At 42.4% G+C, this 71333-nt stretch overlaps 4 protein-coding genes across 6 annotated transcripts; 3 read left to right on the top strand and 1 right to left on the bottom strand.

Moving 5' to 3' along the window:
- The first annotated feature begins 39496 nt into the window (after nt 1-39496).
- ccdc43 (coiled-coil domain containing 43) lies at nt 39497-42535 on the top strand. Its single transcript, XM_029508926.1, has 5 exons — nt 39497-39670; nt 40129-40222; nt 40897-41032; nt 41180-41235; nt 41678-42535. The coding sequence occupies exons 1-5, from the start codon at nt 39497-39499 to the stop codon at nt 41863-41865; spliced, it is 648 nt and encodes a 215-aa protein (XP_029364786.1). The 3' UTR covers nt 41866-42535.
- A 1204-nt stretch (nt 42536-43739) lies between these two features.
- Nucleotides 43740-45135, bottom strand: moto (minamoto). The gene is made up of 4 exons (XM_029508007.1): nt 44853-45135; nt 44499-44633; nt 44008-44185; nt 43740-43930 (listed from the first exon to the last, which is right to left on the bottom strand). The coding sequence occupies exons 1-4, from the start codon at nt 45063-45065 to the stop codon at nt 43740-43742; spliced, it is 717 nt and encodes a 238-aa protein (XP_029363867.1). The 5' UTR covers nt 45066-45135.
- A 4300-nt stretch (nt 45136-49435) lies between these two features.
- Nucleotides 49436-51458, top strand: LOC115047971 (frizzled-2). Its single transcript, XM_029509241.1, has one exon. The coding sequence runs from the start codon at nt 49613-49615 to the stop codon at nt 51248-51250; it is 1638 nt and encodes a 545-aa protein (XP_029365101.1). The 5' UTR covers nt 49436-49612; the 3' UTR covers nt 51251-51458.
- A 9722-nt stretch (nt 51459-61180) lies between these two features.
- On the top strand, nt 61181-69979 carry mylk5 (myosin, light chain kinase 5). Of its 3 annotated transcripts, none has more exons than XM_029508201.1 (17): nt 61181-61430; nt 62972-63121; nt 63412-63564; nt 63708-63884; nt 64301-64336; nt 65389-65516; nt 65613-65766; nt 65846-66157; nt 66235-66343; nt 66681-66884; nt 66979-67196; nt 67285-67408; nt 68406-68558; nt 68646-68775; nt 68852-68930; nt 69043-69183; nt 69398-69979. In XM_029508201.1, the coding sequence occupies exons 1-17, from the start codon at nt 61319-61321 to the stop codon at nt 69601-69603; spliced, it is 2586 nt and encodes an 861-aa protein (XP_029364061.1). In that variant the 5' UTR covers nt 61181-61318; the 3' UTR covers nt 69604-69979. The 3 variants fall into 3 exon arrangements, with proteins under 3 accessions (XP_029364061.1, XP_029364062.1, XP_029364063.1); XM_029508202.1 differs by having other exon boundaries at nt 65846-66169; nt 66271-66343; XM_029508203.1 differs by having other exon boundaries at nt 61182-61430; nt 63408-63564.
- Nucleotides 69980-71333: the final 1354 nt, after the last annotated feature.

Here is a 71333-nt window from a genome sequence, read left to right as displayed (position 1 = left end):
TTTCCCTGTAATGTGATGTGCAGCGTTTTGCAGCAGCTGCCTTTGGAGAGCAGGACTGTTAACATGCTGGAGTGAACATCAAATTCCTTTTAGGGAGCTAAAAATCTCCCAGGGTCCCATAAAGACCTGTCCTTTTTTAATGACCATCTGAGTCCATTTGTGCGTATTAGTATCGCAGGGAATACACGGTGAGTAAACCAAACCAAGTGTAGGAAACAGCTCAACACGGAGCTCAAATCAATTTCTTGCAGAGTCTCTTAACGCCAAAAAGAGATGGCCTTCGGCTAATAAGTTTAGTGAGGGTGTGTAACGTGTATCCTCCTCCAACAGAGAAGGGCAGGAGCAGGACCAGGCCCGGCATCTGCAGAATCTGCCTCGAGATCCAAGCAGCAAGCTTACGCTTTTATTTCTGTGAGTTCACCAATTAAAGGACTTCTCTCGTCAAAGACAGTAAAAACCTGCACGTCTCCTCCACCTTATCTTCTTGTTGTTAGAGTGGCAGATTACCACCAGCAGCAGGTTTGTAAATTGGGTTTAATTAAGATGTGGAAATGGCCGTGGCGGGTAAAGAGGGATTTACACCAGCACACATTCCTCCGCAGCCAATAAGCCCTCTCTACACTGACAGCCAGCCAAGAAGAAACGCAGCACAGGTTTTTTTTATGTGAAATCATTTTCTCCCTGTCAATATCACGGAACATAGAGTCAAAGTAACTGACCTTGCTTTTAGGGTTTCACATACTGTAGAAACATATATATAGACTGATTTGTATGCCTACTTATTTTCAAATTAAACATGTTTCTTATGTCAAGCCAAGTATCATAGCCGACTAGAAATCTGTACCAGAAGACTTTTAGCTCAATCTCCAAGGCAACAAAAGATAGCAGTAACTGCAGGGTTTTCACTGTCTACCACCGGAGACAAAACAGCAATGGAAAATAACTGAGCCGCGTGCGCAATGCTCACTAATCTATCATCATGCAGCAGTGTCTAAAAGACATTACTGTAGGTTGCTCTTCAGCACCATGGATAAATTTCATCACTGCGACTGAGCAGAGTAATGTGGGTGCTTGACAGCAAATACAGCAAGCAATAATCAAAGGGAAGTCAACACTGCAGACTACAGACTGACACTGTTGTAAATATAGCCAGCGTGTAGGTGGTCAAAACTGCTTGCAAATGAATAACAAGCACCGACGTGACCCATGAGATTCGCAGATACAGCATGAGGCTACCGCAGCATGAAACATGGTACTGTAACGGCGCCCAGGCCCCCGTCTGTCACTGCATGTGCTGTAAGGCCATGTCTCTGAAGTGTCTCTGGAAAAGAAGGAAACAACCACAGCTTCGTGGAACAGGCCCCAAAGCTGATAACAAACAGAACTTTATTTGTTTGGGGGGGGGGGTCCCCTCATGGGCAACGGCATCACTCAACCATTTAATTGGATGGGACTGACATTTGCAGAGCAGGGTGTCGCAGCATTTGTGTCAGTGCAGAGGCGCAACTCGCCGCCATACACATGCATACATCAAGCTCCACTGACTCAGGAGGCGCCGCTCTCTCGCTCCGAAAAGGAAAACCCATAGTCTCACTCAGCAGGGTCAAAGACACACACACTCACACGTCCCAGTTAATGGGTGACTTGTGAAGATGTTGAGGGGTTACTCAGATAAAAATCAATACGCATAATCAATTGGCCAACCACCTGCAGTTGAAGACATTGTTGAGTACAAACTTCACACAAATGTCACAAGGCCCATTAATCAACTTAAATAGACATTTAAGTGCCCTTGACTTATCTGCTGTATCCCTCTGTAATTAGAGTTCTTGTATTCGACATGAGAGGGGGCAAATGCCAAACGCTCCTACAATCTGGGGCTCGATTATTCTTATCAAACAGACCAGCTCTTAGCATAAAAGACTGGGACGTTTAAGATAACACTCAGCTCCATTATTTAAAAAGGCACACACCCTCCCTACAGTGCTGATGTGTAACCAGGAAAAATTAATTCATGAATATTTATTTCTGCTGCTTGACAGAGACAACAAAACCTCTTTCACAGACGGAACAAGAAAACTAAAGGCATGTTTTCAGTGTAGAGAATACTTGAAATTTGTTGTTGCACACTAACAGGCTGGCGTTTAGTCAAGGATACACATTCTGCTTTGATTCAGTTCTTGGGTTGCTCTCTATTAAGATGACTGTGAGACAATTTGTATTCTTGATGTATGACTTCCTGTCAAAAAGTGTAAACAGATCATTAAATGAGGACATGAATGTAATCCAACACTGCCAAAAAAGTCAGAGGTATAAAATGAACATATTTTCTACCTGCTGCTTAAAATGAAATTAAATAAAGCCACAAAAAACAATATTTTCAAGTTTAGTTAATTCATTAAAAATTAATTCAATCGCTTTTTGTTTAGTTTTCGAGTTTAATGTAACCATTTTAAGGGAATCTGCAATAACCAGTGGATTTAAGAAACCATCATCAAAAATCAGCATAACAACTGATCTAGTTAAGACGACTGAACAACTCCTCCTGAAGGACTATGATTCTAACCACAAAGAGAAAGGAGTAAAAATAGAGAGACACAAAAACAGAGTCAGTTATGGAAACATCCACAACAGAGTCAGAGATATACGCCGTGAAAAAGTGTTAAATATACAATGATGTTTTTATGTCGTCCATGAATATAAGATCGCCCCACTTTTTTTTAAGTGTCATTTACCGAAAGCAAACACTGTCGCGTGCTCGCCTGTGAGCTAAAACACACGGCGCAGGATGTGAAGAGGGAATTTTATCTCTGCTGTATAGTTTTCACCTTCCTACGCCTTTTTGCTCATAGATGGTACTTACCTTAACAAGTTAATATTCTCATCACTGGAGAGGCCAGACCTCCATTTCCATGTCACAACATCTAATCATTATGATATAAATCCGAAGGCATTTCAGCTGGCGAGCCATGACACACGACATAACAGTTTTGAGCTCACCTAGTGGCCAGTTTACAATTTAACACTCACTTAACTGTCTAACGAAAAAGTCGATTGGCTACTGATGTACTTCTTTTTAGCTCCTACCGGCAAACGTAAGCAGGATCAAATCAGCATTAGCATATAACTGTGATACAATAAAATCTGAATGGTGACGGGATGACTGCGTGACATTATTCCCAAACTTTTAAAGAATCAGCCAGTCAGGTTAAAGACTGATGTCGCTGCAACAAGGGACTGTAATCCTTTATCCGGTCTAACTCTTTTAATCAGCGAAATTGGACTCCAGCACCGTTCTCAAACCGGTTACTACGATGAGGAATATGTAAGTATTGGATGTACCTATCTTTGTGCTTGTGTGTTTCTGTGTGTGTGTGTGTGTACTTGCAGCTGCTTGCCCGTCTGAGGCTGTGTGATTACATAAAGTCTGCACGCCAGCTGTAACCGTCATCGCTTTATGCCTGGATCTAATAAAGCCAAGCTCATCGGCTCAGTGTGTTTCCTCTAGCATGCAGTGTATCAGGGTGTGTATAATACCTTCTGTACAAACACCAAATGCTTCTCCTTCCCTTCCTGATCGTAAATCACTTCAATTTAAACTTCCGAGCTAAGAAAAAAAGTAAGACTTGGGTCTACGAAGGGAGAAAAGGGGCTGCCACAAGCTACAGTGACAACAAGGTACGATCCCACTGTCTCACCAGAGTGCAAAGTTAGGATTTTAGAGATACCGCAGTCACAAACTCAAGACTGAGAATGTTTTCGCTGGCTAAAGAGTTTTCTATCCTTCAGTTATTTTGTTAGACAAAGAGTAGTCAGTTTAAAAAGATACATAATGTCCTAAAAACCGAAAAGAATGCATATTGATTAATTCAAAGAATAACAGGAAACCAGGACCTAAATTTACTGTAGCAAGCAAATTGATTTATTGGCATTTCTATCACATTTGTGTTTGTCCTAGCCCTCTGCAGTCTGCAACCACAAACACTGATAAAACATTTATAACTGATTCGCTTTCTACAGCAGCTGAGAACAAAATATAATACAAAAACACATTTGTACATGAAGTCAGGTTTGTTTTTTTTTATATAACTTTTGAAGGCCTGCAGACCATATTCAAATATAGTATAAAGTCTGACCTGACCTCATTGAATTGCACTGCTTTTCTCACTGATTTTAGCACTTGTTAGTTCTCTCCGTCATCCTGTGGCCACGCTTGTTCCATCCTTTACTCCATAACCCTGCACTTTCCTCTGCTCCTCCTACGAGCCAAACAGCTAAGCAGGTGGAGATGATCCTGTTGAGGAATGACAGACAGCCCTGTCCCCTTAAAGCAAGCGGTTCCCTGTCAAAGCACTGCTCTGCTCATTATACGTAATGAGGCAGAACCCAGAGTAGAGCTGAGACGGGAACCGTATTCCAGATAGTGAATGGTGGATGTTATAGAACCGTCTTATGTGAAGGTGTGCACGCCGTGCACACTGTTTAACATAAACCAGACAACATCTTCAATGAACGCTATGCCAAAGCATTCTTCCCTCAGTAGTGACAGAAGAAAGCCAGGGAGACTACAGAGGAGAGGAAAAAGCAAATGAATTGCAGTTATTGTAACCAAACAGGCCAAGTGGAAGAAATGGCAGTTCCATGATTTATAAATAAAGATGTGTTCTTTCTCACTTCCTAAATGGAGAGCCTGAAGACAGCGAGAAAAAGTAATGAAGGCAAGAAGGAGGGAGAGCGAGTGCTACAAACGTTTATCCCTTCGTAAACATGGAGTTTCACTCAGCTCACACATGTGGAATTGCTTCTCTGGTCAGTCACAAGGCACTGATGGAGATAAACCAAAGTGACATCACTGCTTCATCTGACAGTGCAACATTCTCCTCCAACTCCTCTCCCGTCCTTTCTCTGTCTTTTCTTTGCCTCATCTCTCTCCTCGTCCTCTCAAGGGCACCTTGCCACTGTGAATATAAAGGCATCTGTATTGTTCACCTGGCTCCTGCGTCCTTTTGCTTCTGCCTTGCATCCTCTCTCAACCCTCGAAGCGTCACTGTCTCCTTACTGATTATCGATGCAACACCTCTAATAAGATCCATCGGCCCACCTTTTTCCCGCCCTCTTCCACCCACTTCATTTAGTCATTTGAGATAAAAAGAAGATGGATGTGCAGCCGTGTGAACAAAATGCTCAGGAGTCCCTGGACAGACAGTAGATGGAGAGAAGAGCCCCTCTTGGCTTGGGGACTTGCAAGGGCCTCGTGCCATCTCCATCTTCATTCGGCAAACATCACCTTGAAGGATGGTGTTGTTACCTCTGCAGGCAGTGTTATATTTTGATATAAAGGCTTTGCTTCTGAAAAATGGGCATTTCCTCGCACCAATTATCAACGGTGCAGAAGAAATGAGAACAGGTTGAAGGTGCAATATTAGCACGTCTATATATAAAAGAAGAAAGAAAATCATTATTTGGGGACATCAGCAGGGGAATAACAGCACCGTAGGAGATGATAGACCTTGAGGAGATGTGGGGAAATCCTTTCAGGAGTAAAGCAGAACGTTCAGAGGTAAATGTAGATTTTTTTTTTTTTTTGGATACTTTATTATAACAGGATAAAGACCTGCATCTGTTTTGTTCCACCTGGAGTCACAATGCAACAAGATTACTGCATGACATACGGATAAAGCAGGTGGACAATAATGACAAACAGCATTTCTCTCCCCTCCATCGACAGGAAGACAAGAGGGTTCCAGCCGTTTCTCAGCACAGAGCCGATCCCAGAAATGACATGCCATGATGGCTCAGTGTCACCCTTTGTGTAACTATTTTTAACACGGGGTGGCAAGCAGTGAGAAGCGCTGAACAGATCTCCTCCTACTGCCATCAGCACTTTGGGGGTGGGGGTTTGGGGGGGGGGGGGGGATAAATAAATAAAACTTGCCATCTTTCATTGTCAGTGTGAAAACATCAGCACACATGTTGCTGATAAACATCCAGTGACAGCTATCAAGAAATATCTGAATAACTGCACTATTTCTTTTCCTTCTTCTTCTTTAAAAAATAAAAAAATAAATAAATCAATATGCCATTGTTCTGCAGCCTGCTTATACAGTGCAGCAGTAGATACATGTGACAGTCTCCACGCCTGTGGATAACTTTCACAGTCTACAGTAAGCAACTGTTACATCCGAGTTTCATAGGCTATAAATGACTAATGGCATCACGGCTAGACAAGTGGGAGAAGCTCTCAGTCACTCATCCATAAGCCCAGGGACAGGGGTTTTTCAAATGTGAGCTGCCCCTACAGAGAAAAAGGAGTTGAAGAACGTGGCCGACATCAAGGTTGGGGATGTGCATGGCATTTTCTCCTTCTCAAGGCTCCATTTCAAGATATGCACATGTAAAATAGGTTGTGCCATGTAAAAACTTCAGCCAGCTGGAAGGAAGCAGCACAAATAAAAAATACACATCTAAAACGAAGCCTATCATAAATAGAGCGGCCGCGGTTGTTGGGGCTGGTCGCTGTGATGGGTCTTGTGGTGAAAAGTACATCCCCCACAAGGCCCCGTGACATGGACAACTGCTGAAGGGCTGTCCCCAACAATCACATCTTCCTGCAAAAGGCCTAGGCCTGGGAATCGGGTAACACAAAGGGCAATAGCCTAAAAATAATTACCAAGCCCGTAGAGATTCCCCACTAAATTTAAGAGCCATGAATAATCATCATCAAGTTTTTCCATATAAGCGATACTAGATTTGAGAGGAATAATACTGAAATAAAAACGTCGAAATCGGATTTGTTTGTGATGTCTTTTAGCCGATCTTTTAAAGTCTTCCTCACCCGTCTTACGCAGTGTTTGCTCTCCAATCTAGCACTGGCCTATTTTTGATTAGAAACACTGTTTTCAAGCCAAACTAGCTTAAAAAGCTTCTATGGACCAAACTCCATTTCCATTTCTGTCGCCCTAGCTTGAATGCTCAACATCCGTTCCAACACATATAGAATTTTCCTTTTCTATAGCCTACCCTCCTGTGTTTGCCCATGTACACTTATCATCGATGCGCACAACATCTTTTCCCCATCGATCCCCTTATTGAAACAAGCCTCATTTGCAGTCTCCTCCTTGACATTTTTTCCTCTCCTGTCTCTTTCTTTTCCAAACTCTGACAGGCTGTGCAGATTTTGGCAGTTTGCTGTTCTCCCCTAATCCTTCGCCAGACTTTCCTCCTTCACAAATATACAAGGATTTCCGAAAAAAGAAAAAAAAAATGCAGTGAGACATCAGATGGCCACAAAGACATTGCAGCTTGTGATATACAGTTTTAAAATTTGCTAAATAAATACATAAATTGTGAACTACTTTATGTATTATTACGGATTGGGATGAGGTGTGAGGTGGGCGTTGGAAATGGATTTTCCATAGTTATCACCAAAACAAAGCAAGACAGGAAGGATGAAAATCTTTTACATATAACTATCCCTGTTTTTACAAGTGAATTTAATTATTAATATCCCATAAAATGTCTGTGTTGTTCCTACATTATGATAACTTATGTCAGTACAACATAGACTACCAACTACCCATTGACTGGATATCTGACTGCCAACATTTCCATGAGTAGCATGTGTGTTTTAATGTTTTCAGATCAATATCTGAAAGGGTAAAAAAAATTGTAATTTTTTTTTTTTTTTTTTTAGCTAAAGCTGGCTGGGGAAAAAAAAAAATCATTAAATCCCCTGATTTTTCACACTGAATTGTACTTAAATGTGTTTCTGCTTATGTGAGTCATGTGCGTATTTGGGTCAAAAACTACAAGTTTGAAAATCTGGGGATGTGGAGGTGGAAAGAAGTTTGTGCTTCAGACCTCTGTAACACACTCCTCATCGCTGCTGGAGGCAACGTGTATCACTGCTGGCCTATTACTCCAAACTCTGACCTAACTCATGCAGGTTTATTCGCATTGTGGGTAATGTAGCCAGGGTTTGACGAGGAGGAGAAAGGAGGAGGGCTAAAGAAGTGACATCTCTGCCTCAACATTGGTAGAGGAATCTTTTAAACAATCCATTCTGCGCTTCTCAGCGTTTCCTTCAGCAGTTACAGGTTGTAGTGAAAAAGAAGAGAAATAACGACTCATGAAGCATCTAGTCTCCAGGATTAGAGAGCCGATGTCACTGCCATTTTATTGTGACATTTTTAATTAAAACCTGTCGTGAATGGGCATTTTTTTTTCCTCACTTGAGGATAGTGAATAGTAGCAATGTACGGTTAATACGGTGAACTTTTAAGCAAAAAGCAAGCAGAAACTGAGCAGTGATAATGTTCACTGGGAAAAAAGGTTTCTGGAAAGGCAATCAATGAAAATTGGACAATTCTGAATTAAGTGCAGCTGCAGAGTCAGGAACTAACTTTGTGTGGGTTTACCGGTTCAAGTGCACCTTTTACATACAAGCCATATCTTCTTATGGGCAGAGTAAACTGGCAAATAATACAAGAGTTGTATGCAAGTTAACAAAGAGCAATGACACAAATGTATCAAAAGTCTTTTTAAAGTTTAAATTATCATACTCTGGATTCACGAAGGAAGCTCACACACATTGTCTAGCATCTATAAGTCCCACTGCTAAGTCAACCACGATATTTCCTCAAGGGATAAAATATCTTTTTTTCTTCTCCTTTTCATTTTTTTATTTATTTATTTTTTTTTTTTAAAACAGCAACATTCACCCAGAGGAAACAAAGGGACAGAAAAAGGAAGATGGAGAGGGTGAGCATGAGAGGGTTTCAGGAGAAAGATGGACGTAGAAAGAACGAGCAAGCAGGTCCTGCATTTCAAGCCCCTCAACAGATCAATTGTACAAACTTCTCCACGAGTGCTCTCACTTGCCCCTGTAAACTCTGAACTAGACAAATCAATGCTGAGGAATGAGTATTGGTTTGTTTGTTTGTGTGTGTGTGTGTGTGAGAGCGCGCACGCGCATCTGCATATTATTTAGACAGGAGGAGGAGCACAGGAGGACGACTCAGAGGGTTGTATGGGTACTATTGTAATATGAAGGGAATAAGAGAGGCAGCAGTAAACGATAAGAAATTCCTCAGATCAGATCATCTTAAATGTCACAGAGCTGTGTCTCTCGACAGTGTCGTGTAGAATATAAAAGCATCTTGGCAGTGAGGACAGCGCTTGCTGCATTCACCCCCCCCCCCCCTTCAGCCGCCACACGCACACACGCAAAACTTCTGAAAAAAAAAAACAAAAACAAAAAAAAACACAGCCGTTGGTACCACATTGGAAGCATGAATGTTGTCAAGCTCTTGAGCTGGAGCCTGAAACGACATTAACATTTAAACACATCTGCCACATTCATTTCACAGCTGTATTGTCCCTGTTAAGACGACTCAATTATCTGTATCCTCCCACCCACTTATAACACGAGTTAGTAATGACAAAGGGACTAGTTACGTTTCACTGCACTTCTCCAGCAGGGCCGCCTGACTGAACGTTACAACAAATTACAAATATGGCCGCCGCATTTTCTATATGTCATATTTGTGGATCAGTAAGGAAACGAAAAGAACATTTGATGCTCTTCATCACCATTTATTGTCTGTATGTTTGCTTTTGTTGTTATTTTACATCCCTTTTTAGTCCTTCTGGAAAAGAACATGAGGGATTCATATATCACACTGCTCTTTGTGAACCTTACAACTTTTTCACTGAAGAAAGCAGAAGATAGAGCAGAGTGTCTCCTTTATTAAGGCCCCTCACACTGGGTCTTAGTAGGAGATTTTGGCTTCATGCCTCCCTGCCACGGTTTCAGTAAATCGGCTTTCTGTGGCCATGACAGTCATTAGCCATGCCCCTGGCAGTAATCCTCTAGTTTCTGTGTCTAATAGAAGCAGGAAGCGTTGGTAGCCTTCACTCTGCTCTGTATCTGGGCCCCACAGGGAACCTCCAGGCTGTTTGGAGCCAAATTCTGATGCACCTCATGCTCTGTGGTGCAAAGCAACACCTAAAAGCACCACAGGCCTCATTCACACTTGCATGATGCGGTAACTATTGAGCTTTTGGAAATGTTCTTGTTAAACAAAAGACTGTAATAGTACACTTTCACGAAAGCAAGCAATTCTAAAGGAAATGTAAATGCTACACAGCCAATGTTAGCGTGCTCCTCTACCAATGCAGAAAAAAAAACCAAAACGTCTGCAGTTCTACAAAGTTACACTTTTGACATGCTTAGCACGCTACCTCTGACACAATTGACCCATCTCATCACTTTCAGATACCGAGTCACTGTAATGTTCAGCCTCCACTAAAGACGTAGTGCAGTTTAGAGGGCATATTATAACAGCGTATAGTCTGGTTGTTGAAGCTTCTGGCACTGACCACAAATCATGTTTGGAAAGAATTGATTAAAACCAACATCCTGCAAAAACTACATTTTTAGCTTAGTGTTTTGCTTCACTGCTCATGGAAAAACTGGCTATACATCTGAGAAAATCCATGAGAAAAAAGTAATTATGTCATTTAAATTGTAAGCAGTAAATAGACAATAACTGGTGCTGCATACGCTTTGACATAAGAGGAAAAACGTAGGGAATCAAGAAAAAGTTTTCACCTCAAGTGGGAACCAAGGGAACTTTGACAAGAACTCAAAACAAGCTTGCGGTTGTTTATTAGCTGCAGATGCAAGACAGAGCAGCGATTGAGGAGGAGAAGAGACTGTCATTGTCTGAGTCAGAATCAGATTCAAATTAAGCAACATATCCGTCAAAGCTCAGACCTAAGGCTATCTACCAATGGTGTTGATTTGAAGAGTAACACACGACAGGGCATTTCTTGTCTGCACTGTCCAAATAACTCCACCAGCTGTCCATAAAACTCACAGTACACTCGGTGACAAGAGTGCAAGGGAGGGGTCCAGGATTGGGTCAGAGCTGTGAACGGGCCCTAATTCTGAAGATTACGGAAACCTGCTATCCAGGGTCGTATATTATGACTTCTTTTCTGTTATCAGCTTCTAACTGTGAGTAATGAAATCGTAAAGACAATTTTCTACCAAAGAGAAAACGGTTTGTCATTTTATTCTCCTTTCATCATTCTCTAGCTTCTACGCACGAGTCTCATTTTCACGGACATTAACCTTCATTCAGTCAGTGAAAAAAGTACCAGTCTCCTCTATCTTCAGGTTTCCTCCTACTGCATGACGCCGTGCCACAACCAAATCACAGCATCTGCCTTGGCAGTAAGGGAGTCATATTTCCGACGTATAGGTGGATGGTGGCAGAATGACTGCGTTTTTTCACTGTAGGTATTAGACTTTGCACCTTTAAGAGGCTAAGATTCAAAAAGGGAGTATTAGAGGACAAGTGTTACATCTTACGTGACCTTTGACTCTTTTTGATTTGTCGCTGTTCCACTGCAGAATATGGGAATGTGATATATTATTGAGCTGCCTTCATAATACCATCTACCACATTTGGGAGGGTGTGTCTGATGGATGGCTGCAATTTGTGGCCCAATCACGCATCGCTCTCTCTGGACAGTCCATGAAGAGGAGAGCAGATATCAGCAGGACATTCAGAGGGACAGCTGTGAAGCGTTCGCTCCTTTCCTGGCAAATTCCAGTTTAAAACGCATCACAAATGATTTGTGGTTCCTGTTAAGAGCCTTCTAAAAGAATACACTTCCATAATGAACATCAGATCACAAATAGACTAGATCATTAAAGTGGTTCCCTCACATTGGAAAACTCAAGTGAATGAGGAATCAACTTCTCAATCACCAACTTAATGACACAGACAAAAAGAGCAAAATGAAAAAGGATTTCCTCTGTGATGGCATTTCAACGTGCAAACAGAAGGCATTACAAAACATACCGTACGATTTAAGATGACAAATTTAATATTAACCTTATACGATGAATTACGAAATACGAATCCTACTTTTAATTTACCTTGATGCTCTCATTTTATGGAAACCCCCATTTTGTCCATTAACAATTCCCTATTAAAGTTTGCCCAAACAAGAAGGTGGTGTCTGCGATGGCATCCTCAACAGAATCACCCAGGACTGGAAGATATGGATAGAGGTGGTCTTTCTGTTCTGCAGCAAAGTTCAACAATTAGATTACCACTTCAATAATGTTAAGTGAAGCTCACTACAGGTTTTATCAGGTCTTTTGACAGCAGCCACCAGGGAAATTAGTCAGGAACTGTTCAGGCTGCAAGACAGACTGGCAAAATTTTTCTGAAATACCAGACATACCCATCATCCAACAGCCAGAAAGGAGATCATTCAGACAACTTATCAGGCATCATGAGCTGCACCTCAAATGACAACCGACAGGGTAGAAGATTTTAAAAGCAAAGTGATCTTTGAATTTTAGGTGTATTCAGCAGCTAATCAAGGACGCGGCTCCAATAAGTTCTTGTTGGCTAACAGCAAATAAAGATGTAGTAGAACATTTCTTGCCAAGTCATGCCTCCCACAGCTTGCCGGCAGAGTAAGGATCACAACTGAAATATTATCTTTGACAGCTCGACCACGCTTAAGAATTTCACTTTTTGCCTCTTGAGCCTGACGAGCAAAACAGGAGTCTCTAACAGGTGTGCATGAACATGTATTCAGTATTTGTATGAGCTGTTATATGCATTGGCAAAACACAACATCTGTGCATTCCCAGCAGCTTTTGACATTTCCCCTGTGCGACATGTTCAGCTGGTAGATCACAACAAGCGCATGTTCCTTTTTGATCCCCAATTTGATGAGTGATTACACAAAACCTTTAACTGTCAAGATGCTCATGCTGCCCTTTAAGCAATGACTGTGAGCAGAGAACCTTTTACTTTGAAAGGAGAGACTCTGGGGAGACTTCACATAAACAGATTGCCACTGATACCCACACACACACACACACACACACACTCACTCACTGCTGGAGTCTTTAGTCCATTCATTAATTCATTTAGTTGTTCATTTGATTGTTTGTTTTGCTCCTTTGTTCTTGCTGGCTCATTTGTTCTTTAGTTTGTTCGCTCATTAGGTTCCCTGTTTGTTTTAATGTTAATCCATTCATCTGTTTATCCGTCACACGTCCTGAGACAACAACTGATCACATTTTAATGAAACTTGACGAGGTGACTGTGATGCATCTGAGCTTTGTGTCTTGGCCATAGAATGTCGATCGTCCCCAGTCGCAGCCAGCTAGAAATGCAAGTCAAAACGAGCATAGATTTTTGTAATATATTGGCCCAGTGGGATATTATTTGTTAAGAATGACACATCTACCATTGAAATGTTGGTTATCACTATATATAACTGTCAGCCCTTTCTGGTCTGTGTTATCAGATTGATTCTTTCTTTCTTTTTCCTTTCTTCACATATCTGGAGTGGGGCCACTCTTTTCTTTTTCATCCCTCGCTGTCTTTGTTACTCTTTCTTTTCACATTTCTGTTCCTACTTCTTTGTATGATCTCAATGAGAGATACGCCTTTGAGATTCAGAAGAAATGTCTTTGTTGGAGGTGCTGAATGCTGCAGGCCTGACATTTTTTGAACACTCTTCGGGGGAAAGCTGGACATACATAGCTCCAGGCAACAGCATATGTAAACAGACACATATGCACTGAAACTCGGAACAAAAGGAACTCCATAGATGTGGCCAAGGCAAGGACAAAGCGTGGCTCTGCCTAGCATCAGGCAAAGTGGGGATTCTCGGATAAAAGAACAAGTATATGACAAGAGCTCACCTCTCACCCGATGGGCTTGACAGCACAATTCCAACCCACTGCTGACTACTCATAATCAATCACACCTCAGCCGGAGCCCACAATTAATCAATCAATTAAAAACCCACACAAAGCCACAGTAGTGTAATCAATCAACTCGGCCTCTGTGGAGGGCCGTTATTGAGAGCCAAGTTTCACATCTATAGGTTTTCAGTCCCCTGGTGCCACTGGCCTTAGACATATGCCTGAGTATGAACTGAAAGGAAATAAGAGAGGAATAGAGAGGTGAGACAAAATGCCAGGGTGTGATCCACTACAGGGTAGAGAGGAGGCTCTCAATGCTCCCATGACACACCACCAGCACCTGAATATTCATGCTGAGGAATCGGGTACCATGGAGGCGCTCAGTTATTCATTATGCTTCTGCAAAAGGAAACACACCACCGTCCCCCTGCGATGGAATATTAATAGTTCCCATTAATAAAATATCCCCCTCCCCATCTTAAGCCTTGTCTTCAACTTTCTTGGCTATTGCACATATCAAGGCCTGGGACATCTGGGAAAGGACCACAAAAGTAAGTCAGGCAATTGTCATTATATCTTGGTAAACTAAAAAAAAAAAAAATCAAAACACTTGACACCCTAACTGTCTGGTCCAAAGTAAGGGACGGTGTCTTTAACTCATTTGGCCAAAACCTTTGATATGAAAAGAGAACAAAAGCGTGGGAGGGGGGATGGCAAGAGGAGCACTATAGCTATATACTCCAAGGGGGTGGATGTTTAATTTAGAGCAGCCTGAAAGTATGCTGACATTTCACCGTTGTTAGGACAGAAGAATACATGGGACACTGTCTGCCGGAGAAATGGAAATGTGCATCAAGGATGTTAAAAATTCAAATGCCTTCCCCAAACAGACATGCAGATCGAGGCTCTGAATAGAGTATGTGGCCTACCATGTTTTCCACTCCAAGTCTCCCCTGATTTAGCCAGTGTTTGTTGTTGTAATGTAAGAAAATTCATGTAACTCCACATCAGCAACAAGACCTACGTTAATATAAATTGAGCATAACCCCCCCCAACCCTCTCTTCCTCTTCCCTGCTTCTGCTTTTATTCATCCACTGAGCAGCAATCCATCTCTCCTGTGCCTTCTACTCCATTGACCTTTGACATCAACACACCCATAAACACTCCAGAGACCCTGGACCTTAACCTTTGCAGGGAACCAGGCGAGGCTGCGCTCCAGCAAGGCTTCCTGTGCTGTATTTATTGAAAACCCAGACACTAAACAAATAAACAAACAGCAAATGCAGGCAAAGCACAGCAAGACTTGGGACTTTAAGCTCTATAAGAGCGCCCAAGAGGACGGGGAAGGGGCAGGGGAGGGCGGTGTGGGGCGGGTGAGCAAGTGAGCGGGTAAGGTCAGCCTCTGGCGAAAGCAGTGACACAGAGCGAGAGAGTGGGTGAAAAGTGAGAGAGAAGAAGCGAGGAAGTGGGAGCGAGAGAAAGCCAGAGAGAAGGTCAATTACCTGCCACTCCTGTCAAACACTTCTTATAACAGCTGAGCTGTGTCCAGCAGGGTGGCTGCCTGCTCTCGGGGGCCTTTCATCTCACGGACGTGATGGGTGACGAGGGCTCCTCTTCCTCACATTTAAAGTCTGTCACAATACATCCTGCAGTCCTGGTAACTTCAGGACACCGCTGGGCTGCATGCACCTCTGGGGAAACGTGCACCTGCTGCTGTGAAGCAACAAAAGGCACAGCAGATCGTTAATAAGGGACAACGGGTCTAGCATGTCAGCATCAGAACCCCCCCTGTTGCGGCTGTTGTTTGCTCTGTTAAACGGCAAACAGCAGCCCGTGTCTCGCAGTGTCTCCAGTTTTCGGATGCAAATAAAGGAAACGTTTAGCTGTTGTTTATGTCGGTAATTTGCTGTCAAGTGGTTTCAAGCGCTTATGCGCGCGTGTGTGCGTATGAGTGTTCGTGCATGGGTATGTGCGCAACTCTGCTTTTGTGCAAGCAGAACTATCACCAGGCCTACAGACCGCTTACCTGGAGGCAGAAGGAGCGGCTGGACCGGTGACCGGCGCAGCACAGAATCACAGTCCTGGAGCACAAACAGAGAAAAAGGCACAGTCAGAGGTTTCAGAGTTGAAAGGAGTGCCTGGCAGTCAGAGAAACATTCAGACAAAGACACCAGAAAAAGAATGAACTCCTGCCCGACCACTGGAGCTGCAGACCAACAGACTGTGACTGACTGACAGACTCCGAGCCGAAAAGATGGCGATGCGGTCACTGCGCCACACCAAGCCAAATGGCTCGCTGAAACAGGATCTGTTTTTTCGACCCCAAGGGGGACTCATTGAAAAACTCACTGCCATCTCTCCATCTGAACCTCACTCAGGGCACCCGCAAAGAGCAGCTTTAGTTCTGGTGGGTTGTGCTTTCGCCACATGTCAGCCAACTGAGTTTCAGGGAAAGTAGCTCTCAGAGGTAGCTCCAGATAGCCTCATCTTTAACCCAACCCTTCCTCCCCTCCTCCCTCCCCACATCCCCCAAGACACTGTGTCAGAGAACATATGGTTGAGCCAATAGCACCTGGCAGCTCCTTCAAACCGACAGGCAGATTGAAACTGCGGCAACAGGGGCCTGGGGGTGAAAAGAAAGCCCAGCGATCTCGCCAAAGAATGGTCTGGAATTCATGGGCTTACTGCCACTGATAGCACACGGATGAGAGGATGATGATGGGATACCGGGAGAGGCAGGCAAGAAAAGTGCTGGAAATGAGGAGAGCGGGAACTGTGATTTAGAGGGAATCTGAGAAATTCTGCTGGTGATCACTTTATTGATTGGATATAGATTTTCTTTTAACAAAAGTGGTTTCCCATCACAATTTCATTTAATAAAAACGCAGCATGACACAGACATACTTTGTCACAGTAGGGATGTGTGATCGTATCCGTAGGGTGACTGTCCCGTTGTCACCCTGTAAAACCCCCGAAAAGCCGCTCCAGGTGCACCAGACAATTGCCGTGCTTTCACTCAGGAACCTCTTTGCATGTTCGCACTGTGTGTAAATGTAATTTTGTTGTGCGTGCAGCCATTTTTTGCTCACTCTTTGCCGTTAACGGTTTTCAGCTTTCTCTCTTTCTTTTTATTTCCAACCATGACAAGCAGCTGCTAAGAAACCACGCTTAGCGGCGAGTTCGGTAGATCTGTTCATAACGGGGGCAGCGACAAGCAGCACTTCAGTGACTGCTGGTCAGATTTCGAGTGTGGACAAGCATCAGTTATATTCAATTACACAAGTAAAACAAATGATTTTTTCACCAAGGGGAAAGCAAGGCAAATGTCATCTCATCCATCAGCACAACCCCATTTCACAGTGTGAATGGCATCTGTCACCTCCGTTAATGACCAGATCAAATACCAAACACAGAATGTATTGACGAAATGCGACAAAAAGAAATTATTATCACTTGTATGATTTATCCCTGAACGCAGCAGCCAGTGAGATATTTTTACTTCAGCAGCAGCTCCTTCTCCCTGTGTAACTAAGACTCCTGTCCAGCCTTGACAGATCAATATGCAATAAGACTTTGGGAGCATTTGCCTCATTACTTATTTCAGTGCTACACGCAGTCCATTGTGCTCCGACTAATAAGATGGATGCCATATGAATGGACTTTGTTTGAAGCGTATCTGCCATCATGTTGCACTTTAGCCCTTGCCTTGTTTTACAGTATTCCGCAAATCAACGGGTGTCAATACAGGAACTCACGATACATATTATTCCCTGGGTTCAAAAATGGCAACACGGGGTCACTCCCAGAAAGATTAATTTGTTCCTGCAGTGGTTAAAATGAAGAAAATTGATTATCAATATGCACGCACGTAAGTGTGTATACTGTATACCCTCTTCTGCCATGCATCATCAGCATCACACCCCACTGTTTAAAATAGATTACTGGGTGTACTTGTCATAAATGATGGATTGTCACGAACTGGATCCATACTCCCAAGAACCATTTCACCGATGAGTTGGGAGTGACAGAAGAGATAAGGAGGTGGTTTGGAAGCGAGCATCGGACAAGGTTGGTTACACTGACGAAACCATGGAGAGAGGAAAAAAATAAATAAATAAAAGAACTTGTTATGCATCTAAATCTTTATTACCTTATTCCTGAAAGGGCTTGAAAGCGGCTCGCACCCAGTACATGGTTTACCATCACGTCGACGCAGCGTTTGCAGGATTACTAACTACAGAAAAATAATTGCTTCCATTTCATCTCGGTGTGATTTCAAATATTTTGTCAAGGCAATTTAGAGAAAGTTGCATTTGAATATGCACATCATTTTTGTGGGGGCGCTGACGGGGATGATATCTCTTTAATAAAGTGCTTAGAGAGCTGAATCACTATACCGGTGCAGTTACTGCAGGAATCTTTGACTGAACCCCCACATACAGTGTAGCGGTGTCACAATTTTCTGAATCCTTCGTTTGATTTCACCTTCAATTTTAAAGCCGCAATTCGATTCTCTTTTTTCTTTTCTTTTTTTTATTTTGGGCGGAGGAGGGGCGGTTCTTTTTGCACCGATAGCTGCGTCATTATTTATGCTAATCAAATCTGGCCTAATGTCATTGACTTTTTGCGACGTTGACTGATTCTTATTTCACAAGTTGTCTGCATGGTGGCGTGATATTATCTCCATCAGTTTCTTGCAACACACCAACACTAAGGCCATCTTGTCAAATTTAAATAATTTATTGACAATTTAATACTAACATGTCTAACATGGGAGTTTCGACCTACATGAGAATGGAAGAGCTGACTGTGTTAATAGTGTCGTTTTCACATTTAAGTCTACTTCATTATGATGTCAGCGGAGATGTCCTGCTATATTTGCTGTGTAGCCTCTGAAGCACGCTCCACTCGCGTAACAAATCTTTCTTGTCGACGGTGCAAACGTTGTTGACATCTCAGGAGGAAAGCAGAATATTTCCACACCGGTGATTTCAGGAGGGGGTTCATTTCATTAAATGTGTCTTCTATAATCAGCGGTTGTCATCCAGTCTTTTAACTGGCTACAGATGTAAGTCAGAGGAGATCATGTTGACTTGCTGCACCCGTGTGTGTTTTTTCCACACCTGCAGGACATTACACAAGTAGGGTGACTACATCCTCAATTCAGCCTTTGATCAAGATCAAAATCATGATGTCCTTTCGATCCCCAATCAAGATGGTGATCCCCCTTAACAGTACTTTATCATCGCTGTCACTGATCCAGTCTACTCACACCCATTTACAAAAGACTTTGGAAAACATGCACGAGATAACAGTGACATATTCTTCCATATTCTCTTCTTTTTCCTCTTGACACAAATGCAGGAGGGAAAAACTGAGCACTCACATAAACCTTCCATAAGCACCAAAGATTGGAGATTAGAGTCAACTCAATTGAAAACATTCCTACAAATTCATTGTTATTGTTGCTCACAGGCTGCTCCTTATTCCTGGGGGCTGCTGTGTCCCAGGGTTATGTTTCCTGCTGTATTTCTAAACAAAGTGACAAAAGGGCTATGAAAGTGTCAAGATTGAAACTTTTGGAAAAAGAAAAAAAAAAAAAAAAAAAAGGACAATACACGTTGCCAAGCTCTGTTCTCCTCTATCCCTCATTCCGTTTCTACAAAACGCTTCACTTGTCAGCACAGACTCCCAAGCTCCTTTAATAAACGCTGCAAACGAACACGTCTGGTTTTGAGTGGCAGAGTGTGACTGTTTAAAACCGTTGGGATTTGGGTGTAATCCTACAGAAGGCGCCAGCATAACCCGACTTTAAAGTTGCCCTGACACTCCACATCCAAGAGAAGAACCTGGAGAGTAGAGGCTAAGGCTTGTGAAGAGGCTCTTGTGTAAAAATAAAATAACGAAATAAAGAATCAAGTGTACATGTTAGCTTTCCAGGGAAATGGGTTGTGTCTGTTATATGATGAGTGTAGAGGCCCATATGTTTTGGTAAGGCCTTAAATCTGACGTTAAACTTAAAATAGAGTGAAATGTGGGTTATCTCCACTGAGGTGGGTCCCATGGATGATACTTTGAGGACTGTCAGTCAGTAGTCGTAGCTTGCGTCGAGTGAAGCGGATTGTTTAGGAACCGATCACAGGGAGAACGCTACTGTTCTATGCTCGTCAAAGCTCTGTCATTAGGAAACTCAGTCATGATGAGCGAGACTTTGCAAAGCAGGCAGGAGATCCGCAGCTAAATGACTGAGAACAGTGTGAGGGTTTAACTGAATACAGCTGTGGATCATTGTGCAGTGAACTGCATCCATTTAAGTTGTTTTTCACGCTAAAGGGGGTAAAACAACTTTCTAAAACTTTCCTTTTCCTCGTTTTTTTTTTTTTTTTTTTTTTTTTTTCCTCTTTTGTATTTCTAGCAGACAGCTGTCTGAGACGAGATGCTGCTTCCACTGGAGACCTCACTCTTTTCACTCACACGCTCGCTGGTTCCTAGTTGCCATGGAAAAGCCCAGAAATGGGGCAGATAACAGTTCAATGAGGGAGCAGACACTTTGGATGGTCTGGAGGGATGCAGCAAGTTTCTAGAGCCCTTCCTGTCAAACCATCAAGCTCTTCTGATGCATGAAAACGTAAAGGAAGACAGAGCAAGAGGGAGATATAGAAAAACTGAAAATAAGAGGTGGGTAAAAAAAAAATGGGCGGGGGGGGGTGGTGGCAACTAATCTGTTGATTTAAGTAACATCTGTGTGTGGAGAGTTAGAGCGATTTGATATTGTCTTTCATATATCTGTGCTGGTGATATTGGAAGCACCATGTGTAATTTCAATGGTGGAAAGAAAAAAAAAAAATCTAATTGAAACGCTGATGAATTATGACTAAGATAGCCAATATCTTGCAGCCAGAGAAATGACTCACTGAAATACAGAAGGAATCAGTATGATATCCTGTCTCCGATGCAGAAATTAACTGTCTATGATTAAGGTATTGATAATCTCATAAGTACAGTGTTGATGATTAATTATAACACTCAGTCAGTCAGAGCAGGTGAAAATAAGGCCGACTGGCACCAAAGGGTCATCCATCAAACCAACAAATCAAATTGTAATCGTAAAATCCAGAAAATGGCCTAAATTTCTGAGGGAAATGTGAATCTGTCCCTGCTGTAGCTGAAAGATGACCCTTGTATAAATCTCAGGGGCCAAATTATCATAAAAAAAAAAGATCTGGGTAGAAATCAATCGTCAGACTTCTTGATGAGAGTTCAAACAATGTGTTTCCTATGAGGTCATCGGAGGGGGGGGGGGGGGGGGGGGGTTTGATTAATCCACCCCCTTTTGGTTGCAAAATACAAGATCAACTCCCTGATTCTGAAGGCAGAGATATTCATCACCATGAAAAGGAAAGAAGGCTGAAAAACACAGACAAACACACACACAGAAAGTATGAATTTCTCTGACACATGCTGGAGACAACCACACTTCCTACCGTGGGGGGGGGGGGGGGGGGGTTGAACGAGTGCTGTCAGGAGAGGCCCCTTAGAGGTTCTTAAGTAAAACACCTGTCTGAAAGCAAATTCGCTTTAGTTCCCTGCCTCCCTGAGGAGCAAAGACATGGAAGTCCCAGTCTGTTACAAACACGCAGCATTGCAGCATGTCCAATGAATGCAGCTGCCATTTTGCTGCACGAGATAGATAGTTAGGAGTAGGCAGTAATTTATTATTATTATTATTTATTTATTTTTTTATAAATTGTCACGTCTTTGGAGCTAACTCATCATCACTGAGGTGTTCGGAAAACTTATTTGCAGGGGATATCAATATCAATTGTGCTGAGTTCTCCAGTGTCCCTCTCCTTCTTTTCAGCCTTTTTCAGCCTCAGCTACTGGAGGTAGTGACACCTGCCGAGTTCTGGTATTGACGAGCAGTGAGAGACTAAAACTGGCTGTAGCTGCCGGTGCTGTTTGTTATGTCAGATGGATCGCTTCCTGTGCGCTGCAGGTAATTCAATAGCAACACTACATTAAAAAAAAAAAAAAAACGAAAAAACACCAACTGGAAATACGTAGAAACTGAAATGATGGATATTAATGGTCAGTAAAAAGAGTCATTGGTTTTAGATGGGCGTTTGGATGATGGATGATGACTTGTCCATCTTTAGCTATCTTAGCTTTGTACTTTTTTTATATGTGTCTGTGAAAAGTGCCATATAAATATTTTGCACTTCCGTATTAACATCTAATATTTGGACTGGCATGACATTTGGCTAATGATTGATCCTGATGGTGCAGAGGTGATGAATGCTGATGACATCCTTGCTTCCCAGCCCTTCAGCATATTAAAATTTCCTTTTATCAACAGAAATATCTAAATATGAATTTGTGCATGTCTTCCACAGGATGAAGTGTAACAGCTTTGGCCATCTTTTGACATTCAAGCCGGCACCATCAACAGATCCAAATATTAATGTTTGTCCGTAATTTAACTTTATGCCCAAATACCTGCAAAACAACAGTAAAAACAACTGATGCTTGCACAGCCTCAGACCACAGCAAGGATAGTTGTAGATTCTTTATGGCGTAAAATTTAATCCAGGAAGACTTCAAGAAAATGCCTGACTCATGCTTTGCTGTCTCCCACTTAGTAGTCCAACTTCTGTTAGTGATTAAGATGAGAGGGGGTCAGAGGGGATCAGGAAGAAGATAGAGAAGGGTGATAAATGTCAGGAGAAGAGCGAGTGCTTTTAGAGCACGATTGATTCTTGTAAAAGACGAAGGTGAAACAGGGTGGTTCCTGCTCTGACACCGAAGATTCCTTCCATTCTTTTTGTAGTCAGCCTTCCTTCCTGTACCAGGGCACCAGACGCCATGATTGACATCATCCCTCCATCTCTGTGATTACAGCATGTCTCCTTTCCCACCTCCATACTATCTATCTTGAATCTAAGCCCTAAACATAGCCATCTGCCAGGCTCCGTCCAAGGAGGAAAGCAAGCATCAAGAGATTGTTAGAAAAAAAAAAAGAATGTGTGTGACCAGACTAGCTGTGACATCGAGCCTCTGAATTTGTCACAAACACTTAAAGCTACAAACTGAATCTGCTCCCGCAACCTCGAAGATTGTGCCAGCTGTAGTTTGCCATGAAGGGAGGGGAGAAGTAAAGAAATGCAAATAAAAAATTATTTCTCGGCAAGCCCCCAAAATCATCTTTCCTGTCCTCTTTTCTTCCCCCAAACTGTTTAAAACAAGTGGGAGGCCTTAAAGTCAAGTCTGAGAGCTCTGGGGGAGAAAAAAAAAAAAGGGAGTGAGAAAGAGGGAAAGTTTGATGAAAGGCCATGGATGAGAAGAAACAGCCAGACACAGATGAAAGGAAAATGTCACATCGAATTGTCATGGGACCATCAATCTAACATGCCCTGCGTGTCCAGCAGGTTTGGTCTTCAATGCGAGAAGATGCTGGAGCACACAGCAGTGGCCTCTGAGGAGCAGCCAATGCTCCCAGGGCAGCAACGCCAGCAAGGAAGCCAAATCCCAGCAGTGCTGCACATCACTCCTGTCCTCGGGTGCTGCGCATCTCGGGGCATTTGACTGTATTCCATTTGTATCATGAAGCTACAGTCTTTGGCATTCATTCTGAATGTGAAGACAATACTTGGAGATTTATTCCTGCTCATAACTGTTTCATATTCACACTGAGCAAACTGCGGCGACTGTACGAAGATCAATGTGAACCCTTAGCATCCTTCTAGATATGCATAATCAATAAAAACTCATTCCTTCTGATTTTGTCTTGTTTTGCTGGTTTTTTTTTCCCTGGTTATTATTCTGTCAAAATTATAGAAGATCATGAATTAATCAGAGTTGATGTTTTCCAATGCATTTACCTTAAGTGACACACGTCTTCGCTTTAACACTGAAGCCTCAGCGGCCTGTCAGACGCTTTGTCCTACTGCTGTTCTTTTCTCAAACTGTGGCTTAAATTTGGATTATCCAAGTCCAAAGAACCATCAACATGTAGATGAAGACCTATGGGAGATGAAAAAAAAGAAATCTACGGCCAGCACTAGCAAGACACACGCTGATACTGCGATCATAGTTCTTAAACATTCAATGCCACGCTGAAATTTTAAGACCAAGAAGGTCTTTTTTTTTTTTCTTTTTTTTTTTTATAAAAAGACTGAGGTCATGGCTGATAAACTACAGTTAAGCTATAACTAAAGTTAAAGAACTGAAACGCAGGGTTCCACATTTCTTTTGGAGCAAGGAAAAAAATCCAGAACACAAATGTAATAGTTAATTTCAGTCCCTGTCTGTTTGTGTTTTCTATAAATTTAAAGTTACAGCACATTTGTTCAATCTTGGCTCCACGTCCTGTCATGTAGTGTTTTTATTGGTTAGGTGCAATTTGACCGCCAGCCTTCGCAGGTTCTGAAATCAGGTTCACGTGTGATTTATTATTGCTGATTTGACTATTTTAAAGAACTGCAGGCGAAGGTGATTTTTGTCAAGACTGGCAAAGTTACTTTTCAGAAAGTAGAAAGTAAAGGATGATGTGTCTGCTGCAGAAGAAAAAGGAAGCAGACACTTTACCTATGGACCTCCCTCTGTAAACTCCAGCAGCATCGACCAATGGGAAATCAATGCACTGACTGCTGCTGTGAGTGTCAATGAAATGTTTGGAGGTGCAATCCAAAAAAAAAAAAAAAAACCCACACAAACTCACGTGGCTTCTCACACACACACAAAGCAAATGAGGGCATGAACACATATATACTCAGACAAAGACACACACACACACACACACACACACACACACACACACGCCAGACCATTAAACAAGAAACAAACCAACTGGGTGTCTTTTGAGGACATTACTTCATTGCCAGGGTTTTTTTTTGTTTTTTTTTGTCAGGCCCATGAGACAGGGCTTCAGTAAAGGTTGAAACGAAAAGCCACGAGAAATAAAATGTTAATCCAGGGATAAAGATGATACTACATGTAATGTCACGGAAAAAAGTGTTACCCATTTTGCTCTAATTTTCAATACTTTCTTTACTGTCACAACAGGGAAACTGAAGACTCTGTACTGTAACACGCAGCCTGAAAAGTGACTTGTATCTTTGAGTACCATCTGGGTGTTTTTAACATAACCCCAACCATCTGTGTCAGCACACAAGTCCCTCACACAACAAATTCGACTTACAGAGGCAAATACAACTGGTAAATTTGGGCATCAAAAACACATTTGCACAGCCGAGAGGAGAGGTGAACGGGAGAACAGGAGGTGAATAAGTACAGCAGGAAAACAGACATTACAGTAAATGGCTACTAATTACTCAGAATAAAGAGTATAATGCATTGTTATTTTCCATTTAAGGCACTTGTTTGACATTTCGGTGAGAAAAATCGATACCGTGTTCATATTTGTCCTTTTAATCTCGGGCTGCAGGCTCAACCCGAGAAATGTATCTTGTATCAAGACTGGAAACACGAAAGAATGGCAAGTGCCCCCCGTTTGTTGGACTAGTTGTGAGAGCATGTTCTTCTCATTTTACTCCTTGCCAGAAAGCAAATAAGCATACTTAAAAAATAAAAAAAGAAGAAGAACTGTCAATACAGGATCCTAAGAGTATAATTATCTCCAACTGCAGATTTTTTTTTCCCTAAAAAAAAAAAAAAAAAATGACCATCAACCTCGCAGATGGCGCTAAGCTCCGTATGACAAATAAAAAATAAGACAGGAGTAGTAACTTTTCTCCAAAAATAAATAAAAAGCTGTAGGCGACAGAAGATTCATTTTACAGATGCCATACATTACTCCGTATCCAAGATATTAATGTGTCCATTGAGAACAAATAGCCCAAAGGCAGAAAATTTACAGGAGTAAACGTTAATATAAAGATAAGCTGGGGTCACTCTCGATGCCCCGATGCCTCTCTGATCCACTGACATGCTGCTGCGTTCTGTTGTCATACTCTCACTCACGCTGTTCAGTTCTGAATTTAGCCCAGGACGATTACAGCACAGCCAAGGTGCACTTTAGTCTACAAGCAGGAAGTAGAAAAGTGACAAGGTGGGTTGGGTTGGGGGGGGGGGGGGGTAAATCAAGATACATCCCTGGGTTGATGGATGCTGAATGGAACTGATAGAGAATGTGGAACAAGGTCGGCATCCATTAGCCATGGCTTGAAGTCACAGACGGATAACTCCACAACAGAAGGGTCAGCCTGAGCTGTTACTGTTAACACCTTTGTCTCACAGCACACATGAAAACACACACGCGGTGCGCAGGCATGTAGACACGCAACAAACTTATCAGGCATAAGCAGGGTGTGTTTGTTTTGTGTGTTCCCTACAGAGCGTGTAGTGCTGGAGGAAAAAAAAAAAAAAAAAAGGATGTTCCACTGATTTTTACTCATCAAGAAGCTTTCTCTTTGTGACCGAAGCGACCATGAAAACGCTGTAGAATATTATCGACAAGGTCTCCTTCACCAAACAAAGAAATCAAATTGAAACACTCAGTTTATTTCTGCCACATCAAGTCATTATTCCAGAGAATTAAAAAAAAAAAAAAAAAAAACACCATGGTGTAAAATACAAAGCTCTTCCCATCTGTCTGACAGGAGTAGAGGTCCAGCACCAACAAAACAACGGATGGTCTAGCAGCTTTGCAGCTATAAAAGCCAAATCTGGCCTCTTTGACTGCCCACAGTTCTCCAGGAGGCAAACGCTGCATGGCAATGATGGCGCCAATGTCATGCTGTCACCTGTGCTGAGCCATTATTACCCAGGCATTCTTAATAGCCCTATAGATTAAAGTCCAGAGGAACAAGACACCAACAGATTAAAAAAAGAAAGATAGGAAAGAGGATGATGAATTGCCTCAGATTGCCAGGCAATCATGCATAAATTACTAAGACGTGCTTAGGTATAATAACCAGCGCTGTTTTAAGTGATCGCTCACTCCTGGGGAGCGGTTTTGGAAGCGGGTGTGGGTGGGGGAGTAAGGGGAAAGAGATGGGTGGTGGGTAAAGAAAGGAGCGGGTCGCAGCTGTCTACTCAATCACATCACCGTCAAGGGTATCGCCCTGACACTGTCTCCACTCTGTGCCCCGAGCATCCACACAAATCTCCTGACAGACAGACGTAGGAGTCAAAACCACCACAGGCCGCTTGCCACCCCCCTCCCATAACAACCAGGGCCCACAAGGTTCCAGGGGCATGTCTCTGTGGCCCCACAGGCTGCCGACTACTGATTATTCAGGATCTAGAATAACAAGGATCTGCCATGTGGATCTCAAAACAACATGTTCTGGCTGTGAATACGTCATGAAGCGGAGGGGAACAGGCTGTCTCCTCTCTGGATGTGCCGCACTTTCAGTCACTGAGTGGATTTCGGAGGAGCAGCTTCGGGTAGGAGGACGGCAGCCAAACTCTTCACTGTAGCAGCTGGGTCCAAATAACACAGGTGTCTACTGTAAGGGGAGTTACTTAAAAGTTTCACAGTCATATACAGTTAAATGAAGCCGTTATGTCATATTCAGACCACACCACTCCACTCCAAGGCCCAAGAGACCCAGTGGCGATATAAACACACATATTATCATTAACACAATAGGAACTGTAATCAAGTCTGTTTTCGTGGGTTGTTGCATCCTACGTCTTGTATCGCAATCAACAGGAAAGCAATCCCTATGATTTTGTCCATGTCATAATTATCACAATATATAAGCATAAATGTTGAACAGCAAATTTCCAGACTTCTGACTCTTTACCAGTCTGCGTGGGATCCTTTTTGTTTGCTTCCTTCATAATAGAATAAGGTCTCCACCTCACCCTGCAACATGCCCTGAGATAATGCATATTATGATTTTGCACTATACAGATAAAATGGATTAAATTGCCTTGAATTAAAGATCATTGTAAATTCTATTCAGCTGTGTGCAAGCTTTTCTTTTTATGCCCATGGCCAGAGATTAGTTAGTATAATGCATGCTCATGAGCCCACACTGACTAAAGTAAATATTATCCTAAACATGTCAGCTGAGACACAGTCTCCAATCAAAAAGGCATATAGAGGACACATCTGGGACAAATACTGCTGTATATACAACTTTTTCTCCAATTATATAATGTGCTCCCAGTTACACGAGTGTAACTGTCTGTGCCATTTGCAACAACACAAACAGCCAGGGTGCCTGGCAGGAGTTCAAGACAGCCACAGCTGACTCTCCGTAGCATGGGCCCTTACAGGGACCATCTCTCACACTGGTACAACACTTATGGGCCCAAGCACTCGTCTCCCCTCGCCCCATCCTTCTTCATCAGCATCATTTCGTGCCCTCCTCACTTAAAGCTTGGTGCTGCAGTCCCTGTGCCTCGGCTCTGATTGTTAATAGTCCGAGCAGTGTAGTAATGCTAGCACAGCAGGGAGCTGGGGAGCAAAACAAACTTGCGCCACTTAACTTAATTGTAGTCACAATGGCAATTTGGGCAGAAATACAGAAGTGGTTGCCAACCATCTCACCCAATCAAGCATATTCACAAACATAACGGGAGAGCAAGGGGTATGCGTTCCTCTGTGACTCATTACAGGGCTGATAATAAGCAGAAAATCTAGGTGAATGGGCAAATAATGCAAACATTAATTGGTTAATTTTTATCCGGCACTTTGTCTCCATCATCTATAGTCCACAGTGTGGCGCGAGACAGAGAGGGAGAGGATTAATAGGCCAACTTTTCCACCCATTAATCCATAAAGGCACTATAGAACAACTCACCTCCTCTGTGTTTTTAATCGCTCTCTTTTGTATTCCCCATGACATCAAGTTAAAAGCAGAAACACAGAGCAGAGTTTATGTTTTTACAGACGAGGGCTCTCTCCAGCAGAATCTCGAGGAAATGAGAAGGCACAGTTAAAGTCTGTCAGCCCTCATCTTCAAATAACAGGTGGCAAAGAGAAAACAAGTATGCAGGGAAGAGACAGTCAAGACCTCAGGGATGAGTCAGGGAGATGAGTACTCCGAGTGCCCAAATAAAAGCATTCACTCATCCCCTTGAAAGACCACTTTCATGTATGTACAAAACACAGACACACACACACACACACGGAGACTGGAGCAAATATGGAGAACTCATCTGGCGCTGCCACACTTAGTGCATGTGAGCTTAAAGCGCAGCCCGAGGTTCATCTTAGCTCGGCCGCGTTGCTTAAATCAGTTCGCCAAGGTTCGCTCATCTGGACTGAGCACCAAGTGGATCACACCAAAGGCATACCGCCGCATCACGTGTGCAATACCAGGCCTCTAACCAAGGAGCCAGCTGCCAAGTCATGGACGGCTAAAGTGCTGTAGCGTACCATCCGAGCTTGGCACCGCACACATGCACGACTGACAATTGCCGGTCTCTGCGACATCACACATGTGCCAGGCTTGCAAACAAAGAATGCAACGTGAAGAGGCAGCCAACGTGAGAGGTTCAAGCTCGCCTCCAGGGAAAAAGCAGTCAGCATCTCACACTTTCATGTACCTCTAGCATACAGTACATCAAAGCACACAGTCAGCGACCCATAGAGATGTACACAAAGGACAAACTGGATCTATGTCTGTTGTAAGTGGCAGTTCACCAGTGTGCAATTAACCTTGGGGAAGGAAACTAATACAAGTGTGCTCTTTTTCCTCCTTTCCTTTATTCTGTTTAATTTGTCCTATACATGATTTACAATAGGGTGCTGTGTCTGAGGATGGACGAGGGATGATGCAGGAATTTCTCTGGTATTCTGTGTAACATTTCAGCAAGAGTAGAGTCTAGGCAACCAGAAGAAAAACAGAAAGTAAAAAGCAGATTACAACAGAAAACTTAAAAAAAAAAAATTAAATAAAAAAATCTGCCTGCTAGTAAAAATGGTTTTGGATTCACATTAAACAAAATTGTCATGGAGAAGCAGGTCAGAGTACAAAACGAAGGAAGATGAGGGCTCTTATCTTGCAGTGTCCTGACCCTATGTGCAGATATTTGCACATAAAATATGCTGCAAGTTATTGTGTTTAAATCATTGAATTTTATTTGGGTGTTTTAGGAATTTTATTTATTAATTTTTTTGCCTGCAACACGGCACAGAATAAAAGAAATATGATACAACTCCCATCTCAAGCAGTGATACAGGTCAGAGTAGCTGATCTTCAAGAGGCAAAGCTGCACATCAAGCTTTTTCTTTAAAAACCATTTGCAGTGCTTTTGGTGAGCCATCTAATATCTTGTTTGCGCCTGCACACAGCACTGGAATCAAGAAGGTGCAGGAGGGATGACAGAGAGACTGGGTGCAAAGAAAGAAAGAAAGAAAGAAAAAAAAAAAGGGCCAGCATGGTTACCATAAGGGAGAGACTGACATACATCCTTCTGCAATGATTATAATCTGAGTCGAAGAAAGTTAAGTCAATAAAGGCAGTATAAAAAGCCTCTCCGCAACCAGAGTAACAAGTAATAAAGGCAGAGAGAGAAAGGAGAGTTCTTTGACAAAAGGGCAACAAGAAGAGCAAAGAGCAGAGAAGAGGGACAACTTCTTGTAATGGGTGAGCTTGTTATTATAAATTAAAAAAGGACTGAACATTTGCTCAAATCCTCACACAAGTGGACAATATTGGATATGATGGAAGATTCATGTGTTGGGCGAATGTTTCTCTCTATGGACAGTGTCTCTGTGACGTGACCGTAACAGACGGTATACCAGACTTTTGCCATTTTGGCTGCCATCTACTCTGCATGCTAACCAATAGACTTGGTGAACCTTGTACTTGGTGGATGGAAGAATGGAAAGGGGGTAAAGGAAGAAAAACAAAAGCGATTGATATAAATGATCTGCCGGCTGAGAGAGGCCCCCAGGCGGGGCCGAGCGAAGGTTCGCTCGATACCAATTGATCGTGGGAGGCCCAGGCATTCATCTTAATTCTGACTAATTAGGGCAGTGGCTGACGAGGAGGGGGTTAGAGGGACAAGTTGTTGTATGTGAGTATGTGTATGTGTGTCTACGCATCAATGGGACCTCCCAGATTACAAAATCAAGCCCCCATGTTTACAAAGCGTAGAAACAAGTGCAGGATTAAGGAAATCAGTTTAGGAAACAACAACCGTCTCCACATTAGTGTTGCTGCCAAAATAATTCCCCTGTCTGTTCAGTGGGTTGCCTGACAGGCAGGATGGGAGTAAATCCTTCTCTCACTTTTTTTTTTTTCCTCCCCCCATCTTGTTTGTGTGAGAATCGCTGATTATCTTCTGCCAGCACAAGTCTGGCCTTTGGTAGCCAAGAGGCAGCAGAAGTGCAATGCGTTTCTAGCCTCATCCATTGCACAGATAAACATCAAAGCCTTTTAATTGGCAGGAAGGAAAAGTGGGGCTTGATCACTGGAACAAATGGGGGGAAGAGGAATGATTTACGGGCAGAGCCCTCAGTGTGAAAAATGATAGGGTGTAAGCTCCTGGTGAGAGGGTGAAAGAGACAAGACTATGGTAACTTGAGGGAAATTGCTTTAGTGCGCAGTTCTGTAGTAATAGTTCTTAGTGGGAAACTGACAGCGGGAGATGTGGGCTGGGAGGTGTGTCACAGTTTACAGGTAAAGCCTTTTTTAAAAGATCGCACCATTTGGGAGCAGACGTTGAGCTGCTACTGAGCCCAGACTTTGATTCCTATCTGTCACTCCCAGAGGATGTTAGCGGTTTGAAGTGGAAAGTGGCAGGAGGGAGGTATTGCTATGAATACGGGGCAGCAGCAGGGACAATTCCATCTGACTCGAGATCACAGTCTGACAACAGAAACACACAAGGACACAGACACATTTGTGTGAATGTGCATGAGCATGGCCACACAGACAAAAAAGGACAAAATATCACTAAGCAGAAGTGACAGACAGGTACCATATCTGTATCAGACGAGACCCCATTGTTGAGCAGAAATGCTCAGACAGGCCTCGCTGACGGGCTCCCTTTGTTACGTGCTCTCAAAGCGCAAGAGACACTGAGAGACTGACTGAGATATACTTGAATATCAGCTCCTCGCTCTTGCTCTTTGACACATAAACTTCACTGCCCTTTCCACCTCCGGCACCCTGCTCCCTGCCAGCCGTTCGTATCCTGGACCGCTTCCCTGGCCCTGCCAGCCCCCCGTGGGCAGCGGCTCTATCAGGAGCTCACTAATAGAAGCACACAAACTAACATAGGGTGTCTGAATATCCTCACTCCCAACTATAAATACCTCGTCAGATCCAGACACAGTGTCATTCTACTCACATCAAATTAACCAATCATGGACATGTCCCCTGAATTCGCCGCTCGTCAGCTCAAGTGTGATGTCCTAATGACTTCCTTGCCGTCGATACTGGTCCACATAACAGCGTGCCCTGAGGGGGACAATTAGGGAGAGCAGGAGATGTTTTCCTTGATAAATGTTGTCACTGCTGGTATTGGTACTAATAAGCTGTAATTTGCTGTTGTAGACTCTGATGACACACGCTTTAGCGCCACAACTGTAGACAGATGGGTGAGCCCTGCAAGGCTTTACATTAAAGTGACACAAATGCTTTCATTAACTCAGAGGAGTGCGATCCGCAAAATATGTATCCAGTGTTGATAAGATCAGGCCTGCGTGACACACTGAAAATTCACTAAATGTGTGGTAATGTGCTTTCGGAGAGAGAAAGAGAGTGTAAGACAAATATCACTATCCAGCCTCACAAGTAGATTTATTGTTGGAATAACCATACAGTGGCTGGGGGTTAATTTTCTTTGACATCAGTTTGTAACGGTGTGTTGAACTCAATTACACTACATGGCAAAGGACAGAGAGGAAATATTAACAATATTTGTTCTGTATTCACTAGAAATATTAAAAGAATAAAAATAAATAAATAAATAAATAAATAAATAACTGAAATGGCTGAATGGCACGTTATTGAAACTGTAAATTATCCAAAAGCACATTCAGGTCATTCATTCATTAAGTCCATTTACTATGAAATGACTGCAAGTGAAGCATATCCTTATCTCCAAGATGCTTTCATCTACTCTTATTCTACTTTCAAAACTGTTATGAGTGAAGTTTTCTGTTGATCAAATTATTGATGAATCAGTCAATTCAGGCCTGCTCGATGGTTACTGATGGTGCAAGCATGTGTAATATGCTCTGTCCCATGAGCTTTTCTCATAGCATTTTTCGACCATGATCTCGGCTTGAGCACCAGCTATTGCAGATATCACGCCCCGCAATGCAGCATTGTTTCTACTGCTGAAGTTATACTGATGTATCGACGCACACATGAACAGCAACGAATATCAATCAGACGAATTGACCACAGTGTGGCGTTGCGGGTTGCCAGCTGAAAAGTATAGTACAGTAACGCAAACGTACAAATGTAACATTTACTCATTTGATTTTACAAGTGAGGGACGTCATGAGCGCAAGAGGCTCAAGTGAAAAACAGCTCAGAAAGGGCACAATAGACCCTACTTGGGCTATGTTAGGCCACTGAAGGTGTTGTAACAGGGTGCAGTGAGCAGTCTGTAGATGATAAGACTATTCAGAATGCCTCTTCTTGCATAATGATGATTACAGACTGGCAATTTTTTCTGGTGGGTCAATCGGCTGCAGTGTTTTCCAACCAACTTCAGTGTCACCTCAGCTCGCTTGGAATCCCTGAGGTGACGCCCAAAAAAGTGCCAGGTGCTCAAGACAACTTTTTCGATTATTAGATCTGAGCAGGGGGACCAGATGATGAGCAAGCGGCCGGAGAGACAGAGCACCGTAAAGACTGTGAGAACACAGGTGGGGTGAGACTGCAGCGCACCACCTGACTCGTGGGTGAGTGATGGCTACCAGTAGAGCAGGGTAGACTTAGCCCATCAGCAGATGCGACACCAGCGCCAGTCTGCGGCATTCAGCATGAACAATAGAGCACAGGCTTCGTTGGGCAAGCCTCCCCGACAACCTTCTTTTTTTTTTTTTTTTTGAAACTTTCCCCCTTGTGTCACCATCCTGCCAGAACCGTAACGGACGGATGTGTATTGTTGTCATCGTGGCAACGTGGTGTCACTGTAAACTGTCATTTGCTCATTCGCGTGAGTCAACATTTACCCCAATTTAAGTAGCCTTGTTAGGCAGTCATCTGACAGCAATTCATCTGATTAAGGATTTATTCAAATGTGGGGAGGAAATCCTCAGGAATTTACTTGGATTGGCAATCAATTTGGGGGAAACAGTGGAGCTTGCATGTAAACATCTATAGTGCCGTCAAATAGCAGCCTGACACCGTTTCATGAAGGAAGGGGTAGAAAAAAAATGCATTCAGCTATCAAGAGCAAAATAACAATTCATTTTAAGATGAGGGGACTTGTGTCACAATGGATAACATGCGATGACTGTGGAGGTTGTTCTGCTTTCGGTGCACACACAACTCAGTCAGCATTTCATGCATTAATTTACAGAAATCCTTACAAGTAGCCTGAGCAGATCCAAATAAAATGTACAGTATCCATTTCCTTTTTTCATATCATCTCTTTAATAAGCCCCCAAAAATCCATCCTTTATGCCCGATAACAAGCTGGATCTTCAATTTAATTCCCCATCTGTGGCCAGCTTGAAATATTACCCAAGAAATGAGATCCGTGACCCTGAATACAGAGCGTGAAGCAGCGCCGAGAGCAGGATGGAGACATGCCCTGATTCTGGGCTAAGAGGCATGCCTTAGCGGGGGAGGAGGAGGACTGGATTCCCTCCCCAAGTGGCATGGCTAAATATTTGCCCTCCTCCACTTGGCTGTCTGCATGCATCCACTCAGCCCCGTTCCCATCACTCCTCTGTTCTGCTCAGAAGCAGCAAGAGCTGGCACGGTCACCCAGGCAGGACGCCAAACCCGCGACAAAAAGTTTCTCCTCGCTGTCATAGGTCACTGAAGTTCACCAACCTGGAAAGAATGGGTTTTGCATTTTTAAAACCTCTGGGCCACGATTCAGGGAGTCACACGCACACCAAGCCAGGGACAGGAAGAGGGGGAAAAAAAAAAAAAAAAAAAAAAAAAACACTGTCAAATGGTCTTTGTGCTTTTCAGTGACTTGGAGAAAAGGAACGCTCAGAACTCGACGAGCAGTCTCTCTGGACTTCTCTGAGTTAGTGTTCCATATTCATTACCTTTTTTCCACACTCACATGGCAGGGTTTTAATTGCCTACAATTCAGACTAAAAGGCAAGAGGAGCGAACTGAAAGCATCATGCCTCCTGAGAGGGAATTGTGGGAAGTCCACCACCAGCACACTCAAACTGATAGACGCATAATAAGAGCCCTCATTACATATAACCAGATTATTCCCTTAACCATCAGCTCAAGTTAATTTTTTTTGCCTCTGAAGAGACTCGCGGTCGCTGGGCCCCTAACAAATTGAAGAACCAGCACGCATCACTAATGTGTAGCCACTTGAGTGGAAGTCCAAGAGGCCGTGTGCAGATCTATAACAAGTCAAACAAAACATCTTTCATTTGATTATTTATTCGTCTGTGTTGATTTTAGTCAACCTATGTCTCGAATCCAACAACTTTAGACTGCACGGTTAGACAAATGACCAAGCATAGACATTTTGGCTCTGAATTCCATGCTGCAGACTCCTGTCTTTACCTGGGTTCAAACTTTTAAACTGAAGCAACTTGCTGCTCCCCCAACCAGTTTGTTTTTTTTTTTTTCCCCCCTCTTTACACTAAAACCATTCAATTTGCAGTTGTTCAGCAAGCATAAAAACTGTAGTTTCATTTCCAATGACACTCCATTTGGGTGAAATTCTTTGCACTGTTTGAAACACTTATTTGGTACGTTGACACCAGAGAAGCAGTGCTAAGACTTTAATTGGGTGCAATATTTCTTTCTTCTGCAAACATATAACTTTCCACTAGAAATGACCAAAACAAAAATGATTTGACAGCCACCTTTTAAAAGGAACACAGCAAAGGGGAGGAGGAGAAAACTGGGTAAATATGAAACTCCAGTCAGCAGCTGATTAGCTTAGCACAGAGGTTCCCAACCTCAGTGCTATGTTAGCCTTATCCCCGCTATTTAGATGTGAGAAAGCTCTTAATCACAAAGTGAATATATTAATATATTTCCAGTTATAGAAACTACTAAAATCAAATGGCTTTGAACTAACTGCTTCTTAATTTTTCTAACATGAAATCCCTAAGTCCTCCATGCAATAAACGTACTAAGGAATTCTTGGAGTCCACAAAATCATAATCTTTAACATTGCCCTTTGGGGTCAATAAATAATCAGCATTATTTAATGGTAGCAACCTGACAGTGATGGATGGACAGGGAGTAGCCCAAAATTACTGCTGCTCTCAAGGTAAAAGCAATCAAAGGTATCATACAAATAACACGGAAATTAAAGTGGAGTGAAAAGAAAGACGTCAAAAGTGTGTGTTTAAATTGGAAGAAGGGAAAGGAAAAGGACTTCAGGTCTGGAAATAGTAATATGCCTTCACAATGCCCAATAACAAATGCAAGATAAGGTATTAAAATCTATGCAATTATTATATTGTGTGTGCTTTTTGAAAGTTCCTGATGTCATCGACTGTCCTCTCTAAAATAATGAAAATGTGTCACTATGAATTTATCAGAGACTATTATTATTGCTGTAACACTGCCATCACTTTCGCTTCAGTTCTAATTATCGCCAAAGTAACTGAGACATCGTAAGAGCGAAACTTACTCAAAAATGTCCGCTTCAGGGCTTTAACGGGTTTAATCAACGGAATTAGCAGAAATTTTCATTTTTGGCTTCGCTGTAGCCAAAGTTACCATGTGATGAGGATGCACACTGCTAGAGAAGATGAGAAAGCACGTCTGCTACAAATGCTGCTTTTCACTGCACTACACTGCCTGGTTGGTTTGGGCTCTGGTTATATTCTGTCACATTAACGTTGAGATAGAGGATATGCTGACAGAGAGAGGACATTGCACATTGAGACTGTAGGGCTTTTCCTAGGCTGGTGGCATCGGGACATGAAGACAAGTGTGTGTATGCGTGCGTGTGTGTGTAGAAATAGGGGGCTTGCCTGTGGAGTGGAGCATGTGGATGCCTACCCACTCAGCTGCCTTGCGGCCCTCGTCATTTCACATCAATCCACAGCCCCTCAATATAAATAGGACAGCCATCCTAAAGCTACGCAATGCTAAGAGAGTTAATGGCATTTTGCATCGACCCTGGGTCCCTCAGTCTGAGACGGGGCTGCACCAGCCTGCTGTAATGGCAGTTTCCTTCTCATGTGACAGGGCATAATTTTGGCAGCTATAATGTCTCACTTTGTATTGTGTACAATGAACCATGACAGGTGACTATCAATAGACACCAAAAAATGTGCATCTTCAGAAACCAAAGTAACAGAATTTTTTGTTTGAAAATCTAGGGTTTATTCTTTTTTGGGTTTTTTTTGCAGGGGGGAGGGGTTCCAGTGCTGTCACTTAATGTAAACAATGTATGAAACAGCAGAATCAAACATCAAGTGGGCTTAAAAAATAATAAAATATACCTCCTCCTTTTGTAATTTTTTCAAACGCAGTATTCAAATCATGGTTAAAGTTAATATCTAATCTCCAACTGCCTGTCTTATTCTAACTTGAACCATCAGTAAAATGCAGCTAGTACATAAGAACAAATTAGTTGGTGAACAACTTATCGGTCAGGTTTCACAACCGTTTGAGGGTGTTTGATGAAAGTCAGTCTGAATGTTGCCTGCAGAAAGAACAAAGTGAGTCAAATATTTTCGCAAGCGTATCTGGGCTGTAAAGTATTAAAGGTGGTGTAAAATAGAGAGTACAGTTCCACATGGTAGGTTCCCTGTGGCGTCACAAGCTTCCCACTTCATTACTGCAAGGCTAGCAACGTGTTAAGCCATAATGGCAAGTGGAGTGTGTGTGTGTTGGGGGCATAACTAGGACTTTTGTGTGTAAAAGGCGGCAGAGGGACTAATAACCCTCATGGATAAAGTGCTTTCTGGAAGCAGGATCAAGCTATTCACATGGAAACATTGTTTAATATATTCAAACAGCTGGGAGGTGTTGTCTGTTGTCCCTGAGTCAAATGAATGAGTACGAACAAACAGCTGGCAGGGCATTTTCTTGCTCCACTGCTCCACTTACATCAATACTTTAACAAACTGAGTCTGATGCACATGCATGGAGCAATTTACAATGAATTGCATGCTAAATAAGCTCCACAGTACTGTCATGCAACTTATTCCAAGATTCATTTCCCCTGATTCTATCATAAAACAGGGGTAAACAAATCTGAATGCTCTACTTCCACCCAGTGGCCAAAAGCAGAATGTCCGACTTGTCTGTCACATTCTTGACAGCAGCACTTTTTTTTTTTTTTTTTTTTTTAACAGGACACAGTTAAAACAGGTAATGTTAGTAGGCAATGCTAAAAATAAATGTATTACTGGGTTATTCATCATATTTAAGTCTCAGCTTTTACAGAGGTTGTTACAATGACACAGTGACGTCGAGGTTGAGAATTTACACTCAGTTTACACTCATCAAAGTATGTCGTCAAAGAAGTCTTCCTCCTACTAAACTAAAGCTGTTTTTCAGTGTTTTGTTCTGTTGTGATAATGAATTTGTTCTGCCAAAGGCTGTTTGACTGCAAGCTGCCCACTGAATTACAGAAGAATAGCTGATTATTTTGAAATCAGCATTTCAGTTGGACTAGTACTGGCAAGCTTTGTGGTCAAAGCTTACGAGTGAGTGCACAAGTACTTCTGAAAACCACGGGACAATCAGACATTCATTTTCAATCAAGAACTTTGGGATTTATGGCAGTATCCCCGGGCACATAGGCGCCTGCCAACGCTGGGCATTTAGCACTGATTGAAAGTTTGGCTGATGAAATTAATTTAACAACCCAGGCTAGCAGCATGACAAAGTTATGCAGAGGCCTTTTTTCATTCAAAAAGACAGCTGACAAGATGTATGATCATAGATTACAAGGTGTAACTTATCTAAGAGGTGGTGCGTGCTGCCCTACAGGGGACAAGGCAGATTTTATAATTACTTATTGTAGTACAAGTTGATATCAGAAGGGATGAAATTTCTGAATCTAGTTATTGGTTTTTTAAAAAAATGACTATTTTGGACACTTATTTCATTATATATAGCAATTTTCTAGTGCCATTTATCTGTATCAAGGTGCGCCCAGTCTTTACTGCTGATTGCTACCACATGGCTGAAAATTACTTAGGATATTTTCTTTCTCTTGAGTGACTGTGGCCTCAGTGGAGGTATGACTATGTCTGACTATAGACCTAATTTGACTGAGTCAAAAAATAAAATAAAATAAAATAAACCTGGACAGGAAAAACAAAGTGTGTGAAACTACTCCAGTGACTGAAGAAACTCGTGCTTCAGACAGACAAACAATTTAGGAAAATCCACGTGGACATGACACACGACAGGGATTAAAGGGATTTAAAAGTTTGCAACAAAACGCCCCAAATTGTTTTGTGTTGAAACTTGACATTTACAACAGCAACTACCCGTAAACTCTTCGACATTAGCTATTTCAGGGATAAAGGCCGACATGATTCAATTACCTGCTCTTCCTCTTGCCGGATCATTTTTTACGGAGACAAACACCTGCTGGATTTTATTTCCCCCCCTTCCTTTTTTTCAACAGGCAGTCACATAGGACAGCCGCGTGTCGCCGAAAGACCCCAAAGGGCCAAGATGGCGGCGCCCGGGACAGACGCCGGGGAGTTTGAACGGTGGCTGAATGATCGGCTGGACGCGCTGGAAGTGGACCGTGAGGTGTACGGGGCGTACATTTTGGGGGTCCTGCAAGAAGAGGAGAACGACGAGGAGAAGGAAGACGCGCTTCAAGGGATTTTATCCGCATTGCTGGTGAGTATTTAAAGCGGCGTGACCCGCTCAGCTTACGTCGCTGTTGGTTCATTTGTTGCTGTCTGTCTCGTCTGCCGGGCGGTACCAAATGACAGCGCTGATGTCAGCCGTCATTTATGGCACAAGATGTCCACGTTTGACGCTGCGCTGTGTCTTCAGTGAGTCCACACGCTGCAGCCATTCAGATCGGCTGTTTTCCCCCTGCCACGCCAAACCCCAGTCTAAAATCCGACGTTTTTTAGTTCAGTAGTAAGGCTGAGGAGGAGTAGGGTTGCACAGTAAGAAAAGTATGACTCCTTCGATTTCCTGAAAATGGCTTGACACTTTCGGTTTAGACAATCTAGTCCAGAATCCTTGGTGGCATTTATAAAGCGGGGCACGTTTGTGCAGCATCATTGTGTATATGTGCACACTGAATATGGAGATCTGATGACTGGTTTCTTGTCTTTTGTGTGCAGGATGAAGACCAAATGGAAGATGTCTGCAAGCAGATCATCAAACACTGGGCAGAGTACTGCAGCCGATCAGCAGCCAGGAAAAATGCTGATGATGGTAAGGGTTCATGATTATCATGGGGAACCTTCCAGGACAGTACATACAGTCCTGTGCAATAATACAACCAGAAGTCAGGTAGAGGTATAACAGGAAGAAAATGCAGTACAAAGTTGGAATAATAATAATAAAAAAATTATTTCCAAAGAAGCGTTCCTCCCCCCCAAATCAAGCCAGCAGGCTCATCAACTCATTTAAATCTTGACTAAACAGCAAAGACAGCTTGCTGCTGACTTTGTTTTCAGTGCCAGATAAACATACAGAGGGATTAGCTCTTTGAGCTTTAAATCATTTGCTTTGAGTTTTGGAGGAAAGTGCGCAACGACACTTTGTTTTAGAGAGAGATTAACGAAACAGTTCCTAAGACTGCAGAAAGTTTTTATTTTGGGGTCTGAAAAAGTGTTTATGCTTAAAAAAAAAAAAAAATTAATTTAAAAAAAGTAATCTCCTCTGAGTTTTTCTATCAGCGTTATTACTGGAAAGAGCCTGTTTACTGTCTACATAGCCATAACAATCCAGTTTTAGATGCTTGCCCTCACGGCCCCTTCTGTTAATGTGCCTTCATACTCACTGCACAGAGCAGGTACTATTATTGTCAAACAAAGCGCTTCATGTTGTTATGGCATATTTGCAGTTACACTCTTTTCTAAGCTATATAAATTAATTTTCTGTAGCTGAAGTCCAGGCTATCGCCAGTATGATAGAAAAACAAGCTCAGATTGTGGTGAAACAGAAGGAGGTGTCCGAGGAGTCGAAGAAAAGGAAAGAGGCTCTCCTTGCTCAATATGCCAACATAACAGATGAAGAGGAATATCCTTTTTTTTTTAAAGTGACATGAAGGCCAGTCACGCATATGTTCAGTAACATATTTACGGAAAACAAAAGGTAAATATTGTATTTTCTTGTCCACTGAATATTTCCCTTAAAATCATTCAGTTGTGTCCTTGACAAAAGCACTGAAGCTGAAGAAGAGGAGTTGATTAGTGGAAATAACCTCCCAGGAAATGATAAATGTATCCTTTCTAAAGCTGTCTCAAGATTAGCAGCCGTTTAAACTTGCATGAAATTTAGTGTTACTTGTTACAGTATGAACAGATGTGTTATAATAACCCTGACCAAGTGACATACTTCGTTATTTGCACGCCAGTTTTTTTCAATTTTCATTATAATTCAAGCTGTTGAAATCCAGTGAATATCTTTTGATAGTCTGTAAACTGCTCAAAGTAAAAGTGAAGTTAAGATAAGCAAAAACTGACGACTAATGGCATGAACAGGGTTAATAGATTTAGAATTGGTTGAGACATTACACTTTTTAAATTCCAGTAACTTCACTGGAAATCCAGAGGGATTTTAAAACTTTTTTTATTTTTTTTAACCAGTGGTGTAAGTAGTAGTTTAAAAATAAATTAAGACCGCCTCCGTTTTCAAGTGTTGGCCCTTTAACAGGACTGTCAGCTCTGTTCAAGAACACCAACATGGAAGAGGTGCTGAACAGACAGAAACAAAAGAGAGAACAGGCTCGCGAAGATGCTCAGAAGAAGAAGGAAATGGACAAGATGCAGAGAGAGAAGGACAAACTTGCCAAACAAGACAGAAAAGAGAAGGAGAAGAAGCGTACACAAAAAGGAGAACGTAAAAGATAAAGCTACGAGAAAGGACACTGTACATGAAAAGGTCTTGTTGCAGAATAGCATTGGAGGTAAAAACAAAAACAAAAAGAAATAAACAGGCCATTGCCTCTTTAGTTAAAACTTCAATGAATGAATCAAACAAATTTATAGACCTTTCCTGTTAGTCTGCAGCTCTTCCCATCTAAAAAAGTGTTGGATGTTGTGAAGGTCTGGACACTAATATATAGTCTATGAACAAGTTATATTTACAAATACACAATAACAATAACAACAACAAAAAAAAAAAGACTTCTTTAAGCCTCTCCCAATATGTCCCAGCAGATCATGCAACGTGCGTCAGCCAAACTCTGACATAACACGAAGAGTCTTCACCTAAAACTGATTCAATAAAATTGATTTTGGTAGAAAAAAGGAGGAACTTTTAAAGGAAAATGACATTTGTTCAAAGTAACTCACTTCAAAGAGTTTTTACTATCCTCTGTGCCAATATATTTGCGATGCCTTTAAGTTCTGCACATCTTCATGTCAAACATTGTTCACCTGCATTGCTAAAGGTTTCAGTTTTACCATCTATGCATTTTGTGTTAGAATAAAGACTGTTGCTAAATTATACCTCAAACATGTCATGTACCATGATTTGAATGTTTATAATTCATCATCTTTTTAAATTAAAAAGAAAAACACTGCAATTTGAACTGCTTTATTTATTAGTTACTTATTCAGTTTACATAGCAAGAAAGAAGGAAAAAAAACATGAACGTTAAAATTTCAGACAACAGAATGACTGCACTCGTATTCACAAAACATAGAGTACTGTTACAGAACAGGTCACAAACTAATGCCTGGTGCTTGACTGGCTTTGGAGTTGATGAAGTGTTAGTCCCTAGTAGACTAGTAGTAGTTATTTTAATGATAAAGACATTTGATTATACAACATGAAAACAGGAACGTGAGTTTAATACATTCAAAATGAAAACACGACTTTTCAAGTCTCATTAACTTTTGTTGCATTTCAAACTTTTGACAAAATAGCAGATAAGTGCTTGAACCAGAGAAGAAAAACTAAAGATTCATACACCACCTGAAACATTTCAGAAAACATTGTATAATTTAGCACATAGATTTTAAGCAACACATTTTTTGAAAAATATAACTATCAAGATTATTAATTTTAACTTGATAATAAGAATCTTATTTGGTTAATACTTTTTTTGAAAAAATGTGATTAATACATTTACTTTTAAGACACTAAACTTCTTTCTGAAGACCTCTGAGTAGCTTTACAGTTCGAGCCAACTTGGGCAGAACTTTTTCCATTAAAACATGTTTCAGTTACATAAGCTGAGGCTGCAGAAATCAATTTGAACATTTCAGAAAAGATGTTAATATTTAGCATTGTTACTTCTAAACTACTGCTCTTATGATTCAATTATTACTTGGGAGTACCCAGAACTGAGGTTAGTTTACCTTCCAATAAATAAGTAAAACAATGAAGAATTCACTGAAATCCTTCACATAAATAGTGTCTTTAAATAGAACAGTGATGGAGCAAGGCTGACACTAATTAAATGATAAATGAATTCAAGTGAAGTTATGGCAGCATAAATTACATCTCATGCAATTCCATCATGACCAAATTTAGCCATCTAAAGCTCCTTGGTGCCATAAAACTTAGCCATCATCAAACTTCAACTTTCTTTCATCTTGTATTTTGCAGTGATCGATATGTTGCAGATAAAATGTCACAACAGACTTACAGGTGAGGTAAACCATAAAAACATTTGTTTTTACATCACCTTGTGGCCTATGGGAAATTTATGACTGGGGAATTCAGATTTAGAATTAGATTAATCAAGAACTTTAACTTATGTGAGTTATCTGTTGGATTATAAATTAAAAGAGTATCCCTCTAACGGAGTGGCGGCGCACTCTGTACATGTGGCTTCCTTGTCAACGTCAGGTTTCTGCCTTTTGACAGGTTTAGGCAGTGTCATTTGGAGAGCACACCACAGCTCTGTTTGGAGCTTCCTCGTGGCAGCTGCTAGGTCTTTAAGAGCGATGATTAGTGGTGCGATGTCTATGAAACGGAAGCAAATTAGGACCGGCAGCGTATCAGAAAGAAGAATTTATGTGTAAGAAAGTTATGGGAGTTACCTTTCTCCTCTGTGAAATGACCTCTCTGCTGCTGGTGTTTGGACTTGTTCGCTAACTCCTCTTTGCGTCTTGCCTGAGTGATGCAAAGAGACATATGATGCCTGCTCAGTGCTGTGTGGATGTTGATGTGTAATGGAATGTTACGCAGACACTCCATCCTATGCAGAAGGCTCGTCACCTGTAACACATCAGCATAGTCAATCAAAATTTCCTAATATTCAAAAACAAAGGTAGCATGCGTTAGCACATTTAGAATATTTGAAAATATTGGAAAAACAAGAAGAAAGTATTTATTTCTCTTCTTTGCACATAATTATTCAAAAATGTCCAAACTATGGAAAACTAAACAAAGTTCTATAAGGTTGCTTTACATGCCCAGCAATCCTCTCCCTCTTGAATTAGAAAAATCTGATTCCTTCAGATGACATTGCTGTTGTGATGATACTCACCTGCAGGTGTCAGTATGGAAGCTATTTATCCATGATTCTCACCTTTGCCTGCTCTCTCATCAGTTTAACAATGAGGTGGTCAACTCTTGTGGGGTTTGGTGGAGTCTTGGGTAAGGTGGTGTTGCTCACTGCTGTAATCCGTTTCCCGGGAAATGTCTTGGTGAGGATGGTCTCAGTCTAAATTATAGAACAAGTTAGAGGATGACAACCTAACACTGCAGTGCTGTTGTTTTCAGTGAAACTGTACAGACCGCACAGACACACATTTCAAAGAGTAAGAATGTGATGGTTTTGCTAATGCATTAAATAAGCATAACTATACAAACAATAATTTTCAATACTAATCAATAATCTCTGAAATCGCCTCTATCCATAAATTATATTGTTGAAGCATACCATCTTTCTTTCCCTCTCCAAACACTTCCACTGCTCATAACACTCATCCACATAGAAGTGAAGCTGGGTCAGAGGACCACCTGGATTCATCATCATCGGAGATCTCATGGCTGAGCCCATGCCATGGTAGGTCTTCTCTCCTCCATTGGTCATTGTATCAGCATAAGATTTGAAAGCTGCAGACTCACTCCCTGACGAATCACACACCCCCATTCCAAGAACACTGCTTCCATAGGGTAGTGTGGTTCTAGACTTGAAGCTAGAATTGATGGGAATGCTGGGACACCCTCTAAAGTCATTTACAGGATATTTGAGAGGTATGCATTGCTGTGCATTCCCTGATGTGACCATAATGTTTTCTCCATTCAATTTCTGAGTCTTCATGCCTGCCTGCAAGTCAAAGTACAGATTTTGTGAGACAGTTGGTTTCCTAACTGCATCCCTGATATGAGTGTTGGTTAGGGATCTGGTAGCGAAGCCTTCTCTGGGAAAACTGTACATCTGCACCATCTTCTGATCTTTCTGCATCTGATGCTTGTTCTGTATCTGACTCTGCTGGATGTGATGCTTTGAATATTGGTCCATGCCAATGGGAATATTCTCTTTTTGCATGGTCAACTTGTTTTGGTGTTGGTTTGGCTGGATTAAAGATGGACAGTATTGCTCCATTTGCTGGAAGTACTCTGGGTTTTGAGAGCTGAAACCAGGTAAATCTTGGAAGCCATCGTGTTTTAGACGCTGTTTTCTTACTCCTCCATTTTTTTCCCTCTGCACTAAGCCAAATTCTCCTACCAGCTGTTTAGGGGTCTGCACTGCAGGTGCACTTTGTGTTGACACTGCAGGACGAGTGATTTTCCATTGTTCAACCATGCTGTCTCCAAATGTCTGCTTGTGCAAATTTGGAAAGTCTCTACGACAGAGATTATCAGGCCCACCACCCATGAACAACTGCAAACTGCTGACCAGTTGGCTAATGTCTTGCGGCACATACTGCTCATTACTAATGGACTTGGCGCAACTCTGGGCATAGTTGTCTTCATAGTAAGGATCAAAGCAGGGGCTGTTCATTTCACTTTGAGGTCTGAAAACATCACTGAGGTCAGGAAAGTTATTCACAGCAAGATTAGTTCCTCTGTCATTATCTCCTGATGCATTATCATTTCTCCTTCCTTGCAACTGTGTCTGGGGGTATCCATTTCCTATGTTGTGCAATGGCAGACCTGGTGGCAATTTCTGAGAATGTAGGGGGGAGCTGTCCTTGTCACCATTAGACAAATTATAAAGCCACTGTTGATTGGTAACGAGGCCATTGGACTGTTGACAAAACTCTTCAACGTCCACTGACTGTCCCTGTGACTTGCTAAAAGACTCTTGGGATGCATAGTTCTGAGGATAGAAAGGACTTTGTAGTGTTTTTGATTCTGACTGAAAACACTGCAACTCGTGCTTCAGTGTCTTTGGAGACCAGATATGATTGCATGTAGGGAGGCCCCTGAAAGAAGAATTCAGAATTTCCTTTAATGTTTGTGCTTATATTACTAAAATATACATTAAATAAATGTTTGAGCATAAAACCTGAAATCATTATGTATTCAATATTATAAATGTTATCAATGCCATAAATTGTTTAATGCATACTCCAATACCCTTAAAGGTGAAAGGCTTGAAGCTTGACATACCCTTCACTGTAGTTGCTGTTGTGAGAATCTGCTTCATCCAAAATATTTGACACAAGGCCCTGTAGATCAGTCTCCCCATCACAGTCACTATTATCATAGGGTTTCCTTCAAGAGTATAAAACATGCAAAAAGAATTTAGTCTGACATTTATTTTTCTTTTAAAGTTCTGATGTAACAGCAGGGCTAACAAAGCCATTTTTTATTTCACAATTAATCTTACACCCAGTACATTAAATGATGTACTTTCAAACACTATTTAAGTACATTTAGGACAGTGTATATAACACACTTATCCTGAACATTGATATAAAGGATACCTGCTTTTAATGTTGCTCTGGACAGAATTGATAAATTCATATCGATCATCATGAGAATTATGAGACCAAGGCATGTAGGAAACTGCCTCCTGTTCCTGCTGTGAAACGAAGGGCAGTGTCACACCTCCAGTGCTTCCATTGCCAACATTTATACCAAACTGAAAGAGTGAATCAAACATTAATCAAAAAAATGCCCATCTGGTTGGAAAAAAAAAGAAAACAAAAACAAGAATGTTTTTCTCACACAAGGCAAATCAATGTTAATTACAAGACTTGCTAAAACAACTGTGTAGCTGCTACAGTGGCTACAACCTATTTAAGAATAGTGCTGAGACAGAAAGTAAATGGAAAAATAAGTCAAGCAAAAACGCCATGGTTTCATCTTAACACATGACACATGATGAGATCTTTGCTTCACAGATTTCAGCTATGATCTAAAACTATTAAAAATATCTGCCAAATAAAATGCCAACCAAGCAAATTAAACACAGGGCTAACCTGAAGAATAGATAAATTAATAGTTTTTCACTTTTAATACTGGGCTCACGGTTAATTCCTCTTTAACATCAAACCAGAAAGAACATTTAGAGATAAAATGATTTAATATATAAACAAAAGTTTGTCTAAATAAATTTTTTAATTGTCACACCTTCCCCATATCTTCCCATTACACAGCAAGAAATTCTGGTCACATTTTTTTTTATTTATGACCATAAGATAAAAACTGGTTAAACTGTAGTGACAGGCCAACAGAAAACTTTAAATGTATCACATTATTACTGTTTATTTAGACATGAGAAACTACTACAATGGCCTCTGTAGATGAAATTAAAAGACTTTTAAATACCAACCCAATTGCCCGATCGTAAAACTTTATCCATGAAAATGTGGAAAATACTTAGTATGATACAAAGGTTGTAAATATATATAAATATATACCGTACCTGGCATGGGTTTGTCGGAAAAACTGAATTTCCAAACATGCTTGGGGGCCTCTCAACTGTCATGCTCCCCTGAACGTGAACGGATTTTTACTCCATTTCTGGTCTTACAAAAATAATAATAAAAAAAATAGGATAAAAGATGGAATTCATCGTTATTAGTGAATATAAGTTTTGTGGCAAATATGTAAATTATCGGCAGACTGCCTTTTTTTTTTTTTAGAGAAAGCAAATCAACTACCTTGCCAATTCAGCCGTTACGTGGTTTGAGTTAGCATTTTAGCTAATTTTCGGGTTAACTACTGTTCACGCTAAATCTCAGTAAAACTTGGCAAACGCGGTTCGAACAAATAAAAATTATCCATTAAATGTAAAAAGTACTTACCTGTTTTTTGGTGAATTCACGGGAACTATCGTTTTTATCCGTTTTTATTAATCTTTTTCCTCCTTCTTCCTCTTCTTCTTCTTTTTTTTTTTCACATTAACTTTAAACGAGCTCGTGCCACCATCCTCACGTGTCCCATACGCCCCCTCGCGACCTAAGCGCCCATTGGCCGAGCTTGAGGGTTCTAATATTTGGACCAATTAGCATCGAGCAGAAGATCTCGGAGCGTAGCAACCGCAGGTGTCACGAGCCGGACTGAGCTGCCGCGTCACCCAGCTGGAGTTTGTCCATTTTAACAAAAAATTTGATAAACGTATAAAACTACACAACATAAATATTAATAACCACAAAAAAATAATTATTATTGTTCTTAGTGGGTTTTTTTTTTTATATTTTAATGTATTTTATTTTTATTTGTAGAAAATTCCCCTGGTTTGTCACATTTACATTTATGACCGCATACTTGGTAGATTATTGTTGATCCCTTTATTTGACAGGTGACAGAGTAATTTATCTTGTTTTACGAATGAATAAATTACTAATGTACAAGCATTTAGGACCGCATACATCATTTGTTATCCTTCATTCTGAAATAACTGCATAATTTGTCGCTTGGAAGGGGATCTATATAAAGTTACGGTGCTGGCAAACTTTCTTGCTTGAGGAGTAAATATTGATCGTCATGATGATTTTCTGTGACACTTTAAAATGGTAAATTGCCGTTAAATGGAATCCCGTTCATCCAGTTATAAATTTAAAAATAACTTAATTGTTTAGCTGAAATCAAAACGTGTACATAAAGATTGATCAACATAATGCACATTTAAGTTGTGAATCACAGAATTACATTATACGGGAACGTGTGCTTCCTTTATGGACATCGGTGAACAGGAAAACTTGTAAGTCTGGTTTGGGCCACGCAATCCAGCTGTGGAGTCAAACTTTACCAGGTTACCTAAATACTGCCAGAGACTGTGCCTTCAAAATAAACGCATACACTTTATTCCAAGTGTCAAAGTTTTTATTTTGTTATCTGCTTTAAATGCTCCTCAGGTTAACGTCAGTTTACGTTTGAGCAGGATCAAAACTAAATGCGTACTTATTGCTACAGCTCGGCGTTTTCCTTAAAACATAATAATGGTTTATTTTATGGTGTCCAGTGTGGTGCTGGTGGCTTAGCAGAAGATTTTACACTGAAAGTCATTACCGGAAGTTACGTTGCTCACAATGGCCGTCTTGACCTTAGTGAGAAATCGGAGTTGTGGAAAAGGAAAAAAGTCAGTCAGCAGCGCTCAAAGCAGAGACCAAGTACAAAGATCAGACCATCAGACTTTTGTCCTGCAGGGAGTTTCTCCTGTCGAGGATCTATTTGCAGAACTTATGATACATTCTGACTAAATTTAAAGAAAACTAAACTTTGCAACTTCAACTTGGGAAGATGACTTTTTGCAAGCCCTGGTCTGTTGCGCTGCTGCTGCCTCTGCTGATCTCAGCCCAGTATCAGGGGGACAACGGAATAGTCGTACCAGAGCATGGATTTTGTCAGCCGATTACAATACCTCTGTGCACGGACATAGCCTACAACCAAACCATCATGCCCAATTTGGTGGGCCACTACAACCAGGAGGACGCAGGACTGGAGGTGCACCAGTTTTACCCCCTGGTGAAGGTGCAGTGCTCGCCGGAGTTGAAATTCTTCCTCTGCTCCATGTATGCGCCTGTGTGCACGGTTTTGGAGAAGGCCATTCCTCCGTGCAGGTCCATTTGCGAGAGAGCCAAGCAGGGCTGCGAGGCCCTTATGAACAAGTTCGGCTTTCAGTGGCCCGACCGGCTGCGCTGTGAGAACTTCCCGGTGCTGGGAGACGGACAAATCTGTGTGGGCCAAAACGACTCCTCCGCCGCCACCGTCCCAACCATCCTGCCTGTCCCTGGGACACAGGACATCTCAGTGGCCTCCTCTCATGAGAGACCTTTCCGATGCCCCTCTGTTCTCCAAGTGCCGCCATATCTGAACTATAACTTCTTAGAGGAGAAGGACTGCGCAGCCCCCTGTGAGCCATCCAGAGGCGGTGGGTACATGTTTTTCAGTGACAAAGAGATTCATTTCTCCCGCATATGGATTCTGGTGTGGTCCGTGCTTTGTTGTGCATCCACCTTGTTCACTGTGACCACCTATTTAGTTGATATGCAGCGTTTCAGATACCCTGAGCGCCCTATCATCTTCCTGTCTGGCTGCTACACTATGGTCTCCATAGCCTACATTACTGGGTACTTCCTGGGAGACAGGGTTGTGTGCAATGACGGCTTTGTCCCTGATGGCTATAAGACAATTGTCCAAGGCACCAAAAAGGAAGGTTGCACCATCCTCTTCATGATGCTCTATTTCTTCAGCATGGCCAGCTCCATCTGGTGGGTCATCCTGTCTCTCACCTGGTTCCTGGCAGCAGGCATGAAATGGGGCCACGAAGCTATTGAGGCCAACTCTCAGTACTTTCACTTGGCCGCCTGGGCGGTGCCTGCCGTGAAGACCATCAGCATCCTGGCCATCGGGCAGATCGAAGGCGATGTGCTCAGTGGTGTCTGCTTCGTCAGCCTCAGCAACCTGGACCCCCTACGTGGCTTTGTGTTGGCCCCTCTCTTCATTTACCTCTTCATCGGGACCTCGTTCTTGCTGGCCGGCTTTGTGTCCCTGTTCAGAATCCGCACCATCATGAAACACGACGGCACCAAGACGGAGAAGCTGGAGCGGCTGATGGTGCGGATCGGGGTGTTCAGTGTGCTCTACACCGTCCCCGCCACCATCGTTATTGCCTGCTTCTTCTACGAGCAGGCCTTCCGCCCGCACTGGGAGCGGAGCTGGGTCAGCCATAACTGCAGGAGCCTGGCCATCCCTTGCCCTCTGCAGACTGGGCCCCGCATGACCCCAGACTTCACGGTCTACATGATCAAGTACCTGATGACACTGATAGTAGGCATCACCTCTGGTTTCTGGATCTGGTCAGGAAAGACTCTCCACTCCTGGCACAAGTTCTACACAAGGCTGACAAATGGCAAACACGGAGAGACCACTGTGTAGATGAAAAGAGACTATATTTCTATGTTGCTGGAACTAATTTGTGTGTTGTTATTCTCTCGTGTGGTAGGTGAGTAGCAGACTGAGTAGCCATTACAGCATTTGTTTTTGCCTCAGCTTAATAGCCACACATTTATGCCAAATTGATTTTGAGGTTTGAGAAAAAAAAAAAAAAAAGACAAGCTGGATAAACAAGGACTGAACCTCACTGTTTGAACAAATAACAAGCATGGCTATGGATGCCATGTGCTGAAACACTCACCTCCCCCCCTTTGGCTCTTTTCTTAAAGCCACCGTAAACTCAAGGGGAGTAATGACTCACCACAGAGAGTGCGGACATTAGCTGTGGAAGAATGACTGTTTATTGTAATCCATGAACATTTCACATGTAATTAAATGAAACTGTAAATAGTATTTGTAAAAATGTGAAATTATATATTTGTATTTAAAGAAAGTAAATACTTTTCATTATCTGCCAGTGTACCTGCTTTACTTTTGCACTGTAAAAATGCCACATACTATATATGCGGACATGCTCCCTTTTTAATCATCTCTGGTTATGAATCGTGTTTATTTCAATGGATTAAAGGAATGTGTCTACATTTCATTCTCTTGGATGATATTCAAGATGCTTTTCAGTTTAGCCCTTTGTATTTTCACTCCTCCTTAACCAAAACCATGTGCAGAGTCTGATATCATCCAATAACTAGATCAAATGCTTGATTTGGATTCGTATTTAAAAGGGAAGAACAGTATTTGATGTTTTTATTTCATATATTTGCCCTTTCATATGTTCGGTATTCTTCAACAATTAAATACTGTCTTGATAAAAGTTTCTTTTTCTGTGGTAAAAGAACAGCCATGTTGTTTTTGAAGTGGGGTGAGGGTTGTGTCACACCTGAACATCTGTTCCCTCAGACTGGCAGGCGACAGTGAAAGAGATTATTGGAATTCTTAATGGAAATTAGCTTCTTACAACTTCTCAAAGCTGTTCTCCTCTGAGGAAATAAAAGGAATAAGTTTATAGTGAGACTGCTGACTGAACCTATCACCCACTCTGTCAAGGTATCCTACTGAAATATTTCACATTGGTGTGTTTTGTGTCTGAGAAACAGGTGCCAACCTGTGAGAATGTGGCAGAGGACTTCCTGACACATGTACACCAGCATCGCCTTCAAGTGCTAAACAAAACAGGAGACCTCCTCTGCCTGTTGTTAGTGATGGCTCGCTTGAATCAACTGGCCAGAGAGAAGTCCGTGCGGTTGCAGAGGTGTGAAAATGTTCCTGTATGCCCATTTGGTGAAAGGAAAACAAGGGATGTTCAGATTTGCCATGGTGTAACTTCCCTGGAGGCACTCAGCTCCCTGCCAAGTTGGAATCCCCCAAGCCATCCATGGCTGAAACTGAAGCTCGTCTTCAGTGATGTCATGAAGTAAATAGGAGGGTTGGAGAAAGCTGATCCTCTTTCCCCAGAGCAGAAGCTCTGGGCATTTGGGATTTGCACGCACATACTTCCTTGTGTGTGTGTATTGTTTCTGCTCAGGTTTAAAGGGGCAAATAAGGCCGCATATTATCTATTTTACAGACCTTCTTCTATGGGCTGTAGCTTGACTAGTGAGCTGAGCTAAAGCAGAGCAAAGGACCCCCAACGAATGTTGCGTCCTGTTGGACAAGTTGATATTTGTCTTTCTTGTATCCTTATCTTAGGTTAAATAAAGATGGGTTTTGTAATAACAGACAAGTAAGGCTGATTAAAGGTAGGAGCAGATACTCTGAGGGCGGAAAAAATCCATAAATCTACCTATGCCTCTTCTATTCTGCCATTTTACACCCGCTCTGCCTTAAACCCTCCCTCCCTTGCCGTGCTCAGATGAATGGGGGGAATGCGAGTGAGTCAGTGGAGCGGTGCTGGGCCTTTGCTCAGTGACAGACAGTCTCCTGTGTGCTGCTCACTTCAAAGCGCTGCTGAAACCTGACTAGCTCCTTGTAAACAGTGCCGTCTGGCCCGAAGGCCCACTTCCTGCGCTTAACTCAACTTAATGGCTGGCTTGTTTGGCTTTGCACTGAAGCAGAGAAGCGAATGAAGAGTGAGAGAATGAAGAGAAGCGGCATGTGGGTGGGGTGCTAGTGGTAAAGAGAGTGAGATTGTTTTAGGATTTTTTTTTTTTTTTTTCTTTTAGGGGGTGGAGGGGTTTTGGAGAGCATGATGGAAAAATTCAATGTTATTTGGTTGCCTTTGTTCTAAAGGAGAAAACAACAAAGGGAGAAGGATGCAAATGAGCAGAGATGTGACTGTGATTTTGTGAACATTTCAACTCAAACTTTGGATCTCAAACTGTCGGATCTAAACGGAGTCAGATGCTCTGCATTTATCTCATGCCAGGAAGAAAAACAAAAAAACTTCTCACAAAGTAAATCTTGATGTAAATGTTGCCTGAATCATCTGGGACATTTTTGCAACGGCCTTACCTGCCATGCAGATTTGGAAACGCAAGAGCCTTGGTTTCGTATCTTTAAAACAAAAAAAAAAAAGTTTTTGTACAGAGCAGTTAGTGGTGGTGTCTTTCAAGAGTATTTTCTCTTTAATGCTGGTGCCCAGTTTCTCAGTGGCAGCCGTCTCCCATGTTGTTGATCTCAGATCTTAAGTCTTGCATGCAGCCGTTTCCTGCTTGCTCGAGGGCAAGAAGGGACAAGCCGAGGATCGGGGGTAAGACAGGAAGAATGCTCTCTGAGCTGATATTATGATGTTGCTCTTATTGGCATGTCGGAAAAGGATCATGTTGTTTGTCAGAAGCGCTAGTGTTCTCACTGTTACTGAGGAGCCATTGTTCAAGTTTGTCCCAGTGTAGCATGAATTTCTGTTTTTCTTTTTGCTGTATAGAAATATAATAGTGTCAGGCCTATGAGGGGGGCTTAAAGTGAACAAAGGATTCAGGAAGACAAAAATGGGAGGAAAAAGAAAGAGGTGGGGGTGGGGGGGGACTACCCAGACAAGTAGTAAGCCTGTTCCTAATCAAATCTTGGCACAAACTCAAGACGAGCTCATGCTCTGAAGCCTTACACTGGATTAGTTGCAGTCGTACATTATCCTAACCATAGGAGAGCTGCTGAGACTTTCCAGAGCGCACGCTACATCTATCTGTCTTTCTCTCCCCTGAAAAACTTGTAAGGAAGTGCAATATGTTCTCTCTCCTACTATCGCTGTTTTCAGAGGCGGCCACTGCGAGTGGGATGAAGCGTAACAAGTTGGCAGGAGGTTTAAATGTACATTTCAGTTTCTGACTTTGATTCAGGGCCTTCAGCCATGAATGCTGGGCCTGACAGCCATGATCAGGGGGTGTCCTGCTTTTTTCCATTTATCATGTGTCCACTAAAATCTTTTTTTAACACACCATTACTCTCATTTATTTCAGATGCATCAGTTTCACTTACAAATATATGAAAAATGCCTGAAAACATTTTGCTGGTTCACATAAATTACATTTCCTCTGAGAGGGTTTGTTTTTAATTTCATTTGATTTAATTTTGCAGTGATTTCTCCCCCTGGTTTCTTGGCATTATGCCTTCCAAAACTATGAACTTTCATTTTACATTGCTTAAAAAGCAGCATCATAAAACAAAAATAAAGAAAAGGTGGAAATCCGTTTAGCCCACCCAGAGCCGTAACTTTATGTTCTTCACGGCTCATTTTCATGCCTCGTGCACACCATTTGTCTGGGATTTTATTACTCATAAGTGTACTGACCACTCAGGGGTGCCAGTGACAAGAAAACAAACAACAGTCGGGAAGGGACTGACCCTGTCAGGTTTCTTTTTTTCACCCTCTTGTCCTCTAGGGCAAGGGTGTGAATAGTATCCGAGTAGAAAGTGAGGGAGTGCTTCAGAGCCTCTCCAGCTGCTGAGCAGAAAGGTGCTGACAGCTGCGTGACAGATATTTTGGGAGCCTGAAGCACGCCTGGGATAATAATGGGCTTGACTGGGAGGAGTGTGTGCGGAGGAGGAGGAGTGGTTAATGTGCATCCAGACACCACAGTGTATACACAACCGAGCGACTCTCGTAAACATTCAGGGGTGACAGTTGCAAGTGGCAAATGGACACAAGGAGGGATGAGGTGTCTGCTGTTTTAAGCTACTGTGATGTCACATCAACCAGTTGTTGAAATTTAATGCTGTTGAGGCTGATGAAGTTGCACATTTGGACTTGCAACCTAACCAACAGGTTTGGAATCGGAAATACGAGTTGTTGGGTGTTATTTTAACTCATGACCAAACCTATTTGGAGCCAAACAGCCATCAGGTGGAAGGCAGCGGCAGTGTTAATGAGCCCAATAAAAACTTTTGCTCCAAAGCAGCAGGGCTGAAAAGTGAGTCTAGAATGCCTGCGGAAGAAATCACTGTGCTTTTAATTGATATATCAGCCCCTTCAGATACATTACAAGGCATTGATGCAGTAATGCAGCCATTAATGCAATGATGCAGTACTCTGAGCACCTGCATCTCCAGGTTAAGTCAGTGTATTAAACAGATTGAAGTAGTACCGCTCTAATCCAGTCTGTTGCTTTTTTGTGGGCCCCAGTAAGGCCTCAGGCTTCAGTGATGACTTATTGAGCAGGCTCCTCTCTGGCGAGTCCCCCCACCCCCCCATCCCACCTCCCTCTGTTTTAATGGAGGCTCTCTTAACAGCTCTTTTTGAGGAATTTACAGCCCCGGCCCCATCCCACTCCACTCCACTCCACTCCAGTCCAGGAGAGGGAAGGCGTAGAGGGAAACACACTGCAGTCCTGGCATATCCAGCAATGGAAATGTCCAGCTTCGGGCAAGGTGGCAGCAGAGCTCCTGTTGGAGCCTGAGTGAGTGTGCGTGCGTGGTGCACCCATCAGTCTCTCCCTATCTGTGTATGCGCATGATCGCTCAGCTGTATGTGCTTCTGAGCTTGTGTTCATGTGTGTAAATCTAAGTGAATGAGTGAGTGGAAATGGGAGGGCTCCACTTCTGTAGGTTCTCTCTTTAATTTCTCCCTCTGCACAGCATAATCACTTCCATGTGGGCCCTGAGCAACAACAGGCGGGCGGAGGGGCCTCATTGCAAAGGTGGGAGTGAGCACACAGACACATAGAGGCTCACAAATGCTCTCTCTTGTGGAAAAAGATTGCCAAGCCTTTTCAGTAGACAACTAGACCGCAAGATTTTTACATTTGGCTATTTTTTTTTTATTTTTTTATTTTTAGGTAATTTCTTTGAGAATTATTTTGAGCTCACGCATTTAAAAACAGACTATTTTTCTCCACTGGCATATCAAATCACAAAGATGTAATGCCTAAGACTTGCGTGCAAGCCAGATAAAATCTTGTTATTACAAACGCTCAATCCTCTGAAATAGCAGGAAGTCCAATATGCCTAATTTATCCTCATTGGTAATTTCCTTGAGAAATACTCAGAACTTTTGCGGTTTTCTGTTTGCATCCATGTTGAGCTGTCGGCTTGAATGCCCTGAGGACTGCTGGGCCAGACAGTCACGGTCAATATGTGAAACCAACCGAGCGAAAAACAACAAGACAAGACCTTTTGCACGACAGGGTCATTATTTAAAGACGATTCTAACTGAGTTTATTTGCTAATTCCTCCACAGAGAATGGAAATAAGATACAAATAAAATCTTTGACAGTAAAGGTGGTATTTTAGAAAAAACTGTGCGAAATGGACTGTGTAACGTGGCCTGAACTAAGACAAAAATTATTAAATGAACATTTGTTTAGCTGTGCAATCAGGCGAGCGTTCTGTGTCACAAATATCTGATTACAGTAAAAACTCAAGTTAATACTGTTACAACAGTAAATACCACCCCCTGCTGTTTTAGCACATTTACTGCTACAACATAAATTAAACAATGAAATGATCCCTGAGCAGCACGGTGACATAGTGGCTTGCGCTGTTGCCCCTAAATAAGAAGGTTGCGGATTTGATTCCCGGCCTGGGTCCTTTCTGTGCGGAGTTCTCCCTGTGTCTGTGTGGGTTTCCTCCAGGTTTCCTCCAAAGACATACACGTTTGGGTCAATTGGTGTCTCTAAATTGTCCATAGGTCCATAGTGTTGGCCCCGCATTGGACTGGCGACCTGTCCAGGGTGCACCCCACCTTCACCCAGTCTGAGCTGGGATCGGCTCCAGGACCCCCTGCGACCCGAAAAACGGATAAACTGTAGAAGATGAAAGAGTGAATTAAAGAAATCATCCCTTGGGAAACATGGCTGTGGCCACGCATAAATCTCTGTAAACGTGCGGCATGAGATTTAGTTTGACAGCTTATTTGCTGAAACATGCCGTTACATTGTGAGGATAGTGAGTGGTGGTACAACACAGAGGTCACAGAGCAGTCTTGGCCTCTCGGTAAGTAGTCCTTTACAGCCAGAGGCTGACTGATTGTCCTCAAAGCCCCAGAGCTGCTGTGAGAGAGTTCAGGAGGTCAGTGGTCAACCTAAGTGTAACATTTTTCACGGGGCCATGAAAGCTTCATGATATTTGTGCTGAGAAGTTGTAAGCTATATGTTTTGTTTGCTTCTTTACGAGGTGAGCGCCAAGACAAAAATGTCAAAAGGTTCTTTGAGGTACAAATTAGCTTGTTGTGAAGGTGGTGAGTAGAAATTTCTGATCGACATTGGAGCACCAGGATGGCGCAATTCCTGAAAACAGTTTTCACTGAATAAATCACTGATCTTTTGAATTATAGTACAGACTTCAATGATATTAACAAATGAGTAAATATAAATGTAATGTGCGGTCTCACAAAGGGTATTATAGGGCATTTTTAGCTTCCCCCTCCAGTATTCTCTCCTCCTGAAACTCTTCCTTGTGCTGGTAATGATCCACCTGCAGTGTCTCTTTTTTTATATCAGCGTATAAAACATCCTGGGATCACCATAGTTATGAGATTATGAGAGAGCAAACCCACCCGGGTCTTTAGATTTCTCTGATTTGCATATGGGATGGAGAAAACAAAATCCTTTTTATAACAGATATCAGAAGATGTGATGAAGCACCACCATACGTTTACGTCTGCAGGCATGGGAGACACGTCAATTGAAATCTATGATGAATTTAGATGGCTTTCATGAGCATGCATGCATACCCTGAATGGAGAGTATAATGGGAAAGTAAAATCATTTTTTTTACTGAATTATATGCTGTACCTTGTATAGGATGTTTATAGCTGGCCTCTAGATGGTGCCAGTCGCTTCTTAGTGATGCTGTTTTGGACTGATGTCTGCCAACTAAGCCGCGCCAAAGAGGAGTACTTCATTACTGATGCGCTTTTGTTATGTTTGACCAAATGTGGAGGCTGCTATGAAAATATGAATCTGCTTTTCAGTTGAATGACTCATCAAACATTTTTACCACCCACATCTGTCTAGAAAACCCAACCTGTTCTAGCAGAAAGTCAACAAAAAATTGCGACACCAGAGAACATTGCAGGCCAGTCGCACAAGTCTGTTTGTGTGACAGTTAATGTGTGCTAATTGATTTGCATACTTTTTGATAACTCAGGACATTAAAGACAACCTTTACAGTTAATACAGAGACATTTAATCCTCTAAAATCACGACTATTAACATTACTTCACTTTATTTATTCATATATTTGCCTCTTTTGGTTACTAATAAGTAAAAAAGATTGATGGATGATGTAGCCCAAAACATAGAATCAATGCATGTATATATATTATGCAAGTTATGAGTAACTTCCCTAGCCCTTCCCTAACCATAACCCTAACCCTTTTTTAGTAACTCATATTTTTTCATTTCATTTTCAATAACATTGAAAAGCAATTACAGCTCAACTTTATAACTCCTTGATTGCAGTTTTGCATCTGCAGATAACTCTGCTAAGTTTTCACCAATCATCAACAGGTCACACTGTTGCATGTAGCTTCCGGTGATCTGGAGCATTACGTGACATCCTTGACTATGACAATGCGCGGAGATGTTTTTGTTCAAAAGAAAATAAGTCATTAACGTTTTGTTTTAAAACATAGTAAGTATTCCCTAAGGTTTTGCATCATATCCACTTCTGAAGCGAAGACACAGACTCCCCTTCACTCCAGTGTGACTTTTTTTATTCCCACGTGCTCAGACTGGAGGACTAAAGATGGACGGATAAGAAGAGGCAGGGAACTTTAGTTTTATCTAAACGACCATTCAAGCCCAGACAGCTGACCGGTACCCGGTTGCATGCCATTAGATAGTAACAGCTGCGGCATGTAAACATGAAGGTTTGTCAGGATGTCTCCCTGCCAGCTTGAGACTTTGTGTATGTGTGAAGTAAACCTGTGCCAGAATTAAATTAATTATGCTTTGACAGGCCAACGCTCTGTGGGAGCAATGCCGCATTATCACTTTGTTTCCTCTTAATGAGCAGCTTCAGAGTTTCTGCCAACTTTCTTTGCCTGTGTTTTGTTTTTCCTCTGGCACATTTTATTTAGAGCTTTGACTCACAGCTTATTATAGTTGGTGTGTATCACAGTTTCATAATATCATAGTAATTTACCATAATGCGTAACATGGAGAGGTGATTTATTTTTGCCGTGTGAAGCTATCCAAGCCTAATTATAAAGTTCATTCAAAAGCTCATTAACACCAGTACATTTATAACAGAAACCTTAACTGGGTCACATTCATGGTGACACTGAATATGTGTTGTAGCATTTTCCTGAGTTGATCCAGTGTAAAGTTTGAACAACTACCAACGAAATATACTGGAGATTCATCAGACAGTTTTGCAAGTTGGAGCATGTGGATGTGTAATCATCTCAAATGAGGGATGGAGAATGCTCTCCACAAAATCTAACTTGAAGGGAAAAAAAGCTTGTTTAAATGTTGTTTAACATAAAATTTTTGGCCCAGTGATAAAAAAATTCCAGGGTTTTGTTTTTGTTTGTTTTGTTTCTTTCTTCCCCCAGGTTGATTGTGAAGTTCTGGGGAATTGCGATAAATTCGTGAAATTCCATGTAAACAATCTACAGTGTGGAAGAAAAAATCCTGACAATAGCATCTTTCTGTTTTCAGCTTTTTGGTAAATGTTTGATTTGGAAGAAACTAAAACAATCTAATCACAGTGCTATTCTGTGTGGTCACTGATGTGGAATGTGGGAAACTGGGATGGAAGCAGAGCAGAAAGGTTATAACCACCTCAGCTGGCTTCTCCTCTGTGACATTCACTGACATTTCCCTCATTTAGTGCAGTTTACTCGCCTCATTAACACTGATGTAAAATTCAGACATGTTAAATACAGCCAGGTCACAGTAATTTGCTCACCCATGATTGCATCCCATAATGAAAGCTGCTGAGCGTGGGACTTCACACTGCTGCTCTGCTGTATCAGCGACATATGTTCTTTGCAGGAACAAGAGCAAGTCCATCTTGACACATGTTACCATGGCAGCAGGTGGATCTGTTGAAGTGGCGCTATTACCCCCAGAAAAGGGGCCCCCGTGTCACACTTAAAGCCACAAAGAATTTATGAGCCTGTTGCGCACAATCACAGCTTTACAGTCCGCAGGCGTGAAATGAACGCTGCCAACGTTACTGCCATCACAAAGTTCAGTCACGGCATTGATAAGTGAGATGGCAAACAGCGGAATCAATAAATCGCAGCGCATTCAACAAACAGCCTACAATATGACCTTTGTCTGGGTGGGTAGATAAGTCCCCATCCCTCCTACCTACAACTCTCCAGTTTTCTGTCTGTCTTTGTTTATATGTCCTGTGTGTCTATTAGCCATAAAAATAAAGAGAGAGGTGAGTATTGGTGTATTTGCAGAGATAAGGACAGACCTGCCCAGCCTCAAAAGTAAAAGAGAAATATTTCATATGTAGGTGGAGTTAGTGGAGACTGTGGGAGGGTGACAACAGAGGGCTCAAACATGTGCAGAGTGTGAGTGGTGGAGGCAGAGCAGCACCGGCCGTGTGAGGGAGAGACAGAGTTGCAGAGGCTGCAGAGAAAGGAAGTGTGATAATCAGCTTGGGAAATGACTTTGTAAAGTTGTTCTGGTCGGAGGCTGGGGCTGTTCTCAAACAGACATGAACGGTGATGGCAGCAAACAGCGTTACGTGGCAACCCTCAAGATACAGATCAAACCAGCACGTGCATCCTCTGGGCCAGGGAATGGAACCACCAATTCCAAGGCCTCAGGTAAGGACTGCACACAAAGTGAAACAGGGAAAAGAGGTGAATAATTTAAAGTTGGGTGTTTCTGTTGGATCACTCTCAAGCGGTGACATTTGCCATGAAATCCACCTGCATGATTCGACAGGTTTCAACATGGTGATGCTTCTTGGTAAGTGTTCTTTGGCAAGTTGGAAAAACAGGATAGTAGATCTTTTCCTCTGGTGTTGATGCAGATTATTTTCAAGAGAAATTGACATCATACACTCCACCACTTATAATGAATGTCTGGTGTTATGTTTGCCCTGAGTTTAAATGGCCAGTTATCTGAGTACTGTATGTACTGAATAGGGGGGACAGTCCCCTTCCCTGTCAATCAACAGAGGTTAGCAAATTTCCTTTTCTTTGCTCAGAACCATTTTAATTAGTTTCATTTCCCGTAACCATTTTGACAACGAGCCATTCAGCTCTGTTTTTTTTTTAGCGATAAATATAAACTAGATTTGTCAAAATAACCTTGAGAAATATGCTACCACTTTTAGAATATTTAAAACCTTCTGTTTTAAAATTCATGTAATTTTTTTGTGCTCCCGTGTTCAGAGCATCTTCTGTTTCAGAAAAATGCTGTTATGATGCAAATCCACCTCTCGGGGGTTATTGTGTTCAGAGGTGCAGCTCAAAGTATTCGGCTCGATCGTGCAGCATTCGAGCAGGGCGGCACAGTGGTGAGCGCTGTTGCCCCAAAACAAGAAGGTCAAAGTGGTAGAAGTTGAGTGAGTGAGCAGCGTTCAGTGCCTTCCCTCACACTCCAATCTGTACAGTAAATAATCCATGGACTGTAAACACTGACTAAGGGTTGATGGTACAATATTCATTTTGCTAAATCATTCTGTAGATGGTATAACATCACTGGCTGTGATCAGATTCGGTTCCATCTTATTACGTCAGAGAGGCCTCTGTGATGGTACGAATTATAACTGCATATAATATTAGCCTGACAAAGCTGAATGGCCAAGGTTCAAACAACAATTAAGCTTCAGCCAAGTGAAAATAAACCGCTGCATTCAATGAAATCTAAGGCGCAGTCCCTGACTATGTCACCACGCTGGAGGACTTTAAATGTGGCACAAAAAAAAAACTAATTAAAAATCCCATTATAGCCAGCATGACTGCGTATGTCTCTTATGTCTCTAGGCTGATGTTGGTGATTATGTTTTCTGGGTAAAACTGACCTCAATTCATGTGACAAATTTAACAAAAGAGAAGTGGAAGACTTGAAGAAGATAGAAAGGGGTGTGAATTGTTGCAGGATGCCACGCCACACTTGCAGACGATTTCCCACCACTGCTATTACAGCAAATCTTAAACAAGACCACAGAGGATCAGTGTGATGACATCGCATAGTCTGTAAATAAATATAAAACACAAAGTAAAATGAACTATTTAGCCGAAAGTACAAACATGCTCAAGACTGAAATAAAGAAGGTGAATTTTAAAGGCTAAATTAAATGTAGTAAATTTTATAAAATCTAAGATGCATTCCTGCTTGTGTTTCTCTTCATGTCCAGGGTCGCTCAAGCTCTCGCACTGTAAGTGTGTGGATCCACCTGCCTTCGTAGAGCCTCTGGAGGACTGCAGCGTGGACGAAGGCAGGGACATCACACTTCATGGGGTTCTCACAGGAAGTCAACCGATCAAAGTGTCATGGTTGCACAATGGTGAGCAGAGGCAATTTACGCTGTTGCATCTCGGTGTTTGCTTGCGGTTGAAATGTCGACCCAACCTTCCCTCAGGCCCAGATACAAATACAGAAACATGGCAGAGTTCACCAACCCCTGTATGTATTATTCACAGAGGTTCATATACCTACATAATACCAAAACCACTGATGTCTCAATCGTGACCTGGCTATCTGATGTTTCGCATCGTTGCTCTTTCTCATTACACAAGTAGAAGAGACTATACCTGCTTTCTTTCCTCCTTTTACTTTCTTTGCTCTTATGGGCAGGTGAAGTGGCCCACTTTGGGAAGCATTCGTTTAATGGCAGAGAGGTGAGCTTTGTGGTGAAGGAGTGCCTCCCCGAAGACGCTGGTGCCTACACCTGTTTAGCAGAAAACGCTGCAGGGAAGACGTCCTGCTGCGCTGCCGTGTTTGTCAGAGGTGAGGGAGACATTAATGGGCATTTTGCATTCAGTGTGACTCTGAAGTCTGAGTGACTCAATAAGTAACCCTAACCCTGACAAGCCTGGGTTTCATTTCTGATGTAACTCTTCTCCTTTTCCTCTCACTCACATCCAATCTAGACTTTGAAACTATCTGTGGTATTCAGAATCGTGTCTCAAAGATCCCAACTTCGGCATCCAAGAGCATTACGGAAAATGGAAGGCCACCACTGTCTCCCGGAAAAGATGAGCTCAAAGGCTCAAGTTGTATCTCCCCTACAGGGTCTGATAAGCAGAGCCCAGTCTCATCCCCAAGAGGTAATTACATAATGACTAAATTCACATGTGGACACATGTAAGCAGCAACTGAAAAGGTCAAACACAGGTTGCAATTTCCTTCTTGCCTCTTTTCCATTGTTTTGACTTCTTCCGGATGTCCATATTTATTAATGATAAGGAAACGCATCATTTCCAGTAGTAGTGTGATTGGCTGTCGTGCTTCTACTGTGTATAGTGTACACAGAGCAGGAATTATGCAGATTCTCACCACAATGCCACTTTCTGATACACCCACTAAAAGGTCTCGGTCTCAAGTGAGCACCATTTAGGGAAATGGACAGTGCTCAGGACAGTAAGGCTTTCTGAGTGTGTAAGCTGATAGCCATAGACAGAAGTGAGCCACACCTCTAAAGTCCCAGACTAAAACCTACCTGCACTCCATCTCTCTATTGCAGAAGTCATCCCAAAGAAGAGAGCCAACTCAGGGAAGGGTGAGCTACTCTTTTTTTTTTTTTTTTTTTTTCCTTCCCTCCTCGCTATCGCTCCAAAATGTCACTGCACAGCACGTCTCTTTCCATTCACTTATTGTTTGCTGTTTGATTTGGGTCGTTTGTGTTCATAATGCTGGTTCATTTGATTTTTTTGTGTGTGTGTGTGTGTGTGTGTGTTTGAGCACAATTGTGTGCTGCTGTTCTTTGCCCTGGAGCTGCACCTTCTTTGGCCTTTGTCCTTGCTATAATGTTTCCAGGCTCTGAGACATTGTGCGCCCTTTAACTCAGGGTGTAGACAATAAACATCGATAAAAGCACAAAAAGCTCATATAATGTGGCAAATGTTTGTTAAGTGCACGGGGTATGTCAGGCAGGGTGACACAATAATTGACTATGTAATGTAGATACTAATGCCATTTAAGCAGAACTCAGCTGAATCAGATTGTCCAGTCAAATGCAACATCCTGATGCTCGAGCATTTGAATATTGACACCGTCACAGATGATATGAACTTCAGCTCATATATGGAAATTTGTAGTCTATTGCATTTACATGTTAACATTACATAATTATAGGAACCATCTATAACATTATACATGTATGATTTCAAATATTTGTTCTGTCTGTGGCCCTTAGAGGGCATTTGTCAAAGTAATATAAGATATTAAACAGCCGGGATCCACAAGTGTTTTCAAAGAGCAGGTGATTAGTATGAACACCGGTGATTACACAAAGACTGGTTGTACTTATGCGCTGTGTAGGTCATCTGTGTTTTGGGACACTTGGTTTGCTGCATGATACAATAATAAGGGTCTTGGGGGAAGGACAGAGATGCACAAATACACTTCTGGTTTTGCAGAACACTGAGAACCAGAGATCCCAGTCCAGCACTTTGTCTCTCTCAGTCTGTCTTTATCTTACACTGACATACCACGCCAGATAGTTTCCTTCTAGTGTCACGTTTTAGGAACTTGGATGATGAACCCAACCAGACGCAACAATAAAACAGGAAGAATTTGCGTCAAAGCACTCACTGTGTTTTGGCTTCGCAGGTCCAGCATTATGCTTTGAAAACCCCCCGCAGCACCTCGAAGTGAAGGTGGGACAGACAGCCCGTCTCACGTGTCTTTTCACCAGCAGCCCTCCTGTAGTGTCATGTTGGATCAGAAACAAAGAGCAGGTGTTGTAACTTATAATTGGCTTTATTATTATTTCCACTGTTTCTCCATATTTACCTCCCTCTCCTTCCTCTTCCTCACTTGTTCACCACCTGCAGATCGTGGACGGTCCAGAGCTGTGGGCAGAAAATACTGATCGGAGCAGTACACTGGTTATAGCAGACACCAAAGCACAGCACACCGGTTGCTACACCGTTGTAGTGAGAGACCGCAAGAGTTCAGCACAACACACACTCACGCTCTCTGTAATAGGTAAGGCAGCACACTCTCTGCGCTTTAAAGACCCTGTGAGGATCTTACTTGAGCACTTTTTTCATCATCTTCCCACCAGAGAGGCCACAGCCTCCTGCCTCCTCCCCTGTGATCTCCTGTGTCTCTGCCTCCAGCCTTGTGCTGTCCTGGTCGGGCCCCTGCTATGACGGTGGCAGTGCCATCCTGGGTTATGTGATCGAGGTAAAGAAGAAAGGACTTGCTGAGCCTGGGGACTGGAGCAAACTCACTTCTCAGTGTAAGAGTACATCGTACAGAGTCTGCTCTGGGCTGAAGTCTGAAGAGGAATACTGTTTCAGAGTGAGCGCCTACAACACGGTGGGCGTAAGCGAGCCCGGACCGGTCTCACCAGTGGTAAAGATGCAGCAGAAAGGTGAGCGCTTGTGTTGGTCATTGAAAATATAAACAGATGTGTAAGATTTAAATGACAGCTATTGTGCCTGTGCATAGATTCAGACAAACCCCAAGAAGATGGGCCCTCTCCAGCCTATACCAACGTCACCATCGACTCCTGCCACAAAGTTACGGACCACTACAATCTGCAGGAGAAACTGGGAATGTGAGTATCAGCGCCGTCAAAGTGTTTCAAGTAGCGAAGTTTGGCTCTATCCTCCAAGGAAAAATACTTCCACAAATAATACAGCTTCTCTGAAAAACCGTCAGTCCTGCCAAGTGTGACAGAAAAAAAGTCATGCGTGCAGAGACATGGTTCTTCTCTGGCAAGTGAAAGAATGCAGCCAATTCAGATTTGAGAGCAGAGCTGCACTTCAGGAAATGGACACTGTTGCAGTGTCTTCCTGCTGCACGACAAAATTTGTCGTGCTCTATGATCACACCACATTCAGACTTCTTACTAGAGGCTGAGATAAAAACAATTAAACCCATCTCTTCATCAGGGGGAAGTTTGGCCTGGTGTTCAAGTTAACGCACAAAGAGACAGGGCGCGTGTGTGCAGGGAAGTTCTACAAAGGCCGGCGTGCCAAGGAGAGGGAAGCCGCTCGTAAAGAGATAGAGCTGATGAATTATCTCCACCACCCCAAACTGGTCCAGTGCCTGGCAGCCTACGACCACAAGCCTGAGATGGTCATGGTGATGGAGTTGTGAGTATCATGATGACATCCTGAAGTGGCTCAAACCTTGCAGGAACTAAAATATAACCATGATTTGCCGCTGCTGCGGCTCTTCTGTCTGCAGCATTGCAGGCGGGGAACTGTTTGAACGTATCGTGGATGACAACTTTGAGCACACAGAGCCTGCCAGTGTGCGTTACATGCAGCAGATCCTGGAGGGGATCGCCTACATGCACCAACAAAACATTATCCATCTGGACCTCAAACCTGAAAACATTGTGTGTGTTGACACCACGGGGACGTCCATAAAGATCATCGACTTTGGATTAGCTAGCAGGCTTGGTGTGTGAAATCATGTTTTATTATTTGTTTATGGCTTCAGTCGTTTTGCTGTGCTTCATTATAAAATGGTGTGATTTCTCTTTAATAGATGACAAAACACCTTTGAAGGTCATGCATGGGACTCCAGAGTTTGTGGCACCTGAAGTGATAAACTATGAACCTGTGTGTTTGGCCACTGACATGTGGAGCATCGGGGTCATCTGCTACATACTGTGAGTCGCCCTGTCTGGCATTTGACATTTCGGGAATAACATTTATTCACTCTGCTGCTGAGCATGAGATGGAAATATCAATACCACTCCTGTGTGTCTATCGGGGGGGGAAAAAATGAAGCTACAGGCAGCTCCCTGTTACTTTAGCTTAACATGAGTACAAGAAAAATGAGGAAACAACATTCACATAACCTCTGAACCTTCTCGTTAAAGTCTCAAAGCAGCTATAGCCTTTTTCAGACATTTTTAAAATCACAATCTCAAATGACAATATGGTTATGTGAGAAGTGACACTATGTGCTCCTTCTCGCGTTGCAATGCTTTTGTAGCCAGTTTCAGTTCATTGTTTAATTGTCTGGGCCACAACTTCACAGTTTTAGTTCACCCTTTCCCGAAAAAAAAAAAAAAAGAAACAACGATAAACTGCCTGCTCAGCACCAGACAGATGGTTTAAGTTTTAAACTGCGGGAGAAAGTGGAGCACAAAGACAGATATTTCCAATACAAAATGGGGACCAACAAGGCTGAAGAAAACTAGACTAAAGTTCATCTGTCCTGAGACACAAATCGCTGCTAATCTTTCTCTGTGAATGCTCAATTTTTCTGAAAACTCAACCACAAGGATGTTTGGGCTGGGCCAGGCCTGCTGTTTCTCCTGGCCTTTGTGCTAAGATAAAGGTGAAAAATTACTGAAGACTCCTGAACATGTACTCTGCGGAGGACTGCTTTCTCTTCCTGTTTTTCCACTCATTTCAACACAAAGCATGCCGACTAATCAATCACATCAAGCTAGAACTCAGTTTGTTGGATCCACATGCTGATTTAATTTCCCACTTCAAAGTCAAGTGAAAGCGCTGAGAAATGTACTAGAAAATAGAATAAGTGATGATGGTGATGATGGAGGGTTTTTTTTAAGCTTTTATTGCCACCTAGAGGTTGGATGTTGTAACAGTCAAAATAAAGGCATCCCTGCCTCTATGTCTTCCTCTGGTTTTCAGACTGAGTGGTGAGTCTCCTTTCCAGGGGAACAGCGATACAGAGACGCTGGCCTTGGTCACGGCTGCCCAGTGGGAGTTCGACGAGGACAGCTTCGATGAGATAACAGATGAGGCCAAAAATTTCATCAGCTCCCTGCTCAACAAGGACACCAGGTAACCAGGTTTGTTAAGGCAGCTAATGCCAGGCCAACAGACACCGTCTTCACCTGCCCACCTCTGACCGTCAACGTGCTCTTTCAGGCGGAGGATGTCCTGTCAGGAGGCCCTTGCTCATCCCTGGATGGCAGCTTTCGACTCTGGAGATCCCGCCTCCACAAAATGTCTGTCTAAGGAGAAGATGAAGAGATTTCTAGCCAGGCAGAAGTGGAAGGTAACGCCTCCAAACACTTTCCCTCTATCGGTCACCTTCAGTGCCTTATAAATGCCTTCTGATGTTTGTCTCACAGAAAGCAGGTAAGGCCATGCTTGCTTTAAAGAGAATGGCCTTACTTTCCAAAGGAGAGTCTCCCACCAGCCCTGGAGGGGGTAAGATACACAATCATCTAAAGCTCCATCCTTTATTGGAGCCATTTCAGTTTCCTGGTCCAACCTGTCCCGGGGTTTCCCCCCTCATGTTCAATCCACTTCCTCTTCCCAGACTCACCTCTGAGCCCAGAAGCAGAGCATGCCCTGCAGTCTCTGGAGGAGAAGCTGCAGGGACCACCTCAGTTCACCCAGAGCCTGGAGGACCAGACGGTGGCTCCAGGATCCAGCGTCCGTCTCTCCTGTCACCTAACAGGTACAAGCTGTGGGGGGAAGAAAAAGAAAGCTGGTATTATCAGGCCTGTAATAAAACACAGCTTTGGAAGAACACTGTCATTTCTATGGACCACATTCAGTCCTTTAGGTCTTGCATCTTGATTTGCAGTTGCTTTATATAGCCTTGTGACCTGACTCGAACCTGGCCCTCTGCCTCCTGCCTCTGTCCTCACCCCTCCCATCTATCTTGGCAGGATACCCTGATCCAGAGGTGGTGTGGCTGTGTGGGGAGGAGCCTGTAGAGGAGTCATCCACAGTGCAGATAGAGTACGAGGAAGACGGCCAGTGCACCCTGGTCCTCGTCAAAGTTAGCGCAGAGGACACCAATGTTTACACCTGTAGAGCCACCAATGACCACGGGGAGACACTCTGCTCGGCAACCCTCACTGTTCAAAAGTAGATTTACCACATCCGGACCCACCAAACATGACAGAGGTTTAAGTTTATTACAAATCTTCTCGACTGCCTTGAAAAGTTGGACAATAGATTTGTGCTTTAATACAAATGGGGGCCAAATTCTACATCCTGTACTGCGGCTGGAAATATATAATGCACGTATGACTGTACAAAATCTATGAACTGGTGAATATTGTTACAGAGCTATCAGCATTTAAAGGTTATTTCTTCGTGGGACCAGGATATTGTTTTACACATAAACAATAAGTTGTTTTAGCAGAAACCGTACATCCACTGTATTTCTTACTCTGGCTCATGGATGAATAAGATTCACTAAATGAAGATTTAATTTTACTGAATTAATAAATTCCTCATCAGGATGTCATGTGTTGGGGACGGTGCCATGTCGTTGAAAAAATTTGTCCTTGTCATGTCAGCAAACGGGTGTTTTGCCACTTTACCCATGAAGTGAATGCAAACTGGCCCCAGATTCTTCTGGTTTTTCTTCTCTCAGTTTTCAACCGACTGCTTTGACAAAGTCCTCCTACATCAGAATCACTGGGTTTCCTTTAAGTGGGTGAAATGGGGGGCGGGTTTTCCAAAAATGTGTGTATCTCCGTGTGTTGCCAAACTGAGTGCAGATATTTAGGAAGTGTTTTAAATGACAAAATAAAGTTGTTTGTGAACTTAGTTGAAATTCTCTAGCTTTTACTCGGCATTGTCAAAGTCAAATTCAAATCACATTTGCAAGAGGAAGCACAAAGAAATTAAATAGATAGAACATTTGTTTATATCTATTTAATTTGTTAGTTTGACCAAAATGTGTCTTTAAAAGTTGCAGCGTGGGTGCAGACAATATGGCGGACCCCTGCCATCAAAATGAAATCACATGACTAGAAGAGTGAAAGTCTAATGAATTTCCGGGAGGCAGATTTTAACAATAAAGTTTATAGTTTCAAATAGAGACATAATAATTTTTCCATCCGTCCTTTCAAACCCGTCTCCCGCTTTATTTCATGGTGGCAGTAGAGAGCGGCAGAGAGGACCTGACCTAAGTGAAATAACCTGGGAGATATTTCATATGGGTTGGGTGTATGTTTTTCTAGGTCATCACACCAAACAGATTTATTGCCTCCTCATTCCCTTATCTTATACCAACTTGTTGGTACTCAGCACTTTACTGCTCCTCATATTTACTAAATATTTTAACTGTAATTTATAGTGTTTGAGGAAAGGCGGGCAAAGGGCGCATGGTACAGAGATTTTAGTGAGAAGACCAAAGTCAAACTATTCAAACTGGGGGAAGGAATCAGGATTTGGACCACCACCTCAGTTACACAAGTAACGGTGGTGGAAGAATTTAGACCCATCCGTCTTTGCTGTCTGCTCAGGATTGTTGGAGATCTAATTGTGATATGAGGACACGTAGGCCTCGGGCTGCTCCAGCTCGGGTCAGCTCAGGTCAAACTTTATTGTCCCCGAGGGGGCAAATTGTCTCACAGTCAGCAGGGAAACAAAAACAACAATACATTCACATACAGACACAGAAAGCATCAAGAAAACACATCACAGGATGCTTTCCAGCAGTCTGATGGTAGGAGGGGAGCTGAGGCCTAATCAGTGTGAACAGTAGCTCTCTGCATTTCTGCATTTCAGCCAGTCACATAGCCAATTACAGTTTGCAAAAGTTGGGTTCGAAAATACTGACTTCATCATAGGAGATTTTTTTTAGAA

The sequence above is a fragment of the Echeneis naucrates genome, chromosome 8, assembly GCF_900963305.1.
Source record: "Echeneis naucrates chromosome 8, fEcheNa1.1, whole genome shotgun sequence".
Classification (NCBI taxonomy): domain Eukaryota; kingdom Metazoa; phylum Chordata; class Actinopteri; order Carangiformes; family Echeneidae; genus Echeneis; species Echeneis naucrates.
This window is presented reverse-complemented; position numbering and strand designations above follow the sequence as displayed.

Coding starts and splice junctions, on each gene's coding strand:
- ccdc43 (XM_029508926.1), top strand. CDS start 39,497: ATGGCGGCGCCCGGGACAGACGCCGGGGAGTTTGAACGGTGGCTGAAT. Junction 39,671..40,128: donor GGATTTTATCCGCATTGCTG/GTGAGTATTTAA, acceptor TTTTGTGTGCAG/GATGAAGACCAAATGGAAGA. Junction 41,033..41,179: donor AACATAACAGATGAAGAGGA/ATATCCTTTTTT, acceptor TGACAAAAGCAC/TGAAGCTGAAGAAGAGGAGT.
- mylk5 (XM_029508201.1), top strand. CDS start 61,319: ATGAACGGTGATGGCAGCAAACAGCGTTACGTGGCAACCCTCAAGATA. Junction 65,767..65,845: donor ACTCACGCTCTCTGTAATAG/GTAAGGCAGCAC, acceptor TCTTCCCACCAG/AGAGGCCACAGCCTCCTGCC. Junction 67,409..68,405: donor GGGGTCATCTGCTACATACT/GTGAGTCGCCCT, acceptor TCTGGTTTTCAG/ACTGAGTGGTGAGTCTCCTT.
- LOC115047971 (XM_029509241.1), top strand. CDS start 49,613: ATGACTTTTTGCAAGCCCTGGTCTGTTGCGCTGCTGCTGCCTCTGCTG.
- moto (XM_029508007.1), bottom strand. CDS start 45,065: ATGGGGGTGTGTGATTCGTCAGGGAGTGAGTCTGCAGCTTTCAAATCT. Junction 44,634..44,852: donor TGGAGAGGGAAAGAAAGATG/GTATGCTTCAAC, acceptor TCTATAATTTAG/ACTGAGACCATCCTCACCAA. Junction 43,931..44,007: donor TCATTTCACAGAGGAGAAAG/GTAACTCCCATA, acceptor TCCGTTTCATAG/ACATCGCACCACTAATCATC.